The sequence below is a fragment of the Hakea prostrata genome, chromosome 8, assembly GCF_041222555.1.
Source record: "Hakea prostrata isolate BN-2017 chromosome 8, UWA_Hpros_2, whole genome shotgun sequence".
In the NCBI taxonomy this organism is placed as follows: domain Eukaryota; kingdom Viridiplantae; phylum Streptophyta; class Magnoliopsida; order Proteales; family Proteaceae; genus Hakea; species Hakea prostrata.
The window spans coordinates 6,516,817-6,572,869 of record NC_142607.1 but is presented as its reverse complement, the minus strand read 5'-3'; the positions used below and the strand labels follow the sequence as shown (position 1 = coordinate 6,572,869).

The window sequence follows — 56,053 nt, the reverse complement described above, 5'->3', positions numbered from 1 at the left end:
CCAATTTCTCTTCTTTGTCTTTATTTCTAGGAGGTTTGCTGCCCTCGAAGCAGCTTCTTCATCTTCAACCCAATTATGTGATTTGTGATTGCATCAAAGGGTGCTATTGTCGAGAGATTCGTCCGTAGAGGATGAAGCTTTAAGTCCTACAACTTGAAAACTTTGTCAACATTTTGAAAGAAACAACGGCAAGGTAGTCTGCTTCTCTAGACTCTTTGGGTTTAGGGTGGTTTGGTTTGGGTTGAGAACCGATCAAGCCAAGCCACTGGCCTAAGGAGTTAATTTGCAGGGATGGGATTTAAGGGTTATGAGCTTCAGACGTCGGAATTATGGGCTGAAACGACCAAATTCAATATACGGTCCTTTTAATACTCTACATCTCAGGCCTAATGCCTTATATTTTGAATTTTAGAATCCAGATTCCATGGAGGGGCCCGTTGAGAGTGTCACTCCTAGGCCTAACCCTACTTATAAGATTGTGCCCATGCAAGTAGAGGCCCCGATAAATAGGTCACCCATTTGCTATACCTAACCAACAGGGTTATTTTTGGAAATGCAATATTCTTTCATCATGTTCCTCCATGGTATTGAACAAGGGCTGTGTAGTCCAAACGGAGCCGCATGGGTTGGCACTGATGGAGGCCTTAATTCTAATGGCGGTGTAGTGGTTCCTAGTCTCCAACGAAGCTACCGGTGTTGTGTATGCTCGGCTTAACTGCTGCTGTCTTTGGTACAGCTTTCGTTCTAAGGGTTTATTGGACTTGATACATCCCTTAGCCTGGATGACCCTATCTATTGCATGTACGACAGTTTGGTCAATTTCTGCTCCTTGGTTCGGTCCGAACCTTGTGTTGTCATGCATCTGTTGCATTTTCTTTTCTTTATGTGGCTGTATTTTTTATGTGTGTCTGTACTTTTCTTAATTTCTGAATGAAGTGTTTCTCTTCTTACCAAAAAAAAAAAAAACGAAGCGACCGGTGTTTTCCCCTTACTGTCATGAGTGGATGTGTGAAATTGAAGCTACAAATGATGCCATGGGTAGCTAGGGTGACCCAAAGAGGGATGGAAGATATTATAAAAGCCAAACTCCCATTTTTAGGGGGAGATTCATTGGGTGCAGACAAAGTTGAGCTTCGACGAAAATCGAGCTCTTTCAACTAGGTAATTTAGATCGAGTGGGTGATGAGTACAACTAGGAATAAAAGACTTGTTATAGGGCTCTTTAGGCTCAGCTTCTTTGGAGATGAACTTGCTTGGTCTCTTTTTCCTCCATTGGTCAATGAAGACAACCACAGAGAGCTTGTTCAGGAAGGCAATTTTGACTACTACAGATCATTACGGCTATCACACCCCACCCGATGGTATCGTACCCGCCTCAACAACCCGTGGGTGTGAGACACAATATCCAATTACACTAACAATAATAAATAAGAAACACAATACCGTAATCAAGAGCAAAAAGAACAGTTCAATATTCAATTAAGGAAAATAAATGTTTCAAAATCTAGGAATGATTACTAAATGAATCAAATAGGAAAGTATGAGTGGAAGCAAAAATAACAAATGTCTCATTATGGTTTGCTATTATATTTCAACAATTTGAGATATTCTTCTTCATCCCCTTATCCGTGTAGCGAACAACCAAAGCTCTTTTCCCGTCAATGGGTGCCATAAGAGCACTCTATGCACCCGCAAGAAGCTTCATGTTCAGCATAACTAGGTCTCACTAGAGCCTCCAGTGTCTCTTCACGGGTGTTCTCCCATGCATAAGGAATTTCTCCTATTTCTACAAAGTCATCTGGAAAAAAAATCCACAAAGATGACTTCTAATGAACTTCGTAAGGCAACAATTCCATACATAAACCACACCCGCATAATGAAATGAATAAATGAAGTGTTAGGTTATAAATGTTGCTAAGAGTTTGACAATGCAATTCTCTATCCAAATAGACATGCTTTAAGATAAACACTTGCCCTCTTTTGGGTAGGTCTCATCACTCTAATCCCGGATTGACTACCTTTGTTGAGATCCCGAATAAGGGGTACGATACTCATCATCAACCATGGTTAGGGTATAGGTCCACACTCTCTCACCACAATCATTGGCTTGAGTAATGGTGCATGTCGGGAATTTCATCCCAATGTAAAGTCAAATGGTAACACACTACATATGGTCTAGAAACCTTCCCTCATGCTTAGGGCCCTTTTGGTCCAATATCCTTCACCTAGGAATGTAAATCCTCACAAACTGGTTACCTCTTTTAGACTGCATTCCTTAACCCTATAGTCATCCACAGATTGTTGGGACGGATACCTCTCATTTCTCCTCACGACACCCAAGATGTCTTTTAGACACCCATAAACTCAATCCTAACATATGCAACCCTACCATTTGTGGGCCATTGTGTCTCCTCATGGACTAGTTACCTTTGTTGGACGCCCATAGGTCCACATCACTGCTATCACAGGTCACTTGGCTTCAACACCCCTACCAAAAGGGTAGTAGCATGTATGGGTAACCTAGTCATGCATCTAAACATCCTAGTCATTAAGTACAACAACCATGAAGTACAACATGTTGGGGGCATCAGAGGACAGTGTCCCATACCACAACCCCTGATATCCTAAGTTAGGAGTACTAAGACAAGTATTCTCTAATTCATAGTCACACCAAACAACACCACATTCCACAAAAGAAGTAAAAATACAATACACATTATTGACAAATCATAATCATTGAGTAAACAAGCATGACAATAACTACAACAAGTTATAAAGTCTAACATGTTTAAATCAATTATCGAAATATCATATTAAGCAATACGGTTACATATGCAATTGTGTCCTTACTTGACTTAGTGAAAAAGTATGGAAAACGTGCTAAGTCCCGCAAATAAACACTCCAACAGATCCTAAAAAACCCCTAAAATAAGATCATAAAGTTACATTAGAGTCTGGAGATTTAAACTAAGCAAAGACAACTCCAAAGTAGCCTCTAGAACCCAATGGGTTGCTTAAGCTGGTTGCTCTAAGCGATCGCCTCAAGCGACCTCCTCAAGTGACTGCCCAAGTCTCGGGCAAAATTCCAAGTTTAGAATTCAGACTTTGGATCACCCATCCTCGATTTGTATTTGGGTTAATCAAAATCTAAACCACGTCCCTATAACACTAGAGAAGCCACTCATACTACATATCATAGAAGTGAAAATTCTAGATCTACATCATCTTCTTCGATAAGATCCGCCATTAAATCATATATAAATAGATTCCTTTTTGCATGTTCTAATCAAGATCATCGATGGGAAGGCAAAATATTAATCCAAACCACCACAATATAACTAGAGGAAGAATAACTTATCTCTATGTCACACCCCACCCGCCGGTCTCGGTTACCCGCCCAACAGCTCGTGGGTGCGATCCGTCACAGGATCCACGGTCTTATCCATCAATAATAATAAATGCAAGTATAGATAAATCAAGAGCAAGAGTAAGTTCAATAATTAATAAAAGGATTATAGGAGTCCAAATACTCCAATAAAATGATAAAGGAAATAATCAATGTTCAAAAAGAATAATGAGTTCAGCGGAAGCAAACAAAATAAACTAAATTATTTTCTTTCCAATTTCTTTTTCTAAAGCTAAAAACTGGTTTTCTAAATTGGCAAGCAAGGGGGTTCTCCAGTCTTCTCCATACGATTAGCAAAATGTTGGGTAACTCTGCCTCCTTCGACCATCAATGGGTGCTATAAGCGCACTCCAAGCATCCGTAGGAGACTTTGTGCACGCTATCTCCATCTCCCACTGACGGTGCCACATCCTCTTCATACCATAATGCTCAGTCATTTGGATTATCTCCGACTTTTGATGTTGTGAAACCATCTGCATAGTTTATATAATACATACAAGGAAAATGAATGAGTTCTGACAAACTCAATAAGGATAGCACATTTCTCATCCATATGTCAACACAATCAACAATGAATATATGATATGAATGATATGCAATAATATGAATGCTACTAAGATCTAACTATGCAAGTCTATAGACAGCTGACATGCTTTAAGATATGACACCAGCTCTCCTCTGGGTAGGTCTAGTCACTCTGATCCCTCACGGACTAGTTACCTCTGTTGGGATCCTGGGTAAAGGGGTAAAGTCCTCATGAAGCAATCCATGGCTAGGGATTAAGTCAACACTCTCTTACCACGACCATTGGTAATGAGTACTAGTGCATGTCGGGGTTTCTAATCCAATGCAAGTCATACTAGATAACACACTACATGAAGTCCAGATACTTCCCCTATGGCACCAACCAACTCGGTTCCGTATCCTTCGCAACCTAGGAATGAGATCCTCACAAATTGGTTACCGCTGTTGGACTCCACTCCCTAATCCTATGGTCATCCACATATTGTTGGGGCGGAATGTTCTCATGACTCCTCAAGACATCCGGTCCACTCCTTGGACGTCCATGAGCCCAACCCTAACATATGCAACCCTACCATTACATGAACAATAGTGGACCACTGAGTCTCCGCACAAACTGGTTACTGCTGTAGGATGAAACAGAATCACGTCACCATCGTCACGGGTCATCGAGCTTCAATTCCCCTACCGAAAGGGTAGTAGTATGTGGGGTACCTAGCCATGTAATTTTAGACTCCTTGCATTCTTGAGCTCAAACGAGCATGACTTTGTAGTAATTTCTTTCTTGATCTGTCATAAATGCCATGAACTTCTCATCCTCCTTGTGCATTAGAACTTGATTATATCCTGAGTGCACATCCATAAAGATCAATGTCTCATACCCTGTTGTGACATCAATGCGAAGGTCAACTCGGGGCATAGGGTAATAATCCTTTAGGCATGCTTTGTTCAGCTCTATATAGTCGGCACACATCCGCCATTTTTCGTTCGCCTTCTTGACCATGACATCATTGGCCAACCACGTCAGGCACTCGATCAGTTCAATCTCAGTCTGTATTACCTTATGCTTCTCGATCAAGAAATTCCTCTCTTTTTTTGGACTACCGGCTTTGCTTTTTGGTCGATCCACAGCTTGTGCTTGGCCACACCTCAGTCTACCCCTGTCATATCTATCGGTGACCATGCGAACAAGTCCATATTTTCACAAGGAAATCTTTCAAGTCTCTTTTGAAATCTTCTGGTTGTTCTAAACCAATAAAGTTTCCCTTTATCTCCTCCAAAGGTTCTAGTTGGACCCTTTCTAACTTTTCAACAAGCTCAAGCCTTTGCATTGTTTCTTCATTCATCACGATTATCACGAACCTCAATGGACATGGTTGTAGCCTTCCTTGACCCACTCTTGTCCTTTAGATAGGAGATGTACCACTGTCGGGAAGTCTTTTAATCTGAAGCCACTTCACCAATGCCATTGTCCATTGGGAACTTGATCTTCATATGTCTAGTTGAGACAATTTCTCCTAACTTGGTTAAGGATGGCCTCCTGATGATGACCATGTACGCTGGTAACTCTCGTACAATTAGGAAATTCACCCGTACAGTGGCCTCCTTCAGGTATGTCTCAATGGTTAGATTTAGTTGCACCATTCCTTCTACCACCGTCAAAGACCTTGCAAAACCATATAAATGTGCTAAGCTTGCCACCATCAGGTCCTCCTCTATCTTGAATTTTTGGTAAGCTTCATAGGGCAGGAGATCCTCAGGAGGATCCAGTATTCACTCGTACTTGATGAACCTCCTAACGATCGATTTCAACTTCCATCACAATCGGGTCGTCATGGGGGGCACAAACTCCTCTTTCATCTTCTTCGGTAAATGTGATGGCTTCCTGTGAGCTTGGCCTCTTTTTTCCCTTATTGCTTCTCCTGATCCCACGAACCTAGTCTTTGCCTTATGCTTTCTTAAGGATTTGGGCTCAAATCCTTCAAATATCGTGAGGATCGAGGATTGGCTTGCCCCAACTACTTCATTTCCCTTCTTTGTATTGGAAGTCTTGGGTCTATGGTCTCTGCTGCTCAATTGCTCTCTTCTTTCCTCTCCGACCGTACTCCTTTCTTGATCGTCCCTTGCTTCCTCAATCATTGTTCTGTCCTTTCGAACCTTGACCTTTATCAAAGACCTTCTGCTCCTTATTGTCTGCCTTTGCTTCTCCTTGCGGGCATCAAGGATTTCCTCTGCTTGTTTTTGGGACCTTCAAATTAGTTTGATATAAGTGGTCGGCATATCCTATAACAGCAACTCCAGGAGGTGCTTATTGGAAAGTCCTGTAAAAAGAGTTGACTTTGCTACTTGTTCATCGAGATTCTCAATCTCCATTGTTGCCTTGTTGAATCTTTGCAAATAATGCTTAATGGATTCATTCTTTGTTTGTTTCATGATGAATAGAGTCTCCTCGGTCTTCTTTGTTTGTATGCCGCTTTGGAATCGATCGATGAATTTTCGGGCAAGTTCATCAAAATATCCTATCCTTCCCGAGGGCAAGTTCAAGAACCACTTTTGTGCCACCCCCGTTAGTGTGGATCCAAACACTCTGCATAAGATTTCGTTCGAATTCCTTACCACAGCCATTGTTTGCTGATAATAGCTTATATGGGCCACTGGGTCTTCACATCCATCAAATAAGGAGAAGGTCGGGTGCCTAAAATTGTGGGGGAATTCATACTTGGTGATCGCGTCCATGGATGAGGTCTTTCTAATGATTGAGTATATGTCATTTGCCTTCTTGCCCTTAGTAATTTGTCCTAACTTTTGATTTATGTCAACCAACTCTCAATCAATTTGAACAGCTCTAACACCGGGGTTTTGCACACACTCCTTGTCCTAGTGTTGAGATGTGCTAGCATGCGTTCAAACACCTCTATTAAGCCTCGTAAGGGTTCCCGTCCGATTGCCTTGTGATAGATCTCGCACATCTACCGCCACTCTCTAAGGGAGCTCTCCTGATCATTCCCCTTAGGCCTCTTCTTGTCTTAGATTTCTGTTGGGGGGTTGCTGAAAATTTTGCCCTTTGGCTTGATTCCTTTCTCTTCCCGGGGAATGCCCTCTCACTAGTGAAGTCCTCCTTCTTCTTCCTTGAGCCCCCCCCCTTCAGGCTTCTTCTTCTTGATCAAACTGGTTTGGGTCCGTCGGGGCTCCCAACAGCCTTGCCATTGTTCTCAACAACTTCTGCATCTTAAGGAATTGGGCCTGCATTTGGCTCATCTATTGCTGGCTCTGATTCATCTGTTCCTGGATGAATAGGATCATCTGGATCTCTCCATTCTGATCGTTCAAGCATCCTCATGATAACTCTACGAAATAGAGTTAATTCTAGTAATTTTATACTTGAGATAGCTTGATTCAAGAGTACTTTATCTTTGTTTTAGTGTTAGTTGCAATTAAATTTTGTTTTAGCGAGTCTTAGTGTTTTAAATTTTGTAAAGGTCTTTTATGTCATTCATGCATGAATTTATGTTGAATTAATTGATGGAATTAATCAGCCCTCTTTCTCTTGGTCTTGTAGGAAAAGAATAATAAAGGATGAAGATATGACATGAAACATAGAAGAGGAACAAAGAACATGTCTTCTCACTTTGCTGTAAAGATGCTGCAGCATTACGTAGCAAAATATTCCTAGATTGAACACACGTGGTACCACTTAGTGAAATGACTAAAAAGGGCTAACTAATTGGATTTTCTTCTTGTCAATACATGAAGGATCTCAACCCTTGATATCATAAGGGAATGTTCTAATCCTACAGCCCATTTTTCTACCCTATCACTTAAGAAAATTTTGGGGGAAATGAGAAAGGAGGGGCATGAGCTAAAGAGGAGAGGAAGGAAGAGAACCAGAGGATGGGGAAGAGTGAAGAAGCTGAGCTCGTGCAAGGAGCATACCTGTTGGAGATAGGAAGCTGGAGCAATGTGGAAGCACCTCCTAATTTTCTAATTTTGGTTTTATAATTCTTAAATCTTCAAACTCTAGCTGAACTATGTTACTAAGTATATATTTCTCTGCTTTTGAACTTTGATATGAGCTAAGCTCTTATTGTGTTGGGATGATAAGAGTACTTGAACCTGTGTTTTGAGCTATAACTATCCAGTCTTATTTAGCTTTATTGTAGCACGATCTATTATCAATGAATTCAACATATTAGTTTATGAGTAATTTCATTTATTGACTAAACATCCATGAATGAATGCTGTGATTTTAGTTAACTGGAAAGTTAATTAAGTCTAAATAAATGTTGAATGGCGTGAGTTAGCTTAATCCTTATTTGGGTTTAGTTATTTAGTGGATAGGGTAGGAATACTCATCTACCTCACGTAGCCATGATTGGAACTTGGCATAATTTGCATTCTCAGTTCACTTCTCCATAGGAATATAAGGATTTTGAATTAGGATGTTAGTGCATATGTGGATTGGAAGATACCCGTATGTAATTTGTTCCAGGTTCTTTGATATACTTCGTGCTGCAGTGTTGCTGTATCATCCACAATATAAATTAAGGGGAAGGGAAATTGATTCCCAACACTTGTACCACTTACTATAGTTCCTTCTATTGCATATTTTCATTTAATATCTTTGCGTAATTCACCTTTCTTTCATTCATTTAGTTTGTTAATCACAAAGTCATTTTGTCATTCTTGTTTTAATTAGTCTTCCTTTTACATTGATATTTGAAGATAAAATTCTCTATGAGATCGATACTCTACTTACTAATTACTACTTGATTGTGACACGTACACTTGTGTTGCATTATTAGACACAAGCAACACCTCCCCCAATTACTTCTTCTTCTTCTTCGTGTTTTTCAATCTCTTGTGACGGATCTCCATCTAAGGGTGTGGGATTTCCAACTAAAGGAGGTGGATGAATTTGATTCTGATTTCTCTGAAGTGTGGATCATGTATCTACCGTGGCTTTTCGAATCGTTTACCACAAATGGCACCAAACAATGCATTTGAAAATTGCAACCTTTAGATTGTTACAAAATGAACGTTAGACTTGGGCCGACTCAGCGGTCGGGAAGCCACCTCTGATGGTTAAATCAATTAAGGCACCACCAATGAATTCTGAAGAGTTGCAGAGCTGGATTGAAAGATTTAATGGAGGAAAAACAATCCAGTTACGAATCGTTGGATCAGTTCACAAGTCTCATTTGTAGCCATCCAATCATAGGGTTTTCCACATTCAATCCGAATTAGTTGCATTTTCCATATAGGGCACGATCACCTACCCGAAACTTGGCGGGATCACGCTTCTTCCTATAACTGTTGAGTTCCTTCATGCTCAAAGCACCTCCGAGTTAACCCCCTGAAACCGGTCCGGATTGGGCCCCTGAAACCGGTCCTGACTGGGGCAATTGAACCGACCATGGTTCAACACGGTTAGCCATTATTTTTTACTTAGCACTTACAAAAATTGATTTTTTTTGGGGGGGGGGAGAGGGGGAAGGAGAATTGGTAGCTTTATATTAGGAGGGGGGACTACCACATATACCATATGGAGAGTTAAACCTATAATCTTTTCACTAAGAAGTGCGAGTCATTAATGACTAAGCAACCCTTCAATGGTAAATATTAAAAAATGTTACTCAAAAATATTTGGAAGTATATATTCCTGAATTAGTTGGAACTTTTTTTTTTTGGTAGGAAAGAGAAATTTATTTATTATAGCCTAGACCTAAAATATCAATCAAACAATAAAAACCATAATAGATGAGGGTGGGGGGATTTGATTGTTAAGAAGGCATCTTGGGTAAGAGCACCTTCTTTCACTAGGACATATGCCACCATGTTATCCTTGCAAAATACATGCTTGAAAGAGTTCAAATGAAGCCATTAATTGTATTATATTTGTTATGATTGGGAATACCTTCCAAGGTGCTTCATTTGGATGATTCTTCAGGATGCAAATGAGAGCTTGGTTGTCAGTCTCTACTTCAACCTTAGGTAGATTAAAATCAATAGCCCACAATAAAGCTTGTCTCATTGCCAAAGTTTCAATAGTTAGAATGTCTTGAGCATTAGTTCCCCAACCAAAACAGAAGAGCATACGACCCCGGTGGTCCCTTGCAATTCCTCCATATCCAGCAACCCTTCGATATTTAAAAAGTGATCCATCAACATTAAATTTGAAAAAAAGGAGTTGGAGCCACTCATTTAATCAAACTCCTATTAGCACTAAGTGTCTTCATTCTCTTAGGGTCTTGGCTATTGAATTGAAGGTCTTTCCAAATTTGAAATTTTACCTATGATGGAGAAGGAATCGCATTCATATCAAATTGTCTTGTATAAGCCTTCCAAATAAGTGAATTAGTTGGAACTTGGAATAGTGTTTTTTGGTGAAAGGAACTTGGAATAGCTAAGGAATCATTAACGATGGTTAATGACTTTGATTCTTAGATTGGAAATGATAAGCTTATTGGTTTGATTTTAGTCTTAATGTCGTGTATTATAATCGTTAAAGAACCAAACCATACCCCAGCTCGAACCAATGTACCCCCTTGTCAGTGCAAGGTAAAGAAAATCTCCTTGTCGAGTCCATATCCTTTACATGCCATGGTAGAGGTTCGCACCCTTTTCACACTTTCACTACACATTAGATGTTGGACCCACATTAGAAGTACGGATAAAATAAATCAACAATAGGACGTGCCCTTAACATGTGGAAGAGAGGTGTGAGGGGAGTACAGAGCTCTACCCTAATCCAGACTCCTCCCTACCAAAGTGCCAAAGCCCAAGTTCGGATGAATGACAAATCTACCCCTGCCTTGGGTTGGGATCCACCCATTCCATTTTTTTTTGTTATTTTATTTGATTTTGCTCCTCCGATCCCTTTGGGGCCAATCCCATGGAGGGAAGAGAAGTGAGAGTATGAAATGACCTAAATGCCCCCTTCACATTGACAAACTATAGAGTCACATTCCAATCAAAATTTTAGGAATTTCGTATTGGGATTTGAGAAGCCCCAAATGGGCTGAGTCCTGATTATGGCGTGGTTGGCTTCAGCGTCATTCCTGTGAGGTCAGCTCAGGCTCAACGGAACACCACAACTCTCCATTTCTACTTTTTATGATTCAATCAGGACACCAAAACCCTAGAATAGGGCTGCGGCCTGCAGCTTCATTTCAATCCAAACTAACTCAGCGTGGGTTCGTGTCTTCATTTCCAACTGAAGCATCCGTTTCAATCTCTGCAATACCCATGACAATTCTACAGTAGAACAACGGAGATCCCTTGGCAGTCTTGCCCGTAATCAATACTTGTAATCTCGAAACAGCATCGAAAATGGCGTTTCTTACTAAAACCAGGACATTCGTCAAAACCCTAAACCCCATTTCCTTACGAACGATCTCTGCTTCCCCTTACTTGTCTCAGGAACCCCAACTTGCTGAACCACCAAACTTGTCATCGACTCCATTGCCTCCAAATCCATCATCTGGCAGTCCTATATACCAACAACAGAACTGGAGAAACCCAACACCTGATGCTGGCCTTGCTCAGTCTCTCGTCCCACTAGGTTTCATTCAGAACGCATCATCATCTTTAAGGATCAAAGCTTTGTCTGATACGCTCGATGGTCCTAGCCTCATGAATGTATTCGCCGATTGGATGACTTCGCAGCGATGGGCCGATATCAAGCAATTGTTCGAGTTCTGGATTAGGTCTCTTGATAAGAACGGGAAGCCCAATAAGCCTGATGTGAACTTGTACAATCATTACCTGAGGGCGAACTTTATGAGTGGAGCTTCTGCCGGAGAGCTTCTCGATCTAGTGGCACATATGGAAGATTTCGGCGTTACGCCGAATACTGCATCATTTAATCTGGTGTTGAAGGCGATGTATCAGGCCAAGGAGACCGAGGCAGCGGAAAAGCTGATTGAACGGTATCCCATGATCATTTCTTCTTTTCTTACTCCAATATTTGATTTTGTGGGATTCATAATGCGACTGCTAACCGCATTGTGCATTAATAAATATTGCCTTTCTTGAAGTGGGGTATGTATTGATTTGGGTATTTCTTCTCTTATTCTGAAACGGCGGCTTCTCATCTCTTTGCAAGCGGTAACTGTGTAAGCTAGTCTATAGTGTAGATTGCCATTGGGTATTTAGTTACACGTTTCAGGTTGTTTGATTTGTGTATAAAAAGAGTAATTGTGTTTGGAAACTTGCCGCCAGTTCCTATCTTCCTGCCAACCTGTTTCTGTCCTTGAGTTCCCTAAAGAATTGGTCTATACTTGCATATTGTCATTGCATATATAAAAATGAGCAGCTTAGGACCATACTAGATTGTCAGTGGATATTCTAGCTGAATTCACTCAACACGACTAGTCAATTTCAAGCCAGAGGATGATCCATGATCAGTTGATCATTGTTCATTACAGTCCTGTTTGGCAAATATATCTCTGTTAGGAGCCCTATCACAGCAATGAAAACTTCCTTTGATGTTCAATTAACCAAAGACATTCAAGATGAGGTTCCCAGGTGTATGCTTTTTGCTGATGATATTTTGTTGATTGATGAGACTCAAGTGGGGATTAATACCAAATTAGAATCATAGAGAGTAGCTTTGGAATCAAAAGGCTTTAAACTAAGTAGATCGAAGGCTAAATATCTAGTGTGTAACTTTAGTCATGATTGGGCAGACGATGAGGTGGTGATACTTGACGATAAGGAGATTCCTTAGAGTGATTGTTTTAGGTACCTAGGTTCAATCATAAGTAAAAGAGGTGATTTAGAAGATGAGGTTTTCCAAAGAATTAAAATAGGGTGGATGAAGTGGAGAGGTGCGTCCGGGGTTTTGTGTGATCGGTTTATTCCTTTAAAGCTTAAAGGAAATTTTTATAGGACCGTTGTTCGACTAGCAATGATGTACAGTACAGAGTGTTGGGCTGTTAAAAAAATCATATAGATAAATTCAGTGTAGCAGAATTGAGGATGCTAAGATGGGTGAGTAGCAAAACTAAGATGGATAAGATAATAAATGATCATATTAGAGTTGGTTTGGGAGTTGCTCCTATAAGTGACAAGTTTCGAGAAAGTCGTTTGAGGTGGTACGGCCACGTTCAACGGAGACCTTTAAATGCCCCTGTACGGAGAAGTGATATAATTCAGATTGAAGGAACTAGAAGAGCTAGGGTAAGACCTAAGATAACCTTAAGAGAAGTGGTGAGAAATGATATGTATAGCTTAGGCCTTGTATCTAGCATGGCCTCAAACAGAGCTGAGGGGAAGGCAAGAATCCATGTAGCCGACCCCATTTAGTTGGGACAAGGCTTATTGTTGTTGTTGTTGAATGCAACAGTTCAGCCCAGATAGAACATTACAACAACTAAAGACCTTAGTGTTATAGAAACCAAGTAACACTACCCTGCAAGCTTCCTTGCCCAAAACCCAATTCAATAACCCATACCTCTCCTCTCCAGTTCCCCCTATTGATAACCCACCATGTGTTAGTTATGATAACTCTATCCCACCCTCTTTCTTCCACTTGTTGTCATCCTGGGCCCCTAACAATCTCCTCTTGGCCAAAGGTTCAACCTTTGGGATGCCTTTTAAGTCATGGATGAACTATGGTGTTTGGCTATGTTGTGGACCATCTTGACACCTTTCCTATAGAAAGACTTCTATTGTGCTAAATGAATAGTATTGGAGGTAGCCTCTCTTGCTGTGAAAAGCGAGGGGTAATTCCCAATGAAAAATTATCAAGGCTATGTTTGGCGAATTTTCATTTTTTATTTTTATCCATTTACTAAAAATCAATACAAAAAACTTTTGGTAGTCAATTGATAAAATGGATTTTTTTTTACTGAAAAATATGTTTGGTATATCTATCTATAAAATTATTCTTCTTTTTTTTTTTTAGTAATACCCTGGAGATAAGACCGTCCAATCCAATCCAATACAAGCTTAACTGGGTTTGATGCATAATTCATAATTGCTGCTCCAATTAACTCAAATCTCATTCCCTTCACCTTGATTGCTGTAACAACTCTAACAAAGTGATGAATCCTAAGAGCTGATTCATCTTCAACCCAAAGATAACAGGAAAGATAAGGAGAAGTTGCCAAATACCACATGGACTACTTGGAATTATCAAAGATTGTCTTGTTCTGCCAGATTTTCTAGAACTCTCACAGGCGATGGAGTAGTAGGCTTGACACTGTTTCTTGCATCATTTGACTGCATTGCTTTTACTTTGGCTTTCTTGTGCTTTCTCCCACATGGAGTGGAGAATTTCATTCTTTGCTTCCCTTTTAGGTTTCACTTTCTCTCTTTGGTGCAGTCCTTCCATTTCTACAGGATCTCTACCACTATAAATTCTCCTAGCTTTATGAAATTCCCAGTTTGTATTGTGGACCAGTGACAGGTAACAAGCTCCTCAGGGAGATGATGAGTTGCAGAATTACTAATCATTTAAGAAAACCCAAATGCTTATCTTCACTGCATCTTGAGGATTCAAATGCCAAAAAGGGACTACATATCAAAGAAAAACTATTCAAACTCTCTTTTTAAGCAGATGACGGACTACGCATCTGTGGTCACCATTAGCTCTCTGCCTCTGCTTCTCAACTGCTGCTACTGCTGCTGAGTCTGACCACATTGCTGCCATGGTGGATGGGATTTTTCCTACAACTCCACGGCTTCACAGGGAAGACAGTTAAAGTCGTGTCAGATATCCCTGAGTTTTGAGTCTAACCATCAAAGAACCAGTTGCAGATTGGTTCAACGTCTTCAAGAGTTGAACAGGAAAAGCAACATTTTTGAAGAGAAATCAGGGTTTTATGAAAAAATATGGAGGGAAGTAGGATAGTTTTATAAAAAGGATATAATTTACTTCTCTACTCTCACTTATCTACATTAACTGCTTATGTCTCTTAAAAATCACCGCGAAAACAATTGAAATAGGTTTTCACAGAAAAATAAAATACAGATCTCAGCCTGTTTTTGATTTTTGTATTTTTCTCTGACTTTTTTAAATAGAAATAGGTGATATAAATCATGCCAAACGCCACCATTTCTATGTATTTGGGTAAAATCAAAAGCAAAAATCATGCCAAAGACTGCCAAAGAATATAACTTTTTAAGTATGTTTTAAGCTATACTTACCTCTACAACTAGCATCCATTATATATTTTGATGAACTATAGGAAATACACACGAAATCTGATTTATAAACAAAAATCACACTAATTGAAGAGAAATGGGTGTGGAAAACAAGCTGGAGTCTTGAGAAATAAATGAAAACAAGAAAAAAACTACATGTTGCAGAATTGGGAAGGAGTGGGAAAAAAGTGTATCAAGTGAAACCAAGAAGGGGTTACCCCCAAAAAAAAAAAGTGAAACCAAGAAGGAGATTCAGAAAGCAAAGTAACAAGAAAGCTCACTGTTGCCGTTGAATCACTGCCAGAAGATAGAATTTGGCTTGTAAATGGGGCTTAGAGTTGGCACGGCACCCCTGGAGCCTGGAGAAAGCAAACCAAAAAGAAGGTGAACCCAAAAAGAAGAAAATTTATGGGTAGAGGAGGTGGGAGGAGGATGTTTAACATGATCTGGAGATGCCCTGCTAGAGGAATCGACATTGAAATGTTGCTGGGGCTGGTTAGTATTGATTGAGCCTCAAGAAAAGAAAAGGAACAGGAAATAAAACCGAGGAGGAGAACAAATAAAAGGGGAAGAAAACCCTCATTTGCAGACACTGTTAAAGGAGGGAGGAGGAAGGAGCAAGCACAGCAGATAGGAAGGTTGTTGGCTCTGTTTTTAATTGGTTTGATGTAGCCTGCAGAACGTTTTGGAAAATGAAAATTGAAATAGGAAGGGGAAAAAAAAGAAGAGAGGAAAATGAAAGGAGAAACCACGAGAACCTGTTCCATGGTTGCTGGAGTCTGTTTCTGGAGCTTGAGCAGTGGTGGTTGTTGGAGCTGAGCAGAACAGTGAGTTGGAAAGTAAAAATTAAAGAAAGAAAACCATAAAAAAAGAAAAAGAAGAGGAGTTGATGTTGAAAGTGGAGGTAAGAACTCACAAGAAAAAAGAAGAAGAGTAGGGCAACTGAGTGGAAAGTTGAGTCTGCATAAAAAGAGTGGGGGGGGGGGAGGAGAAGAAAAGGAAAACATTAAAGAGCCAATGCTGTGGAACTGGGGAACATGACCCAAAATAAAAAGAAGAAGAAATCACAAAAGACAAGGGGAAGAAGAAGATGAAGGGACTTAACTGGATAAGGTTCTTTTTACAGTCACCTGGGGGGGGGGTTGAGAGCTGGAGCAGCAGTTGACTCATCAAGTTTTTCAGACGTGCAGATCTTTCTGTGGAGTTAGGGCTTTTCCTGAGGCAGAAATCGCACTTTGTAATGGTATATTAGCCATTTTAACTGTTTAAGTACTGCAGCAGTGTACCTTAATGAATTTTAACACCGAATAGAACCAAATAAAATATAGTTCAACATTTCATTGGTGACAGAAAAGAAGAAATCACAGAAGTCAAGCGGAAGAAGAAGATGAAGGGACTTACTGGATAATGTTCGGTTGACAAACACTGGGTGGTGAGAGCTGGAACAGCAATTGACTCATCAAGGATTTCAGACTTTCAGATCTTTCTGTGGAGTGAGGACTTTCTGAGGCAGAATGGTAGGTTGTAATGGTATATTAGCCATTTTAAGTGATTCAGTAGTGCAGCAGTGTACACTAATGAAATTTAACACCCAATAGAACTGTATAAAATAGACTTCAACATTTCTTTGGTGATAGAGAAGGACAAAACTGCTTCAACATATGGTTGTCTTGTGCCTTGTGCAAAACAGCCAAGTCATCGCTTAGGTGATGCCATGACAACTGTGGCAATAAGTTCATATGTCTAAGCTGAATAATGTGAGATAACTCAGCAAAATGCTAGTTGTTTGAACATGGCTTATATGCAAGCTGGAAGAAACTGTTTTAACTCTTTCTTTCTATTTGTTCTCTTTTCTGTTAAAAAATTAATCAGCTGTACAACTTTGTTTCTCCTTGGATCTTCAACCTGGCTGTTCGGTGTTCCTTTTGGACTGATCTAGTGAAGCAGGCATACCCGTGATCAAATTTTTTTTTGTTTGGGGGGGGAGGGGGGTTGAAGAATCATGAGTTTTTATATTTTGAATACTAATAAAATGTTCAAAATGATATTAAGCTGTTTGAAGGAGATTCATGAGCCATGTGTATGCCTAGATTAAAGTATCAAACAACCAAAATTTATTGTCAACAAGATAAGCAATGTGATGTTTGTGAATCTGTGATACATTAGTTTCTTACTTAACTCCATAGTTGTCACAGCGCCAAGGTGCTTGAGGTCTCTCCAAAGTGCCAAAGCGTCAAGGTGTCTTATTGTTATTTTCCAATGTAACCATCATATTTGGTCCAAATATCATACTAGAAGTAATATAGTTTATTCCTAGCATGTTATTTATGAAACATTTTGCTATCTTCATAAATAAAACACATCAGTAATCAAGTTCATCCTATTATAAGATTCATAACAGGAACACCGTTATTGACTTGAAACATTTAAACCACATCAGAAGCCATGAATCATCTTTCAAGTTCAAAGTTTAAAAACCAAAATGTCAATTTCTCTACTCCCCCACGTTAAAATTCTGTATATCAGCCAATAATAAAAATACATTTAGAATCTCAAGTTAAAAAAAGCATAATGGTAATAAAGTGGTTGCATAGGGAGGTTAGGCATCTGAGGCGCCCAAGTTAACACCTTACCAGCCAAGGTGCCTACCATTCGTGCAATTAGTTAAGTGGGGACCACTCAATGTCATGGCAAACTGCCTGGATGCTTAGGCGTCGCCTAAGCCTTGACAACTCTGCTTATTATATGATGTTAAAGAACAAGACAATATAGGGTTTTAGTTTTATGTTTGCATCAGATGGAATGCACAGATAAACAAAATACATGGATTAAAGCTCTGCGTTAGTTCTTAGAGGGAAGAAAATTAGAAAAGACAAGAAAATTCTTGGTGGTTTCTCTGCCGTTCCTTGAAGGAGGAAGAAAGAACTGAGCTTATGAGGCAAGAAAAGAGTAAATCTTTCTAGAAGGGTTAGGAAGCCATAACAATAAAGCTAAGCATTTCCAAAAGCTATGAGCATAAGCCTTGCTAAGAAATAAATCAAATGCCTGTTAGCTAGAGAGACCAAGGCTTAATTGTTATTCACTGGGTCCTAAAGCAGAAGAGGTTCAGATAAGGACCGCTCTACAGTAGGTTCGTGATAATAGTAGCAACAGATCATCAGTGATAGAAGCAAATCAAGATTAGAAGGTTAACACCAAAATATTTGGTAACAAATACTAGCTAAACCAGACAACCGTTTGGTGTCAAACTTGGATTGAATGGAGTAGGGCGCTTGGTAGGTCTTGTGTTCCAAATATCAGCCTGTTGTGATGGGTGGTTTCTTTGGTGTTAACTGAAGTCGGATTTAGAAGGTTAGGGCAGATCTTCCAAAACAACAGGCATTAGGACACCAAACTAAGGATCTGGTGTAGGCTTTGGGGGTGGTGGAATTGTGATGCAAATATGAATAGGTAATGAATCTCTGATGGTGGGAAATGTAAGGTTATGGCTATGAAACAGTCCAGTCAACAGAATGATCCAAGTGGGATTGGAAGGAGTGAATGGTGGTGAGCCAAAAACACAGCTGGTTTTGATGGAGGAGGATGGAGATGTTCAGCCTTGAAGCTGCTCCAGGGAAACCAAACTACGATGACAGCAGCAGCCTCACTCAAATGGAATTAGCACCTGTAACAAATTTGACTGTGATTGGAGAATGGTAGTGGTCTTTGATAGGTCTTCCAGCTCTCTTCTTGACCATAGAGAAACAACAACACAAGTGAACTCGATTGCAAGGGAAAGAGAAGATAGAAGAAGAGGTGTAGGATAATGGCTTTCTCAGCCTAGGTCTTACATCACAGCTACCAGCTGTTGAAACAAGGAGGTTCTACCAAATTGAGGGCCAGCATGATCAGAAATTCTGTTCTTCAAATCTGTCTCTTTTACAATCCTCTGGGTTACTAATGAAGTCTTCACCTGATCTGGTCTTGAGCCTCACAAGAACTTCTTGTAGCATTCACGCCAAGGCAAAACAAGGTGCCGGGACACTGTTCTTGTGAAAGTGTTTTGGCCTTTTCTTCTTCTTCTTCTTCTTTTTTTTTTCCTTCATGTTTTTGATCTGCTTCAAGTCCACTTATCCTTGTCTTCTTTTCCATATATTTCTTTCTAGATGAATGAATACATTGATTAACCAAAGCCCAAAAAGGGGGAAGAGAAGAATGTAGAAGGGAAAAAGGGGGGGGGGTTACAACCTACTAATCGGCAATAAGGAAGAGCCAAGACCCATGGAAACAACAATAGTTTTGTTCCTTGAGGAATTCAAAATAGGGGGATGGGGAAGTGATCGAAGATGAGTGGAAACCTCTCAAACTAGATGGCTTTCCAAATTGAATCCAGAGATCTCGAATTAGATGTCCATCTCCTAAGGTTCCACCCCACCATACGTGAGAGATCAAAGCATTGTGACACCAAACTACCTACCAAACCACAAATAGTAGTGCCTGTCTGAAAACCCATATCCAATCACTAGAAAACCCAAGGGGCAGTCTAGAGCGGGGCCAAATGGAAGTAGACCACAATGAGTGGGAGAAGGGGCAAGAAAAGAAAAGATGGTCTAAATCTTCAGGGCTGTTCCAACAGAAGATACAGTTGGGGTTAACATTGAGGTGTATATGATTGTGGGGTTAACATTTTCCATATATTGCTTTTGTGTTACATTAATTAATATTAATACCTATTTTTGTGTCATGATTTTGTCATAATTATGATTACCTTTGACTTGGTTTATATTGGTAAGACATTCTTGTTTTATGATGAATGGGTCTTATTGATATCAGGATGCTACTGACAGGAAAGGAATCTCTGCCTGATGATGAGTCATTTGACTTGGTTATTGGCATGCTCTTTTCGACGAATCAAATTGATGCTGCTCTAAAATATTTGGACTTAACTCTAAAATCTGGTTACATGGTGTCAATGAAGGTGTTTTCAGACTGTGTATCAGGTTGTGTTAATGCTGGGAGATTGGATGCGCTGCAATCCATCATAGAGAGATGCAAGGTACACTACTAGTTTTAATAATTTTCACTGTTTACATAGTGATGAGGATTTCATCAACAACAACCCCCCCCCAGAAAAGAAAAAAAAAAAGAAAAAAGGAGAGTGAGGAGAATGTAATCTGTATTTTTGGTTTTTATTTATTTATTATATATATATTTTTTACAATTCTTTATGTTTTGTAACGTCTCTTTTGTGTGTTCTCAGAAAATGGATCAGAACAAAGCTCTCTGTCCAGGATGGTACCTATCTAATTACATTGCAGATGTAGCTTTGCAAGAAGATAATAGCAAATTGGCCTTCTACGCGTTGGAGTTTTTGGCCAAATGGATTGCTTGTGGTGAAACAGCAAGGCCTCCTATTCTTCTATCCGTGGATGAAGGACTGGTTGTGTCGTCATTGGGAGCTGCTGCTAGGACATATGATGCTACACTTATAGATGCATCATGGGCCATCCTCCGTCGCTCCTTGCGTCAACAAAAGGCACCGAACCCAGAATCATTTCTTGGAAAATTATATGCCTATTCATCTCTGGGGAATTTAAAGAAGGCTTTCAGTACTCTTCATGAATTTGAATCTGCTCATGGAAGTTCTAGTGAAGCAGAGGATGTATTCTCTCCTTTTACCTCTTTGTATCCATTGGTTGTAGCATGCTGCAAGAATGGTTTTGAGACTCTAGACTCGGTATGGTCTTTCTGGGACAATTCCTTCACATCTTCCATTATCTGCACATTTTAGTTTGTGCCCCCTTCCTCCTGTCTCTCTTCTTCTTCTTCTTTTCCCCTCCTTCTCCCCACCCCCCTTCTGCGTTCTTTTTCTTTATGTTTTTTCAGGGCGGCTTTCAATTTCTTGGAGTTTTAACTTTTGTACAGTTGCATATGTACTTGACTACCTCCCTAATTCATGCTAAGAACTAAACAATGGTTTTGTTATTCCCTTCATATGATATGACTAGTAGTCCACTCTCTCTCTTGGAGATTTGATTTTCTTTTTCTTTTTTTTTTTTTTTTTTTTGGGGGGGGGGGGGGGGGTGGGGTGGGGGAGTGTTGTTAGAGATGATTAGCAGATCTGTGGGAAGCTCATCTGTGGACATATTTCTTGATCTTAGATGGGATAAGAATAAGGTGTTCCTAGACTCCTTGGCCATAGGATGATAAGATATGCGTGCCCCAAAGGTTAGAGTTGAGTAGCAGACCTCTAGGAAACCCATTTCCAAACACTTTGCTGGAACTAATACGAGATAAGAATAAGATGTTCCTGGATTCACTTGGGCCATAGCATAACTGATAAGCATATATGCTCCAGGGTTCCCCTTTGACCTAACAGAAGATAACAGTTGCTGATGCCATCACTCTCTTGAGCCTGAAATCTCCAATGCTGAAAGACAGAATCTTTTGCAGTTGACTATGGATATGAGAGCTGGAGTCCAGAACTACATTACTGTTTTAATGGGAGCTTGACTGATCCCTGTATCACCAAACTAGCACCCAGAGAACTATCAAATTTCAGCCTTAGATCCTCTGGGGGGCCGGCCGGGTTAGGGGGTGGGGGTGGTTGGGAAACATTGATCAAGCTGGGTTATGAAAGTCAATTACTATGCTTCTATCATCTTATATGTTTGTCTCTCTTGCACGTGCACACGCACAGAGGCATATTTGCACATAGATGCCTTTTTGGCCGACTTATTTCCAGCTTTTTTATAAAATGTGTCAGGTCTATTTTCAATTGGAGAATTTGAGTCGTGGAGATCCTCCTTACAAGTCTGTTGCTGCTGTTAACTGTATCATCTTAGGATGTGCAAATATATGGGACCTTGATCGGGCCTACCAGACTTTCGAGGCCATTAGCGGTAGCTTTGGTTTGACTCCCAATATCCATTCATACAATGCTTTGATGTGTGCATTTGGGAAGCTAAAGAAGGTCATTCATGCAAATAGTATTTACATCCAATACTTTCTATGTTGACTGTATATTATATTTCTCTTCTGGTACTAATTCTTTTTACCTGAAAATGAATTGCAGACATTTGAAGCTTCGAGGGTGTTTGAGCACTTAGTAAGCTTGGGTGTGAAACCAAATGCAATGTCATATGCTTTGCTGGTTGATGCTCATCTTATTAATCGTGATCAGAGGTCTGCCATGACAGTGATTAATGAGATGGTATGAACTTTTGTTTCTCTGTAGCATGAAATGGCCCTTGTATATCTCAAGAATGCTAGCTGGCTAATGCATGGGAAGGAAACTCATTGGGCAGGTGGAAGCAGGTTTTGTACCATCGAAGGAGCTACTGAAAAATGTCAGGCGACGATGCATGCGGGAGTTCGATCTTGATACAGATGATTTGGTGGAAACCGTAGCTAAAAAGTTTACTATTCGATTGGGTACTGAGAACCGGAAGAACATACTGTTTACTCTTGATTTCAGCAGCTACCGCTGAGAGGTAATTCTTGGATCACCAAAGACTATTGATCAAGCATGTGCATCTGGAATGCCTTGCCACATGCATGGGACAAGGCACAGCATTTAAAGGCCCCTCAGGCCATGCTTTTATTCCATCTCTCCCCCTCCTTCAAAAAAGTAAATAAATAAATATACAAAAATAAAAGGGGGGGGGGTCGGGTGGGAGATACTAAAAGCCCCTGTATTTAATGAAATTACTGTTGCTCCCCTGCCATTAACCTCCATATGTTAACTTGTGATGCAAAAGTAGAATTTCTTTTAAACCCCAAACTAGCCTTGGGCCTGTGACATGACCTTTTTATCCTTCTTTTCTTTCTGGTCCTCCATATTCAACCCCGGCCCTACTACTACATTCCAAACCCTGCTGGTGGTTGCTTCCCATCTCTGCCTTAATGCACTTGCCAGACCCAGTGGAACTGACTTTCACACAAAACTGAGAATCAATTTTAAGGTTTCAAATAAAAAGCCATTGCTCCCCCTTAATGGTGGCCAAAAAATATTGGATGCAAAAGACTGTTTGATTCGTTTCTCTGCTGGGCATCAGCTATTCTGGAATTGGGTTTGTGTGAAATCTTTATTCTTGGCACATGACAGAATCAAGGAACTCTGGCAACCCCCCCCCCCCCCCCCCCCCCCAATACACACACACAAAAGAAAAGAAAAAAAAAGAAGAGGAAAGGGAAAGATAGAATCATAGAACCGAGGAAACTCATTAAAAGTGGGGGTTCTTTATGGTATTGGCTTGGGGACTATCAGCTGGACTTCTATCTTTTCTACTCTTCTTTATTAACCATCGATTGGAGCTCAGACATTACTGTAAATATTGTTTTTGCATCCTATTTTCATCCAAGCATGGTAACGTACAAAATATCATTCAGATTTATCTGAAATTTTGTGCAATTTCTTAATGCTGCTAGGTTAAAGCAGCATCAAGTTCAAAACTTCATCAAGTTAATTAAAGCTAGAATCAGCTTAATCTATTTAACCCACAGACAGGGAAGTAGCATAAGGACAGAATTGATTCGATTAGGGTCCAAGCCAAACCAGTACTCAGAAATATGACCAGCTTGGGTTAATTGAAGCTTGTATGGTAGTAAACAATGGTTGCAAATTTCAATTAATTCTGACGGTTGGATTGAGTGACATGAGTGCAGTCACCAAAATATAAACTTTGGTTAAAGCAAACCAGCCATTTGATCGGCCCCAACATTGGATTGAATGGGAGCCTTGAGGAGGTGAAGCTATCTGTGACTTTGATGCTATTATGATGTCTGGATTATGAGTTGTGTTTGTGGAGAGAAAATAGACATCTTTGATTAGAAGGTGTAATGCAGTAGTCAATGGAGGGTGTGATGGGTTAGGTGAAGAGGGTAGATAGGATGGTAGTCTGATAAACTTAACAGGGTTAATGAGATGGAGGGGGAGAAAGTATATGTTTTCAGTTCAAACAAAACTTCAATAACACACCTGATTCGAATGGGAGTACAGCAGCATCAGCTTGATCCCATGTATGGAATAACCTCAACCTGATGTTGTCCATCAATTAGCAGCAGAATAGAGGTGGCTCCAGTAGGGTTCAAACAAGGGAGGTAGCAGTGAAAGAACCTAGAAAATTAGAAGGGTAGAGGTAGTTCAGCTCTCAGAGTTAGGTTTGAGGTTCCTCAACTATAGGTATTTAGCTCTCTGCATGGCTTATAGCCCTTCTGGGCATTCAAGCAAGAGAGAAGAGAATAACTGAAAGTAAAGCTTCAAAAATCAGATCATTAAATTACATGTTGAGATTCGAGAAACATCATTTTGTATGCGTATATGGGGGTTTAATCTTAAGCTTGCATAGCAAGTTAGAAAGGAACTAGAACGTACTAATACTGAAAAAACAGAAAAAACTTGGTAGCAACTTAGGACACTACTAAAATAGAAACTAAATAAAACTTACCAGGTTTTCTGTCCTCTAAAGCTACTGTTCCAATTGGAACCCACAAGTTTTCCAGAAAGCATTCCATAACCAAGACAAAAGTGGCTATTGGTACTAAACTTAAAAAGGCAGCTGTTTTAGCATTTGAATGTAGTTGATGGGGAATCTGGTGGTGGTGGCTGTGGTGGAAAGATGTTTTAGGTTGAATATGAAGAAAAGGGTAGCATTGTTATTTCATTCTTGGCGTTTCTATTACACGGGTAAAATAGTCTTTTCAAATTAAAAAAGAAAATGACTGAATGCTGATGGTGCGAGTCAAAGTCGGTCTGTTAGTAATTGTAGAAAATTCTGAGAGTGTAACAATTACTTGTCAAAGCACAGAGGTTGTTAGTAATGCCCAAACCAACAAAAGAAGGGTTCTGCTATGAAAAAGTATCTTGATGGCCTAGGAATGTGTATGGATTTATGGTGGTTGGGATCACCCGTCCCAGTTATTGTTATCCCAACTGTCTTGGTAGGTTATGTTTTTCTTTTGTCCTCTTTCTACTGAGACAGTTTTGTATGAATCTTGAACAACTTGCATAAACTTGGGTCTGGAAATCTTGACATGACCTATTGAATGCTGGTTCTGTGCTTTCTGCAGTTGTTCAATATGTGGCACTACTTGATTCTGTTGTACTTCACTTCTGAAGGAAGAGTTTATGGCTTGCCCTTTATCTTAAATGGTTTTCTGAACTGTGCAGGGTAGTTGATTATGCTCTTCGGGCCCCATGAGTTTTTCACCGTGTGTTTTGGAACTCCTCAATATCATACTTCAGTTCATCAAGAAATTTTCATTTCTTCAAAGTCTTTTCACAGTGAGCCAGAGCCCCCTTTTTGTTTTTGTAAAAATTACATGATTGTACTTCATTTGGAGGATTCAAAGGCGGAAGTCTGGTATTGTTGTAGTCCATTGCGGCCCAATCTAACCTCTAGTTTTCGTTTTATTATTCTTTTTAGGAACTTCCATTGGAAAGCTACTTGTATTAGTAGAATGCAACTTCCTCTTTCCCAAACATTTCATTTCTTATTTTTCCAGATGGTTTTTTGAACGTCCATGAATAATGTAGGACTCGACAAATAAGTTTAACCAGTATGGAGTAAGAAACTCTAAATGTGAATAATTCGCAATTCCATGTTATAACTGGTATTGCCATCTTGATTTTGTTAGTAAGTTCTGTCTTCAAAGCAGGTCATTTCCAGTGTCTTAAGGTTTTTAGAAGAAGATCCAAGTCATATTTGCTCATTCAAACCTGGCAGTGAGCAAGCGTTATTATGACATTGGATCTTAATTACAGGTTTGGGGTTTGGATGGGCAGCTGAGGAAGATTTGGTGGTGGTGTTTGAGAAGCACTGGAACCCATGGAACCCATCTAATAGCGTCTCTTTCTTCTAAAATTTATTCTTCTGGCAAGTTCGGAAAGGCATTTAAATATTCTTAGTGCCATCTTATGGGCTTTTTCTTCGAAGAGGGATGTATTAGTTTATTTTGGGCTATTTTGCAGTTATTTTTTAATACATTCGATTAAAAAATACAAACAAAGAACACAAATTAAGATGGTTCATAGACTGAGTTGCTAAATTTTGTAGCAGGGGCCTTCTAGCATCTTTACCCCCAAACTTTCATTGCTTTTTTTCACAATCTTTCCTCTATTTATGTTTCTCTACAAATCTTCATTTAGAATGCTTCGACTTGAGCAGTTTGTCAATATTTTGAATTGGTTTAATTTTTTGAATTGGTTTAATTTTGAAGCTTCAGTATTTGCTACTCGGGAAAACAAAGGTCAAAACTGTTAGCTAGTATATCTAATCTTCAGAGGTCCAATTCATGTTCTCTCTGGAGTTTTGGTAATTGTGTAAAAGGAAAACTGTTTTGGTTAGTTTGGTATTAGGGTTTTCTTAGTTCTAGTTTTGTACAAGGAAAGATATGGTGGCTAAATTTTTTTTTTGGGTGAAAAGATATGGTGGCTATTTGGGTAAACATAAACTAGACCTTTACGTGAGAAATTCGTGTCTAAATTTGCAGTTCTTACGGTAAAATATATCCAATAAGAATGTTTATCAAACATATTCTTCTTTTGAAAACCTTTAAAAACATTTTTAGAACATGTTATGAAAAGCACAAAATGGTTAAAAAATAAAAATTAAATTAAATTAAATTAAGCATAGATTAAAAAATGCTTTTTGTAGAATATAGTGTTATGAACAAAGAGAATGCATGATTAGGTTAGCCCGGCCCCCCCCACACCTCTCTCCTTAACGCTTTCATTCTTTCATGACCACGGCCTGGATAAACATACAAAAAATTATTTTTTTCAATTTTCATAATAACATATACTTTAGAGAATAATCACAATTCAGAATAATAAAATCATTAACCCAAAACAAATAATAAAAGATGTAAATAAATGGGTTAAGGGCAAAAAATTTGGCCAAATCACTTAGAGGAGATGACAAATAATGATATTAATTCTTCAACCTGTGAATTCATCTGCTTAATGTCACAAACTAATTTTGCCTTGTCACAAGGAGCGTGATTTCCTTGAAAATGGAATCGTTAAGGATCTACTACAAGGCAGGGCAAATTGTTAGGGGTTTTAATTAGTGTTTTTAAGGGAGGACCTCCTCGCTTTGGTGTGTCATAACTCTAAACAAACATCTAACTAAAGGCGGGAAGATTTCAAGATATCACAAGTATCACCTACCATTTTTCCTTTGCTAGCGATGATGATACCAATCACATCCAAACTAGAAGTTTGTAATCTAAGACATGACACAACAAGAGATTGGCTTTTCAGCTTGACTATTGGACACATAGGATCTAATTATAAAGACACTATGTCTCACACTAGATGTAACCTCTGCTTAAATCTTTAATCCAACTTTCACTTTTATCATAAAATAAAAAAAAAATAAAAAAAAATCTTTTGAAAACCTTTAAAAACATTTTTAGAACATGTTATGAAAGGCACAAAATTGTTAAAAAATAAAAATTAAATTAAATTAAGCATAGATTAAAAAATGCTTTTTGTAGAATATAGTGATTCTGGCATACAAATGTTATGAAATGCATATTAGGACCATGAGTCTGGAGATTTCAAATATCTAGAGATTTCAAATTTATACATTTCAAATCTATGGAATCACAATTCATAACAAATTAACTGATTTGGTGGGGGTGGAGGGAAAATGGTTCCTCCCAACAAATTTTTTGGGGGGGTTTTTTTTTGGGGGCGCCGGTGGTTGGGTTTTTTTTTGTTGTGGTAATCCCCCGGTTTCCCTCCCTCATAAATCTCAAATTCATGAATAGAGAAATTTGAAATCTCTATATTCATGTAACCAAAGAGCCTGTTTTGTTGAACTCACTCTAAACCCTACTCAACAAAAACCAAAACCTCGTTGTTCAAGCTTGGCCGATACCCAACCCTTGGCTACCCTGCCCCTTCAACAGCTTTTTCTTCTTCGTATTCAACCCATTGACAGTCATGGCTAAAGATCTCTACGGCTTTTTCTAGGTTATTCTTAGCGAACGTTCTGTATTCGCTTGTGGGATTGAGGCGGAGTGGAAGAACTTGAGGTCGAAAGGATTGGGTAGACTCCAATTCGAGACTGTGCTTTGAATCCCTTAACAGCTGCTGCTCTGATCTTTAATCCTCCAGACCCGTTATTCTTCTATTGTTGACGTCTCTATTCTGGTCTTATTTTCTCGGACAAAACCGTGCTGATCTATTGCTTCGAAATTGCAGGTATTGTGATGTTTGGATTCCTTAATTTCCTTGTGATGCCACTGTTCTTGTTTCGTTTGGTTGGTACAAAACCCAGTTCTGCTTTTGATTATTGATTCCTCTCCATGTTCTACATTTTAATGATAATAATAATAATGTGTCTGTCAATAGTTCAAATCATATCCGGTGTCTTCAATGTTGTCCGATGTTATTTTACCTTTCAACTAGCGGCCCTTTCAAATACATTTTGGGATGAATCAAGTATTGAATTTATTTCTTATACCATGAATCAATCAATTGCCATAAGAGTGTCCCTTTTCTTCGTTTGGTTGTTGCCCGTGGCTCCCCCGAAATAGTTAGTCTCTGATCTGGAATGGCAGCATTATTGATAAATTTGGAATCGGTTCATTCACAATCAGTATTATTAAATACTTTTTTCCTGTAAAAAAAAGCTGATAATCGGAGAAATAATGAGTTAACTCATTTATCAGTCCAGCCGGAACAATTTATATCTGTTCTGTTCTGATGCTTTGCTGTCTTAAGGAATATCTTTCCCCCACCCTATAGTGCTGGATTTGTTTTGATGCTTCTAAAGTCCCTCGTCCTTTCAAATTGGTTTGTGAAGGGTTTCTGTTCTTTTTCTTTTATTTTTTATGTGGTGGTGGTGGGTGTTGTCTTCCACTAGGCGTTCATCCTTCTTCATGCTTTCTTGAGTTGTGTGGATGAATTCCTGCAGATAGGAGTTTGGTCATTTCCTTCCATGATGGTAATGCTGGGCCTGTACGCTTTGTGGATGTTATGGATAAACAGGAGAAGAAAATTTTGAAAACTGATTTTTCTTTTTCAGGAGCTTAATATGTCAGTTTCAGCTACTAACTGAGTTTTACAGATTATGTGTGTGGAGTGAGGGGTGGGATTTGGTTAGATACATCAGTGGCTCAGACCATGTGTTATCCAATTCAATGGTTGTATTGATTCATTGATATCACATTATGTTTTGGACTTTGAAGACAGTTACAGGACTTCTTTACTGTAGTAACCTCTAAAATTGAGAGTCTACTTGATCTTCAATTTTAGAGATCTCAGGTTGCTCAAATTTCAGTTGTTGTCTTTTGTGCTAATGCATTTTGATTTCTGCTGGTCTTGCAGAGTCAGTTTTTTATCAAACAATGAGTTTGATTTCTCAAAATGCGCTTCCAAAAAACCGAGTTGCTAAGGTGAAAAAGAAAGAGACCAAAGAGCCTGTATTTGTGGAAGGAAATGAAGAAACTGAAGTTATAGAAGAACCCAACTCGGCTGGTAAGAAGAGTAAAAAGAGAAAGAAAGACAAAAGTGATGATGCAAAGCAATTAGATATTGAGGAAGAAAAGGAAATGAAGAAGCTGGAGAACTTCTTGTTTGGGTCCCTATACTCTCCAGTTGTCTTTGGAAAGGAAGATGAGGAAGAAGTTGGAGATTTGACTGATGGGGGTCTTGATGGTGGGCCTACTTTGTTCTTCACGGATAGATCTGTGAATGAGGTAGTGTCAGCTTATGAGGAGGTGGAATTACAGAAAGAGAACAATGGTGAAATGACCGAAAAAAGGGGGAGGAAACCTGTATGGATTGATGAAGAGGAGGAAAAAATGACTGTAGATCTCTTGAAAGTAAATGGGAAATTGAGGAAGAAAGATGATGAGCGTTTTATTTCTGGTTCAGAGTATGTTTCAAGGTTGAGGGTGATGCATGCCAAGCTGAATCCAGGGACAGAGTGGGCCCAACGCCGTGCAGGATCAAGTTATTATTCTCCTGATGATGACTCAGATGAAGAAAGTGGTGTTGTCATTGCGCGGGATCATAAGAACATTGAAGACACCGATGATATCCTTCAGTCAAATGAAGACCTTGTTCAGAAAAATGGTTCAAGATTGTTACCTGGATTATTGGAGTACTCAAGATTGGTAGATGCAAATGCCACAGATCCCTCCAATGGCCCCATTAACTCAGTTCAATTCCACAGGAATGCTGAGTTGTTTCTTGCTGCTGGGTTAGATCGGAGGCTAAGATTTTTCCAGATTGACGGAAAACGAAACACTAAGATACAAAGCATCTTCCTTGAGGATTGTCCCATTCACAGAGCTGCTTTCTTACCAGATGGGTCCCAGGTTATTGTTGCAGGACAGCGCAAGTTTTTTTACTCTGTTGATCTAGTGAAGGCAAGTATTGATAGGATAGGACCCTTAATTGGCAGAGAGGAAAAGAGCTTGGAAGTTTTTGAGATATCTCCTGATTCTAGTACTATCACTTTTACGGGTAATGAAGGTCATATTCTCTTGGTTTCAGCAAAAACAAAAGAGCTGTGTGGCACACTGAAGATGAATGGAACTGTTCGAGCTTTGGCTTTCGCTGATGACGGAAGGCAACTGTTAAGTTTTGGTGGGGATGGGCATGTCTACCACTGGGACTTGCGAAAGAGGACATGCCTTCATAAAGGTGTTGACGAAGGCTGTGTCTATGGTTCAGCTCTCGGCACATCTCCAAACGGAAGTCTTTTTGCAGCAGGTTCAGAAAGTGGGATTGTCAATCTTTACAACAGAGAAGAGTTCTTAGGGAACAAGAGAAAACCTATAAAGACCATTGAGAATTTAACTACTCGGGTGGATTGCTTAAAATTCAATACAGATGCTCAGATAATGGCTATTTGCTCGACGATGCAAAAGAATAGCCTAAAGCTAGTTCACATCCCATCCTATACTGTATTCTCTAATTGGCCCCCGCAAAACAGGACTCTTCACCATCCTAGATGCATAGATTTTAGTCCTGGTGGTGGCTACATGGCCATGGGAAACGCTGCAGGGAAAGTGTTCTTGTACAAGTTGCATCACTACCAACATGCATAAAGTGATGGCAATCTAACTAAATGTCTCCTGTTTTTTATAGTCAGGTATTCCAGATGCAAATTTTGAAAAGTTACTTGGCAGCCTTGTGAGAGGCAAGGCAGGGCAGCAGAGGTATAACATTGTATGAGGTGGCACTGTTATGATTAGGACAGCATTGAGAGTCACAAGTATTGTGTTATCAAAATGTCTTTTAATTATTTTTGACATTCATGTTATCTGTTGAGTATATGAGGTCTGTAAGTCTCTGTAAGCTTCAAAAGGGATAAGTAGTCAATTTAAATTAACTGCCTTTAACAGGTTTTGCTCATCAGGCACCCATAGATGATGACTTCAATAAGTGGTTCTTCTGTATATTGTCTTGATCTTTATTTATGTTTTGTTTTATGAGTTTTTCCAGACGCAGTGTGTCTGGTATATTTTTGTCCTAAAGTTGTTTTGTTTAAGTTTATTTTCACTATTTATTATAAGGATATTTTGAAAATAAACAGTGATTTAACTGTTTTAAGTGATAAATTTGACAAATATATCCAATGAAAATCCAATTTTGGGGTCTCTGTACTTTTTAAACAATAAGTGAGATATCAGTGCTTTATGGCCTCCATTTTGGGGGTGCCAGTGCAATTTGCTCTTCAAATTAAATACACATGCTGCTCTTAAAGAATCTATAGGAGGGATTGATTTCATCATCAGAACTACTAGTGTGTAGAGCAGTGTCATAGCAGTTTCTCTACCTATTTCGTTCTCCACTTTTCGCTAAAGGGGAAGCCTTAGCAGTTAGAGAGGATCTTCTTCCAGCCATTTCAAAGGGCATTAGTCAGTTTCATGTGGAAAATGATTGTCAAGTTTAAATTCGGATGGTTACAGGCCAGACATGGATTACTCTTGCTGTTAGAATTTACTTGGAAGATATTTGCAATCTTTCTTCTTTATTTGAATCCTGTTAACTTCTCTTTCATTCCCAGAGAGTGCAACCATGTAGCTCACTCTCTGGCTCAGAAAGCCATCTCATCTTCAGGAAGAATGACTTGGCCATCCTCTGTGCTGTGGTTGTTGGCTCTTTGTTTGTCTAACCCCATGCGCTTTTCCTACACTACTGAATGAAGATTAGTTCACCTCCAATAAATAAAATAAAATAAAAACAGTTAATTAGGAAAAGATCCAGTAACTTTCCACACTTTTTGGGTGTAAAAAATTATGAAAAAAGAGGGTAAATAAAGGATTGGACCTGAGGTTTGACCAAGTTATTTTGTCTTCTTTTCCTCCGTGGTTCTTTCTTCAACCGAAAAATGAATCTGTTTCAGTAAATTTGAGACCAATTAACCCTGACATCCTCATTTGTCTTTATGATGCTTTGATGGATTTATAAGAAGAGGGTTTTTACCGGGCTTGTCGACCTTGGGGTAGTGAATTTGAATTTTAGGTTTCTATAGTTCCGAAATGTGATGGGTATTGCATCATGTTTGGTGATTTGGAAAAAACAAAAAATTACTGGAAATCGAGGAGGAGGACTAAGTTTGCATTTTTGCTATTTGATTTTCAGCATTTCGATCGTTTTGTTGGTGCTTGCTTTCGTATTTTTCTGATTCATAAACTGAAGAAATCCAGGAGTTTAAACTCAACTAATCAAGTAGGATTCAAGTACAGTTCTCTATTGATTGATTTGGATACTTTCTGTATAATGGAAGACTACAAGAAGTGAACTCAAGCAGCTATATTAATTTTAGGGTCTACTACGTTTCGGACATCTACAGAGTAATAATTATTGTTTGGATACAATTGACTGGGCAGTAAACAAGAAGATGGCAGAGAGACAGTCACTTGATCAACAGCATCAACTGGAGCAGCAGCAGCAGCAGCAGCAGATACAGTCACAGACAGCGAAGGAAGGACAGTACATTATGGCCTGTGTAACAGCATTGGAAGCTGCACTCCTTCCATGCTTGCCTGCAAGAGAAGTGCAAGCAATAGACCGTTCTCCCCACCCTTCTCATCAGATCGATGTAGAAAGGCATGCTAGAGATTTTATGGAAGCTGCCAAAAAGCTTCAGTTGTATTTTATATATCAGTTTACATCATGAGGATCAACCAACCAAGCAAGGAAGAAATGCTCCACAAGGATATCGGACGGATGGAAGAAGAATTGAAGACCAAAAATGAGCAAGACTAAGCTTATGAATAAATGGAACCTCTCCGTTCATCATTCTCCTCTGCTCTCATCTCCTCTGTTTCTTCCTTCATGTTGAGTTTATTGTGTTGGAATTTCCCTTCTTGAATTCTTCTGTGTTTTCCTTTCTTGTTTCATATAATGCCTTCTTTGCGTTTTATTTATAGTTGTTGTAAGTGAAAGACAGGTTGAGCTACAGAAGGGATGCAGGGGCTTCTGATTTAAATTCACTAATGTAGCCATAGCTTCTTTTGTGCTCTTCAAACTTCAAAAATGCACTCAGTTTTTCCATCTTTTTGAGTCTGTGAATGGTGGGTTTTTTATTTTTTTTCCCTTCACCTGATGATTATTTGACTTAACAGTTGTTATTATATAATTATAGAGATCCATTGTCTTTTCTATCTCAGGTACTGCTTATTGATCTTGGATTTGTCACAAAGGCATTGAAGAACAGATGAGATCCAACAATTATCAAGAGCATAAAATGACATTCATGGAATAACAGTAAACGTATGGTCTCAAATTCTTAAGAGGACTGATTTAAGATTATTGGATCGGTTATAGCTTGTGAAAACATGATTCATTTCCAAAGCAGTGAATATCAAGATAATACCAAAGGTATGGAAAATTTTATATTGAACCCTGATGATCATGCCGACACATCCTTACATCTCTGACTGAAAGATGATGGGAGGTTCTTGCAAACAAGTGCAGCACAAAATACTAAATACAAACATTTCTTGATGAAACCTCATCAGAACGACATTAAATAAGCTTAATCATGCCTTGAAGTTCAGCATGCACTCTCTTTGCACATTGCAAAAGGATATAACCACACAATCTACCAGCAGATTGCACAATGGTGGATGTCATGGTTGATTGCCTGAACAAAGACTTTTTTGAACAAAGACTTGTGTGGAGTAGGCTACCAATTCAATTATAACCCAGCAAGAAGTGGATGCAACATCTTCTGCTGAATTCTATTATACTGTTTTGTTGATCTATGTACAATTCACTTAAAAATAGACATAGGCTGGTGTGGATATACAGGAGTGGTGGCAAGCAGAGCAATCCAAAGATCCCAACACGGCATGCCTCTCAGATTTTCTTCATTACCCATAACTTCATATCAGCATTGTGACTTCAGTAAACAGGATATCACTGCTGCGTCGCAGCCGCCGCCTTCTGCTATGTTCCAGACAACTTGTGAGAAAATGAATGCCTTCTGAATGCAGAGAATCAAATCATATGGCTATGTTCCTAAAATCCAAATTGAAAGGCAAAAAACAGTACAACACCAATATGATTGACCAGGTAGAACAACTCTCAACATCTCTAGGGCAAGCCAAAACCAAGTCCAGATGCTGGAGGTAATTATAAATGAGGATGGGGGTAAGTAAAGAAAATAGAAATCCCAAAGATGGAAGGTGCTTGGACCAAAAGAGTCAAACCTACTTGCCACCATTGTAGTCTTATGTTTGATCAAATAGACATGGATAAGCATACTAAGAATTTCAGACGTTCATCTCCATACTCAAACTGAAGTATGTGTGGGAATTGAATCTCCAAAAAATACATGGAGGTGAACTCCAAAGACACACATGATTTGTCTATCATTAATGGAATTTAAAATGCCAACTAAAGCTGAACCTAGTGAATCTTATGGAAACCCTAAAAATCTTTTTGACTCAAGGATTTTAATAACAAAATGAAAAGAAAAAAAAAAAGGAGAGAGAGAGAAAAGGAAAGCTTAAAATAAGCTTATATTAACCTTCATTACTAAAAAACACGATTAATCTACAAGATGACAAAGTAACATCTAGAATAAAATTAATCACCAGAAGGACAAAAAATAAAGACCACAGATTAACTGGCAGAAATATGGTCATTTTAGAAATAGCTATTCTGTTTCTCAAAATGATTATATTGAATTAGAGATTTAACACCAAGTAAAAGTTATAAAAGAAAAAATGTGAAATGGCTAGTATCAGTGATTGCATTTAGGACAATTTTAGGCCCCTGCTTCTTTTAGATTTCACTCCCTTAAACTAGAACCACCCGAGGGCCTCCACTGAACATGACATGCCATCTCAAACAACTTTCTTTTAGCTTATCCCAAATCCCATCCCAATCTAATGTGACCATTCCTTACTTTACCTTTCCCAGTTTCGCCAGAACCTATCTCAACATCCATGTCTCCATTTCATTGCGTTTAGCTATATGCCGCATCTTAACTGTCCCAACATTTAGCACCATGCATCATATTGAATCTTATGACAACCTAAAAAATATTCCTTTAAACTTTTAGAAGAATATACCAATTATACAAAACTTCTGCAACCCTCCACTTCAACCAACTTATTTAATTCTCTGTGCAACAACATCCTCTACATTACCTTCTTTATTTATCATTGGACCTAGATATAAAAAAATATCACATTGGGGAATCTCCATCTCACCAGCATTCACCACCTCATTAACCATTCTAAATTACCTAAAATTATACACGATATCCTCCATCTTTGTTATACTTATCTTAAAATCTTTTGATTCCAGGTTTGACCTCCATGCCTCCCACTTGGTGCTACTCCTTGCTTTTTGTCTCATCCACCAACACAACACCACAGTTTCACAGGTGGGTTTCAATTACCCTCTCCTATAGCTCCATTACACGACACATCAATTTTATGCCTCTACAGTTACTTGAATTCAGAATATGTCCTTTGCTTTTATAAATCGGGACCACGATGCTTCTCCTCCATTCATCTATCATCTTCCTGGTGGTCATAATCTTGTCAGACAACATGGTAGCCTTATATCCAAAAAACTTTTACCTGGCTAGCTACTATGGCAGTCATAAACTGCAACATGTATGCATGCTGTTACTGCATTTCTTAAATTTTATAAAAGGTTTTAACTATCAAAAAAAAAAAAAAAAACATGGTAGCCTTATAAGACCATGGAGTCCCGCAATCTTTGACACTTCATATCTCATCTGGGCCAGGAGCCTTGAATAATTTCATCCTTCTTATCACTTATTCAACTTGATGTATCCTTCTTTTGCTACGTATCTATGAAACGTGTACCTTTTCTGCACACTACCACTTGTAGAGTCCCCATTAAAGAGCCTGTAGAAGTACTCTTTCCACCTCTCCTCAGTGTCCTATCCTTTATCTCTACGATCACTTTTAATACATCTAACATGTTCTAAATCTCTGGTCCTCCTTTCTCCTGCTTTAGCTATCTTATAAATAGCTTTTTCCTCTTCAGCTTTAAATGTCTGAATTATTTTACCATCTGAGGAAATATGGATCTATAGGTGAGAGAGGTGAGAGCAAAAATATCCTGGTTATCTACGTGTTTTTCATTCTTTTCTTTTGGTTTTCCCATTATTTTGGTCCTCCACATATTTAAACATCACTAGGTTTACTTATTTTCTTTGTATTTTGTTGTCATAATAATAAAGGAAGAAACATAACCGGGGTTACTATATTATGATCTTACACTGGCTGCGCAACTTATGGGGGCTAGCAAGAGTCTGGGAAGGCAGGCTGAACAACAGGTTCTGGACACGCAAGTGAAAATTCAGGCAGGCAGCTCATAAATCACCATGACAACATCATGTAAGAGAAACAGGACTACCAAGTTGAACAAGACGACATAGGAAAATGACCAATAAATGGTTGATCTGATCCATATCTAAGGTTAGACTTAAACTCAACTAATCATCAACAATACTAGCTGAGCTGGGTGTAGCCATAGAGACAAGTCTGCTCTTCTGTGATGTATCATCTACAACACAAACCTTGGTTTTTAAGACATGGCATTGGATTGTGTGAAACAACCAGTTTCCAAAATATTATTTAACACAATTTCAAGTTGGAAATTTTGCTTAACAAAGTAAGTCAATAGAACACAGTAGTCCTCTTTGCATTGAGCAGCATGCAAAATGCTTTACCTGAACAAAAGCAAAACCAGTGTTTAGAAATCTTACCCGTTTTTGTTCCTCCATATTTGCCTTGATAATTGAATACATTGCAACACCTGCAATTGCAATGACTGTACCAATCCCAGTCTGTGCGGAGATCGTATTTCCTGTAAATTTTTAAACCCATGAGATGGAAAGCTGAAACAAATTTTGCTAAGAAACATAACCAAGTTCTCATGGTGGGTGCATGAAGTACCATCAACCAAGTTGAGAAATTTTTAAATTAAAAACTGACAGCTAGTTTTTTTGAACAAAGCAGCTGTACAAGCTGCAATGTAAGAAACATATAGCAGAAAAATTGAAACATTTTTCTTAATTGACTATTGGTTCTGGATCCAATTTCAGTGCTGCAAGCCACATTACACTACAGCAATTTTAGTTCTGAAAGCCACATTACACAACAGCGGCCTAGCCTGAAACCAAGATGGACCTGTTGGATCAGCAAAAATGTAAATAACATCCCCTTTCAGTAATCATGACTGTAGAGCCAGCATCAGTGTAGCTACCAAAAGGACCACAGTTGCAGCTTAGGCATTGTATATTTGGGTGGTGTATGGGCTGACAAATTCAAAGTCAGGTGAACTCATAACACTACTATCTATTTTATAACTTTCAGTAATCATGACTGTAGAGCCAGCATCAGTGTAGCTAGCAAAAGGACCACAGTTGCAGCTTAGCCATTGTATATTTGGGTGGTGTATGAGCTGACAAATTCAAAGTCAGATGAACTCATAACACTACTATCTATTTTATAACTTTATGAAAGAACCGGGAATATATTTATCAACTGAAAGTACTTCAAAATTTTTAAAATGTATCCAAAAACAGACAAGTACGTAATTTATAAAACAATTAACTTGTGAGGATTCAAGGATTGGTAGTACCCTGCATATACATCTAATCAGAATATAAATGGATATGAATCAAAGTACTGCAGAGGATGAATTAATACCAAACACCACGATGGAGAAGCCTATAACAAACACTCTCTTCAACACATTTCCAACTGCATGCGTCAAGGGAGAAACCCGTTCTAAAGTGTTTGTAGCAAGCTGCAGCACAAAGTTTGTAAACAAGTAGCAATTGAGCACCGGGTAAATAGAGGAATGCATGTAGAGAATATATTTTAACACCAGTTAGTCATCAAACAATTTTATATTATAACTTATTCAAGGTTGTACTTCAATAGATTCAAGATCTTCCCCTGAAGATAAAGAAACTGATTAAAAAAATCACTGAAAGGTAGACTTGAATGACATCTGAAGCAAAATTTGCAACTCCAGAACAATAACAACCTGGTTAAACCAAAAACAAAGAAACACTTTACCAGCCGCAGAGGAAACAAAGAAACCATGCTTAAGTTTTGGTTTAGTGCGACTTTGTAAATAATGAGGTTAAAATTCCATAAATTACCTGGTTGTATAGATGGTAAAACATTCCAATCCAGAACAGATCTGATAGAAACTTTTGGAGACCCACTTTAGCAATTGCATTCTTAAAACCATATTGGATTAGCTGTGGCCCCTCAATCTGAAAGTACATCCAAACAATCCATAGTTTAGATAGGTCATGGGAGAAATGTTAAATTTCAAACAAGCTCTAAGTTTGAGTAGAATTACAAGTATTGCTGGCGGAATGCAAACAAGGAGAGCAATTATTGAAGTATAAGCATATATATTTGTACTGTCCATTCCTGTCTGCAGAAGTACAAAAAGATGCAGATTACAGGAAGTAGAAATAAGAAATAGGTTGTACATCTAATACACGTTCTGCTTGATTATTTAGAAAATGAAAAAAACACACATTTCTGCGCCTTCATGAGAAAAGTAGATGCAGCAATATCTGCATGTATAGCCCTTGTTCAAGTATGTATGTTGTATATGTCATGAATTTATGCACATGCTAATATAGCTATGTCTGTATTACTGCATGGTAAAAGGTGCATTAATATGTGCGTTCAACAATGATACGCAAGATCTTCAAAGGACCATTACAGAATTTTGTACTGCAGGACAGCCTAGGTCATCCGTGCTACATCATTTACGAAGTCAATTACTAAGGATCTAGCAATATAATGGCTAACATCATATCAAATTTAACAATATTTTTCACACAATATTCAATGTATACATCTGAATCATATGAAATAAAACTTATGCTTCAATATCAGATTATGTTCAAGGATCCCATGCTTTTCAGAGAGCAAGAAATTGAGTAGAGAGACTATAAAGGTTCCTAAATTTTTTCAGTCCCATGGTTCAAACAGTGATAATGTACAAAGCTGTAACTCATTATGCTAGATTTACTTTAGTTATAGGGCAAATAACAAGGAAGTGAAAATGGATGAAAGGGGCATTCCAGGAAATGATTATTTTAGGTATCGAGGCACAATCGTGTATAAAGAAGGTGACACAGATGTTATTTCAGAGAATAGAATAGGATGGACTAAGTTAAGAAGAACATCCACATTGTTGTGTGATTTCCATTAAGTGTTTCTGCTCATGTTCTAACCTCTGTTTCCCGTACCAACCTGAATTTCATGGAGTGGATACTATGTATTAAGAACAGTTGGTTCAACTGTAAAATAGTCAGGAGCAGCAATCTATAAGTCTAGTAAACTTATATTGAGCCTGAAATGGTCAGCACCTAGGATCAGATTGCCTGCCCTTTACATACTATAGTCTGCTTATTGGGCTTTGAATTCTAAAATATGCTCTGTCCCATCTGCTTCTTCAAACAATGCTTTGTAGTAGTTAATTAAGGTTAAAGACTCCCATGGTCATTGATTTTGCTATTTCTATATTTCAGTCTCACTTGAATTGAATGACACACCCCATGTTGTTGAGACCCAGCAGGGCAGAAGAAATTTTGTAGAAAGAAAGCTAAGGGAATATATCCGTTATTAGAGCATTAAAATAAATGCTTTTCTTAATTCAGTAACAGTTTGAATTGAATGATACTCCCATGTTGTTGAGAGTCAGTATGGCTTAAGAATTTTTGCAGATTAAGTTAAGAGAATAAATCACATTATCAGAAGATCAGAAGAAACATATCCACAATTTTACATAAGCTTCATGGTAGCCTACAAAGTCTCAAACTTTTAGCAATAGGAATCTTGGCAGTAGGCACTTTCTCCTCAATGCCCAATGACCATAAAGAATACATCACTTGGAATTAAGAGAATAATAGAGGAACCTGACCATCGCCTTCTTCGAGTAGATGATTCTATAGGTGAATGCAATGTTTGAAAACATTGCACTGATGAAACCAGTCCAGTTGAAAGAAAGTTCAGTCAGTGATGCCATAGATACACCTACATAAAAGACCACAGGACCCATCAGCAGACAAAATATTTGTAAACATAGAGAGGCTTCACCATGTATTCCACTTTGACGGCAGGTTACTGTGAGTAAGATAGGTGTTAATAAATTAGCGATGCCAATGCATCATTCAATTTTTCTTTTTTTTCATTCTTCTCGGAAGTTCCTTTACTTCCATCTACCATGCACAAGATTGTGCATGGTACCCCCCCCCCCTTGAGCTATCCTCTGAAGTCATTTAAAAGTATTAAATTTGAGAGCTCAAGTGGGTGAAGGTAATTCATCTAACTTTGTCCTATGAAATCACATAATGAGCTGAAATTGACACCATGGAAGTTATAAATCAAATTGTTAGTGTCCTGAGACAGAAGAAACAGAAACCATGACTTTCTTTTAACAATGGTCACTAGTGTGGACCCCATTGTGTATGATAAATCTTTCACCATGACACCCACTTGAATTTAAATTATTTTTGTTACATAGAATGGAAAATGAATGATATAATGTAGCTAAAGAGTTACCAATAACAATAGGGGCCAATGATAGCCATATGGATAATGGGATCTGTTGGCCTAAAATAAACTGAGAGGCAGAAGCGTTGAAGAAGGGCTCCAGAGCTGCATGAGAAATCAAAGTTAGCTTCAAGTTAAAACCAATATTCATAACTACCACTGCTGAAATTTTAGTGAACTCCGTTTTTATAATTTTGCTGAGATAGACTTACCACTTTTCTTCTCATGCATGTAATCTCTTAAAAACACTGACTAAGAAACAACGAATCATGGCTTGGAGGGGAACATCTCACATTATTAAGAAATTTAATAACTTGAACTGACATTTATTCCTCATTTTGAGGCATTAAGTGCACAGATCATACTCACAAAAAAAAGAATCTAATTCATCAAAACTAATAGGAAAATTGCGGTAGCTTTTGTACTTCTGTCAGTAAGATGCATAAGAAAACTTTGAAGGCAAATGTTCTAGTGATGTGCAGTACTGAATTACTTTTACTAAAAGGGTTTCCAAAATGCAGAAAAAGTAGCAAGTTCAAATCAATGCTCTCCAAACCAGTATGGGTACAGAAAGAAAAGAAAAGCATGACCAAGTTTATTCTGGGACCAATAAAAGCACATCAATCGTTGGGTACAGGTCACACCAACTATAATGCCAAGAGAAATATATATTGTCGATTTAAAAGAAGGCTCAACTTGCATAAAAGTAGTACGCAACGGAATATGCTGATATGTTACAATGTCAAGCTACACATATTTGTTTCAGTAACATGTAGAAGGTAATTTCTACACAGAAAACTGGGATATGAGTGAAATATGATTGAAAAACCTAGATCCAACTTGTACTATTGATAATAATTGGAATTGAATGATAACGGCAAGCAAAAGTATTACTATCTGTGGAGATGAAATACCTTTAATTGTGTGTGAAAAAGAAACAGCAACAGATGCAAATGAGACATTGGACGTTACATGACCGAGAGCATGGCAAATTGCAACTGGTGTGAGGACTCCCAAGAGATCCTTGTCAATTGGCTGCTCATCAGGCAACAAACTCAATTATCATTTAAGATATAAGGCAAGTCAAGAAGATGCAACTAGAGTCCTGAAGATGAAACTTACAGCACGTTTTGGTAGACCGATAGCCCAACATAGTAGACAGTATACCACTCCAACAAAGAGATGCACAGAAGAGACAAAGCTGCAAAACCCCGTGCCAATAGAAGTGGCTGAGTTATCTTGAGTGAACATGCTATTGGTAATTATTAGTTTTACTGTTTTGGTGTGAAAGCATGCCAATGATGTAATAATCGGTATTGCCACAGTGATAACATTCACGTAATATACTAATTCAGACATCTTTAGTAATGATATGAGTTTGAAAGAATCTTCCAATTAGATGGACACACAAAAGCGGGAAAAGTCATCCTGCACCAATTTGACAATTTGTATAAAGTACTATTTGTAACAACTAGAGTTAGAAATCAATTACTCACAATGGATATGGGAAATAGTTATAGACCTTCTTGTTGCATATATTGAAGATGACATTAAAGAAGTACCTGCACAAAGTAAACATTTTAACACAGTTTATATGCAACATTGAAACTAATAAAGCAGAAAGTAGGAGATGCATACATTCGTTCAATATATTACACCATAAAGGCATCAACATTGTTAATGTTAACTTTTATGAAAGAGAGTTCTCCAAATATGCCATGGAATTGCCATATAAAAAAATTCTGAAGAATGTTAAGAAACCCAAGATTTTGAAGAAAAAGTTAAACAAGGATTTATGGCCAGCAACACAAAAGAAGAGTCTAAAATATATGTTGGCCATGAAACTTGGTTGGTTCATTATATATCCAGAAGTTGCAACAGCCACATTGTTTAACATGTCGCATACTGTTGCTCTTGTAAAAGAAAAATATCATCAGCATATGCATGCCCTGCCTAACCACACGCATCATGCATGCTTTTGTAACTTCAGCAAACAACTAAACATGGACATGCATGACTAAATAAACAAACATAGATATGTATACAGAAACCATGAATAATAATCAAATCTAACCTCCTCCCTGGAAGAAAAAAAAAGAGAAATTAGTACATGACCACTTTCATAATTCATTTAGCTGCAGCATTTTGTCAAAAATGCAAAGGACTAGTTATTGACACCCAACCCCAGAAACAAACTTCAGTTAATAATGCTGTTTCATTAGCTTTCCAAAGTCGTCATACACCCTTAAGTTCACCTCCTCCTTTAAGAACAAAGGAGACGTCATGTTGATGTAATTTGCATACCAATGCACATCAATACATACATGAAGAAATTACAACTTACCACAATAAGAAGAAAAAACCAGTAACTAGTGCGGGGAATTTATCAGCAATACTCTTTGGAGTCTCAGCAAGCCTACAATTTCCCATTAACGCACCTCAGATTAGTAAGGATACACACAACCAAAAAGTAATTCAAAACCCATGACTAAAAAACAGAGCAAATACGTAAAGAAGGAAGATATCAGCATTCCCACCCGCTCAAAACTTCAACCTCGTGATCATCAGCGTCTGCAGCAGCGGCAGAGACGACAGGAAATTTGACAGAGAGACGTCTCGGTAAATTCAGATTAAAAAGTCTCGGTACCTTGCCAGAGATTTCAACCGAGGAAAACCTACTTGAGCTATCTGAGAAAGGTGCGGATACAACACGGGATGATTGAGTTAAGACTGCACGATTCTTGAGAGTGAGATAATTAGAAGAAGGGCTGCTGGAAGACAAATACAGAGAAGAAACTCCAGAGCCAGGAACCGAAAGTCGAACAGGATTTCCCAGCGAAGCCATCATTAAAGACGACAGCACTTAAAACCAGAATTTTCTGAACTCAACCTCAAAAGAATGAAATCAAAATTCTCCTTTTGCGTTTTTCGTTTTCTTAATTCAAAGAAATTAACCCTCTGATTTCAAGCTGTGTTACTTCACAAAAGTAACCAAACATCGAATCGCATGGAGAAAAACAGCATGCAGAGAACAGAACCGGAACTTTTGGACGCAACCTCGTCGGAATTGGAATAAATAACCACTCGATTAGCTTCGAACTGATCAAAACTAGAATTCAAGAAACGCTGATGAAATCAAAATCCAACTTTGATTGTTCAATAGGAAAATTCAAAACAGTAGTGAGAACAACAATTGTCAAAAATGCGTCTGCACAGAGAGAACTAGTGAGAAATGATTTTCCGGATCATATGGGACTCTTTAGTCTGTACCTGTGGAAGCATAGATTCCTTTGGAATATATTTATATTGAATATTCGTCAATATAGGTTATAGACTTATATTTATATAGCCCATATGTAGAAAAAAGTCGTTTCCCGCCAAACATTTCATTTCCTAGAATACCCCTGATTTTCGCTCTAGCAACCATTGATTTCTTTGAAAATAACAAGGGCATAAAAGACAGAGAACATAAAGAAATCTGATTTATTTCCAAAATGGTATCTGAGTCACTTTTTAGTGACGCTCTGTTTCATGCCTCTTGACGATCATTAAAAACCTGTCTTATTCCCCTTCTGGAAATGCCGGCCGTCTTTTTGTTGGAGAAATGCCATCCGTCCAAAGTAATCTCTCGGCATCTCAAATGCTATTTTCAGAAAAATGACATTTTCATAAAGCTTGGGCAATAAGTGAAGGGTGTCAATTCGGTACAGTTTGTACCGAAATCGAATTTGGTAATTCGGTATGATACAGTTTCGGTCTATATGGTACCATACCATCGGTATGTACCGTATACCGTTTTATAAACCATATTTGTACCATATACCGATAATAGATTAAACCCTAAAAACTGGCTTGTAATTTGCTTGTTCGTCACATACTCACATTCGAAGAAACAAAGAGGGCCGAGAGGCGAGACTGAGAGCAACGAGTTGCAAGGCGAGAGTCTAGTTCCTTCCTTCCTCTTGTTCTTCCTTCAATCCTTCCGGCTTCCTCTTGTTCTTCCTTCCTTCCTTCTTGTTTAGTTTCTTCTTCTACTCTGTTTTCTTTTTATTTTCTACAAATCTCGTTCTTCCTTCCTTCTTACCGTCTAGGACCTGGGTAAGCAATAGCACATCGCTTCTCATTTCTTGCTTCTTCGAAGCTCCATCTAGCTGGGTAAGGTCGTAAGTAAGCCTGCAACTACATCGCCTCTTGAGGCTCTCATTCTTCATTCTTCCTTCTTCTGTCTGAGCTTACTACCATGTTCGTCGAACTCCAGTGGAACGCCAGTCAAGCGTCAGGTGTTCAACTCCCAATAAAGCTTCCTTCTTCGATCAATCGGTTCAACTCACAAGAGTGGGCATCAATCAAAGCTGGGCAAATATTAAATTTTACATATAGAGTCATAGATACCTTGAATTTGCAATCAATTATATCTAAGAATTATTACCATTGCACTTGTATTGTATTATAGCTTATTTGCTATTTTATTTTCTATATTTTTTTAAAATAACTAATCCAACTTTACACTTTACCTCTAATTATTGTTGTCCCCTATTGTTAAATTTCATTAGTCAAGTGATGATGTGGCAATTTCTATTTATTTAAAATCCCAAAATAACCCTAAGGTTTTATTTTACTTATTTACACATTATATTAAGTTATATTATTACTTTAGTAATTAAAAAAATAAAAAATAAAAACCCTAATTTGGCGACTCCTTATTTTTTAGCTTTTTTACATTTACTTTCTAATTTCATGCTATTTTTTAGTCTTGATTTACCTTTTCAATTTGATGTTATCAATTTTAAGAAATCCCTATCTCCATTAGATTTTCATTTATTTACTATCTAATTTGGCATTATCAATTTTAAGAAGTTAATTTTCTTAGCCAAAAAAATAATAATATAGGTAGTTTTTTTTTTCGAAAATTCAAAATGATAAGAATACTGGAAAATTGGTAGTTGATATGGTTTTTTTTTCTTTCTAAATGATGATAGTATTATGTTTTGACTTCTTAATTTTAAAAGGACAAAATAGACATTAAACATTTAATTGTAACAGCCTCTCAACACTGTTAGAATTGGTAGATTGGTTTAGGGCTTGTTTGGTTACATGAATCCAGGATTCATGAATCTAAGAATTATACCCGTTTGGTTGTAAAAATTTCTAAATTCATGAAATCTAGAGATTCATTTTTTTACACTAAAAACGTGAATCTGTAGATTTATGGGTAAAGGTGAAATCCAGAGATTTCAAAAAAGCTATACATTTGCACATTCACAAAAATCATGTCGATCAAATAATTTTTAGGATGAATCCACATATTTCATTCCACAACCAAACATTTAATTTTATAAATTAAGACTCCATAGATTTGAAATCTCTAGATATTTGAAATCTCCAGACTCATGTAACCAAACAGGCCCTTAAATTGGATGCAAAGGTGAGAAGAAGGGTCATCTTGCTGGATTGGCCGCCTTAATATGTTGGAATCTATGATTCTCTCGCAATAAGTTGACATTTTAAGGTATTAATTCTTCTCCCTAGCTGGAATTTGAGGATGCCATGCGACAATTTAATGAGTCATGCAGTTTCAAGTCTTTTAGCTCTCAACATCCAAAGGGTAAAGGTAGTAAGTTGACTGGTGGGATAAGGAATTGGTTGCCTCCAGTTGAAACATTTGTGAAACTGAATACGGATGCTTCTAAGTCTAATGCAGGTTGTGGATTGGGTTTGATCATGAGAAACAACAAGGGAGAGAACCTTTAGCAATGACTTCGATCCTAATTGAGTCTTCAGATGCTATTGAGGGAGGGGCTCTTGCATTAAGGAAGGGTTTACTTATTTGCTTACGTGAAGGTTTAGATTGGGTCGAGGCTATAATCGATTGCCAAGCACTAGTGAAGGCCATCCATGGAAGCTTAGAGGTGCTCAATTTGATTAATAGCCTAGTGTGGTGATGCATATGGGGTGGCTCATGAGGTATCTCGGGATTCCAGACTCGGAATGGGCTGAGAATTTGTCGCGTTGATCCGAAATGAGCTCATGAGAAGGTCATTTTTTCGTGTTTTGGGATCATTTTGATAGCGTTTTGGGAATTTTATTGTTTTTTTTTTCTTTCTCATTTTAGGGTTTATTGTCATTTTAAACCATGTTTTGTGCATCTTTGAAGAGCAACTGAATATTGTTGTTTTTAAAGAAACTTTTGAGAGACAAAGTTTTCCATTTTCTATCCAATATTCTATTTGGCATTCTTTGTCGTTTTGGCATCATGTGAAACATTAAACATCTAACTACTAAGTTTTTTGGGTTGTAATGTTTTCTTTTGTCGTAAAGACATTAACAGTTGTGCTGACTCCTTTGCTAGGAAGGCAATTTCTTATCGAGGTAAATTGACCGACTTATTTCCACCACTTGGTTATCCAAGCTTTGTAACTCGAACTTTTCTTGCTCTCTTCATTTGGAATGAAAGTTGATTACCAAAAAAAAAAAAATTATATCTATTATCTTTAAAAAAAATTAAAAAAATCATTATAATTAATTATTAAAATTAAAATAATGATATTCTCACTAAACAAGTGTATGAAATACCAAATTTACCCTTCATTATAGAAAGATTTTTTTACCCTCATTCATCTATTCTATTCTCTCTCTTCTCTTAACTTCTCCTTGCACCACTCCAACAATAGTCCAGGTTTGCTCTCTAAAAATCTTCCCCACTCTCCCTCATGCATGTCCCATTCTCCTTTTCTCCCCAGGTTTTAGTATCTTTCTTCACTTTTATTTCCCTTTTTAGTTAATTAAATGTCTCTCTCTCCACTCGGGGGAGAGAACAACAAATCAAGCATGATCAGAGTTTTTACCCCTTTTAAGCTCTTATTTGTGTTTTTTGAGGCATTGGAAACTTTTGAGCTTCAAGTTCTCTCATTTATAGATGGGTTTCCCCACTTTTAAGCGTTTGAATTTTAAGTTTTTTAAAATTTGATTCCTATCTCAAATAGGTGCTTCTTTTCTCAAATTTCACACCCCCAATTCAACAAACACAATTTCTATTTGTGGACTTGCAGTTTAAAATGATTTTGGATTTCTCATTTCTTGTTTTATGGAACATTTAAATCAAACAACAGCAACAACGATAGTGGGTTTTTGGGTAGTACTGATAATCAGAGCGATTCTCTTCCAGTGCAAGCTTGGTTGAATAATTCACAAACAGTCACGTCTTACCCCTACAAAACACTCATAAGTTGAGAATTTTCATCTATGTTGAGCTCAAGTCTGCCACAAGGAACTTCAAACTTGATTCAATGCTAGAGAAGGTGGTTTTGGGAGGGTTTTCAAGGGTTTAGGGTAAAATTGACATTATAAAAATATTTTTATAATAAAAGGTAAATTTGGTATTTCCAATACTTATTGTAGTTATAATTGATTTGTTTTCAAGATAATATATGTAATTGATTGAAAAAAGCTCCTGAGGATCTATGTATAATTTGCCCATTAGATTTGGATGGTTTGCATCAGGTTGAATTTGGCACATGGGACCAGCATAGTAACGACAAAATATATTAGATTTGCTAACTTGGCATTGTTTCTTGAACCAACGTTATTCCCGCCACTTTCATGTCATGGTGGTCTTAAGGCTCTCTGCAGCCACTCGTTCTTCACTAGTCTCTGCAATCAAGAGCTCCACAAGCCAAAAACATCTTCCTTCTGGGAAATCTATCCATGCCCATATCATCAAACTCGGTTTTTTACCTGAAGCGCAAATTTTCAATCACCTACTGAACTTCTATGCTAAGTCTTTGGATTTCTTCTCTGCTCGAAAGGTTTTCGATGAAATGCCTGAGAAGAATTTGGTCTCCTTTTCTATCTTGATTTCTGGCTATTCACAATCGGATACTCCTCAGTTTTCCTTAGATCTTGTACCCCATTTACAAAAATTGGGTCAAAGTTTAAACGAGTTTGTTTTCTCAAGCTTGATTCTGGCTTGTTCGAAGCTGAAACGTTTTTACGAAGGGAAGCAAATTCATGCACTGGTGATTGTTTCTGATTTTGAAACAGACCCATTTGTGAAGACCTCCCTTATTGATATGTACTCAAAGTTCGATGACTTGAACTCTTCTATTTCTCTTTTCAAATCAAGTCCAAATCGAGATCCTGTACTCTATAATTCAATGATCTCTGGACTTGTGACTTTCTGCTCTTATGAAGAAGCAATTGAATTATTTGTGGAGGCAAGGCGTGCAATTGATCTAAGGCCAACAGAGTTCACTTTCGGAAGTATTATTAAGGCTTGCTCAAATTTCAGGAAAGAGGTTGGTGAACAAATGCATGGCTTCATCTTAAAGACTGGACTTGAGTCCAATTGTTTTGTTGGAACCTCTCTCATTGACATGTACGGTAAATTAGGTGATATGGGAAGTTTGATAAAGATTTTCCATAGCACTACGTCCGTTGACCTTGCTTTGTACAATTCAATGATCGCTGGGTGTTCAAATAACAATCTTCACGAAACTGCATTGGAGTTTTTTCGTGGGTTGAAGTTACAAGGTTTAAGTCCAGATGGGTCCACTTTCTCTAGTGTTCTTAAAGCTTGTGGAGGTCTAAGTCATATAGAGTGGGGAAGAATAATCCATGGAGCAGTGCTGAAGTCTCTGTTCCAGAGAGACCTTGTTGTTAACACTGCCTTGATTGATATGTACATTAAATGTGGGCACCATACGAAGAGTTGCAGATTGTTTGAATCTATGCCTGAAAAGAATGCAGTTGTATACAACTCCATGATTTGGGGGTATGGACACAACAGAAACTTTGTTAAAGCTATTAGTTTATTTGTTGATATGAATTGCAAGAGGATTGATCCTAATCATGGGACATTTGTTGCATTGATGAACTCATGTTCTGGTCATGAGAGGAGCATCTACCCTCATGTGATTAAGAGGGGTTTTGGACGGGATTTGACTGTGCAAAATGCTCTTTTGGATAGTCTTATAAAGGACGGAGCAGTTGCTGAATCCCAATGGCTTTTCAGTAAAATGCATGAAAAAGATGTTGTTTCATGGACTACAATCATATCAGGACTGTCTCAGTTGGGAATGCATCCAGATGCTCTGGAACTCTTCAAAGAGATGCAATTTACTGGGGTTTGTCCCAATAGTTTTACTCTATCTAGTGTTTTAAAGGCCTGTGGTAGTCTAGTTGACTTGGGGCAGGGGAGATGTGTACATGGGTGCAGTATAAAACATGGGATCACAGATGAGTTCATAAAAAGTGCACTTTTGGACATGTATGCCAAATGTGGGGCCTTCGAGGAGAGTAGCAGAGTATTTGATGTGTCATGTAAAGTAGATGTAGTCTCATGGAATACAATGATTGCAGGGTATGCTCAAAATGGAAATGGTTATGGGGCATTAAGCATTTTTGAAAGTATGAAGGAGCATGAAGTTGAACCAAACCTGGTGACCTTCACATCTTTGTTGTCTGCATGCAGCCGTTGTGGGCTAGTGGATGAAGGTGTTCGTATCTTTGAATCAATATCTTTCAAACATGGTATAGCACCCACTATTGAACACTATGCATGCATGGTTGATCTGTTTGGCAGGGCAGGAATGCTGGATAGAGCAAAGCTCTTGATCGAGAACATGCCTTTCAGACCTGATATATCCATTTGGAATACATTCTTAGCTGCTTGTAAGCTTCATGGGGATGTCACACTTGCCCGAGTTGCCAAAGACCACATTTTGGATATAGGAGGTCAAGATACCTCGTCTGACATTCTGATATCTAACATTTATTCTGAAATAGGTCATTGGGATGATGTAGAGAGGCTGAGGAGGAGAACCAAATATGAAGGAGGAAGAAAAGAGCCAGGACTCAGCTGGGTGCAGATAAAGGAGACTGACAATTCATGAGCCTTGTGACTGATAATATTACCTGATTTATGCAAGTTTTAATAGAGAAAGGGAGACCCTGAAACACAAACTACAGCTAATGGAAGGTTGTAACTGTGAGATGAGTCATCTCATTTTCTTTTAACACTTGAGGACGACCCACAAGCAACATGAGGGGTCAGACCCACCATTGTTCTTACCAACTTCATCGACCCTATGTCACAGCCTTTCTACTCAGGGTAAAAGTGCATGGCATGCTAATGAAGATTTCAATCATTGGGTTTGGATGCAATTCTAACTGCTGGGGGTTTTGTATGATCCATTTAGCCATCTATCTGGCTTCATCATCTGAAGTATCATAGACTTCAGAAAGGGAGAATTTCAGATGGCCATAATTGTTGGCAAACCATCTACAGAATATGTAGTATGGTTAATATCACCCAACAATTTCAAAGCTACAATTTGTGTGGCTCACTTTTCATCATCTTCTTTTACATTACTTGTTAACTTGAAGATCTTGGAATTCAAGGACCTCCTAGCATATGGAGAGTGGAAAGTCAATAGAAAATTAAAATTTTATGGATTGTAAATGCGAGGTTACTAACTTCAATGAGTTTTAGCTTGCTTCTGATTAAAACCTCTATGAAGCCTACCTGTAATTCTCTTCCTTATTAAAAATTTGATGGTTTTCTATCATTGACTGCTTTCTTCATTTGAAAACTCATTTTTGTTTTCAGTTATTGATATTCTGTTTGAAATTAAGTGCAGAATACATAATACAGTGTGTATTACGCTAATATTTTTTAATTTAATGACCCACTTAAGGTAACTTTCAGTTTCTATCTTGAAGTAACTTTAACAGGAAGCTACTGGAGGAAAGTCTGAGTATGAACAAGACATGGATTCTGGTTTTCAAAGACAAGCCGTTGACCCCTGTTGAACTGTTTCCATCTGAAAGCTGCTCAAGAATCGAAGTGAGAAGTTTCGAGGACACATTAATCATGTGGATTTCTTCCTTATGTTGGATATTGGCACGTGATGATGTAATTTTATCTGTCACTCTGCTTTGTTGGTATTTTGAAGCATGTTCTCCTTGTTAACTGTGTCATTTTGAAGTTTAATAAGATTTTTGGGAGGATAAATGATACACCTGATATTTTGGATATTATTACTATCTGAACTTACTGCACTAGTTGAGCTTGTCCGTGAATCAATCATTGCTGTCACTATTGCGTTCGGTTCCAGCTTTGAGATGCAATGGAGAAAATGGTCTGTGGTTTTTCTTTCAGGTATTCTGATCAGTTCTTTGTAGAGAAAATTTTCACTTTGTTTTGTTGTCGAAGATATGAATTCTTCATGGGGCCCCAACTGCGTGGGTTCTGGCCCGTCATACAGCTTGGGTCTCATTTTGTTGAGCTAGTAGGGTCATCTTGGGGTTGTGGCTTAATTGATCAGCCTCAGCCAACAACTAGCAAGTGGATGAAATGATCGCCTTCTTAAATAATGATAACCACTTGGGTACTGTGAAAACTCTTTCTCTGTGTCCCTTCCAAAGTAATTACTTTCTTTTAGTGGGGGTTTAAGAGACCATCATATAGGGTTCTGGAATGCTCACAAATGTTCTTGGTTGAATTCAGTTGTCAGTGCCTCACAAGTGTGCTCTTTGTTATGGAACAGAATGACAAGGAGCTTCTAACTCTCAGGGTTTCACAGAGAGTCAACTCCCTGTACGGAAATTCTCATCAATCGCAAAGATTGCAAAGCTTACTTTTCATACATCAAGATGCGTAGCTCAATTATTGACCCGAAGAATTTCTCTTTGTTCTTTTTTTACCTGTCTTGCTCTACTTATCTAAATTGTGGTTGGTTACCTTACCACTTGTTTTCCTTTCAAAATTCCATTTGGAGCCCAGATGGCTGCATTTTGGTAGCTGCAGTGATGGATGATGCATTAAGGACACCCCTTCTTCCTCTCTCACAAACCCCCATTGCTCCAAACGTTTCCCCCCCCCCCCCCCCCCCCCTCTCTCCCCAACCGTTGCCCCCTGAAACAGTTCCTCTTCTAATGAAACCATCCTCCTATCTCTCCCACTCATACATCTGCTGATCCCAAATTTTTTCTAACCAACTGCCCTTCTGTCCTTCCTCCCCCTTCTCTCTCTCTCTCTCTCTCTCTCTCTCTCTCACACACACACACACACACACAAAATGAGACACACAGATCATCATCATCATCATTATCAAAAGGTTCTTTCTGGCCGTGAACATTCCTATTTCAACTGATTAGAAATGAAGAAAGTTGCAGGACCAAAACATGGTCAGCACATTATCAGCCCCACTATGGCATTTCCAAATAGATGAGTTTCACCACTGATGTTAACACAGCCCCACGTGTGACTCTCTCTCTCTCTCTCTCTCCTTTTGTGGTTTGGTAGTTGCTGATCCTTTATGAAATGGATAGATTATCTCCTAATATTGCTGACCCATCTTTATGAGATGAAAAAATGTGACAAAACCTATACCAAGAAATAGGATTCAATGTAGGGGAAAAGGAAAAAGACAATCACCAAAGGAAAAAAAAAAATAATACCAATCAAATCAAAGGGCTGTCTTCATCTGATTTTGAAAGCCCCAGGGTAATTTAGTCAGTCCATTCTCCTGTCCACTTTTTAGTTGTTATTTTTAGGTATACTTTGAGTCTTGTGACAAGTATGACCCTGGATAGAGCCTATGGAAGAGCAAGGATCCACATTGTCAAATCCATCTAGCTGAGATTTTCATTTGTTCATGAACTGTTTTATTTCCTCCTATGTTGATTTTCTAATCTTGCAACTTCTCATTCCCTCCTCCCCCCCCCCCCTTCCCCAAAAAAAAAGAGAAAAAAAGGGGTTTACTTCAAACAGTTTTCCTTGCTTTGTTTTACAAGGATTCATGTAGCCAACCCCATTCAGGTGGGATTAGGCTGAGTTTGTTGTTATTGTTGTTCTTAGATATGGTTTCTATGATGAATGCTTGAGAAAATATGGAAAGGCAGATGTCTGGAAGTATTTCACTGACATGTTTTATTATCTACAGCCCTTGTTGAGAGTCAGTTATAAGTTCTACACGCTGCAGGTTTCTTGAATTTTCTTTTACCCATTCTATTTTCTCACACCCTTTATTGTCGTCTCCAGATGACTCTTATTCTTGGATACTTTGGACAACATCCGTGCCCTGGCTCATATACGTACTGTTCTTTTTCCTTCTGATTCCTGAGCAGTTTTGATGAATACTGTGAGAATGCTAATGGATCAAGTCATTTTGTAGCCAGTATTTATACTTTCTGCTTTCATATGTTGATTGTTGACTCACCGATTTTACCTCTTTGTCATTTATGTACTTGTAGGGTTACAGTTCTTTTCCTGATTTCCCTAGTTCTTCCTGGCCTATTTCTCCATAGCAGAAACAAAAGTGATCATCTTGGCCTCATGGTGTGGCTTTACTCACCCAGATTGTCTATCCACCTACTTGGATCATGACTTTGTAAGTGCGCTTAATAGTCTGTTACTTCTGTCTGGTGTTGAGGCTTTTAGCTCATGACTTTTTTTATCTCCTGTTGTTTACATTGGGTGAGTGTCTTCATTTCAACCTGACATTTTTGCATATTGCTTACAATTTTTTTTTTTTTTTTTTTTTTTGTCTTCTATACTGGGAGTAAAGCAGGACTCAGGGTTAGAAATATTGGCCATTTTTTCCTGTTAGTAGAATGAAAAGAATAGTTGTCTTCATACAAATTACCACATTCACTCCTGTTGGTTTTGCAATAGTTTACTGATGATTCTGCGACCTGTATTGTTTCTGGCAAAATCTGTTTTCAAGCTCTTGAAACTATGGCATTTTTCTCATTCCAATGTTCTGCTTTCATCTTTGATTCCTGCTGTTAGTTTGTCACAGTTCACTCTCTTTCACCTGATTCACGTGGCACACTTTCGCATTCTAATTTCTTCGATAGCACAGCTCCTTTTTATCTTTGAGCATTGTAAATCAACGTAAAGATTTCCCTGTCTTTGGGTAAAGTGTTTAAGCATCTGTGCAGTGCTTTGTTCTTAATTTTTGGGCTCAACCATCATCACCATGGTTAGGAATGGTTCATCATAAGCTTAATGATCCACTGATTGAAAGCAGCAATTATCTGGATGGTAGCAGTCCAGAATGTTCCATCTTTCAATACCGGATCTTAGTTTCTAGATCATGACTAAAGTCAATGGTAGTTATCTGGATGCAGATCATTCAGCTTCCTATGAATTTTGCATACGAAAGATTCTGATCTTTGGCTATTGTAATCTCTATGTTCTAAGTTTCTATGGAATTTTTTATATTTCTGATTTTAATTCCATATTTTACATGACCTTGAATTCTTGGCTGATGTTTTTTTTTAAAGGTATATGTAGCTTCAGCAGATTGCATACCTTGGTTGCTTGGTGTACCCGTTGTAAGTAGGACATACCAGGCACATGAAAATTTTTCTTAAGGAAATGTTTAATATTGTTGAAAACAAACACCAAAGAGAACACTAATGGTAACAAAAAGAAGGCAAAATGACATGGATTTGTGTGGATCATACCCCAATACAATGTGCTAAGCTCAAGGACAAAGTTATGATGTGAAGATCTCTCAATGACCCCAAAAATGGCACTGTTTCTCTCTCTTCTCAAAACCGTTAAACACAAAAGACCCCAAATCTTGCTTGCTTTACTGTAAGATAAGTGGTACTCTGTCGGATAGGGCAAACCACACTGTGTGGACCCAACTTGGTCATTTGTTGCACATCCTTGGGAATTTATAGTGGGTGTAATCTCCCAATTTGTTACCTGCCATAGATCTGTTACGAAAATAGGCTAATATTCCTTGCCATAATGAGTAGCAGTTGAATGGCTGATCGTTGTGGATACAAGGTGCTTGGTCTCGACCAGGTTAGTTATTATCTGTGCTTCTGCCTTTCTGTTGAGTTTCTCAATTTTCGCTAATAAATGATTAGCCATAGTAGGATTTTTTAAACTGAACTTGTCAAAATTAACTTCTTCCTCCTCCCAAT

At 38.3% G+C, this 56,053-nt stretch overlaps 3 protein-coding genes and 2 pseudogenes across 4 annotated transcripts; 4 read left to right on the top strand and 1 right to left on the bottom strand.

The window, feature by feature from the left end:
• Positions 1-10,915: 10,915 nt before the first annotated feature.
• LOC149006526 (Tetratricopeptide repeat (TPR)-like superfamily protein) lies at positions 10,916-25,560 on the top strand. The gene is made up of 7 exons (XM_089164983.1): positions 10,916-11,856; positions 19,889-20,111; positions 20,316-20,792; positions 21,822-22,028; positions 22,131-22,268; positions 22,363-22,548; positions 25,227-25,560. The coding sequence occupies exons 1-6, from the start codon at positions 11,258-11,260 to the stop codon at positions 22,543-22,545; spliced, it is 1,827 nt and encodes a 608-aa protein (XP_089021109.1). The 5' UTR covers positions 10,916-11,257; the 3' UTR covers positions 22,546-22,548; positions 25,227-25,560.
• Positions 25,561-27,889: 2,329 nt separating this feature from the next.
• On the top strand, positions 27,890-32,811 carry LOC149006525 (U3 small nucleolar RNA-associated protein 18 homolog pseudogene; annotated as a pseudogene). Its single transcript, XR_016175308.1, has 2 exons — positions 27,890-28,268; positions 29,397-32,811. The product of XR_016175308.1 is annotated as a U3 small nucleolar RNA-associated protein 18 homolog pseudogene (transcript).
• Positions 32,812-32,925: 114 nt separating this feature from the next.
• Positions 32,926-33,352, top strand: LOC149006524 (mediator of RNA polymerase II transcription subunit 28 pseudogene; annotated as a pseudogene).
• Positions 33,353-34,188: 836 nt separating this feature from the next.
• On the bottom strand, positions 34,189-43,967 carry LOC149006523 (triose phosphate/phosphate translocator TPT, chloroplastic-like). The gene is made up of 12 exons (XM_089166259.1): positions 43,648-43,967; positions 43,455-43,526; positions 42,607-42,672; positions 42,233-42,311; positions 42,025-42,145; positions 41,120-41,215; positions 40,479-40,591; positions 38,898-38,975; positions 38,692-38,808; positions 38,231-38,330; positions 37,285-37,385; positions 34,189-34,475 (listed from the first exon to the last, which is right to left on the bottom strand). The coding sequence occupies exons 1-12, from the start codon at positions 43,956-43,958 to the stop codon at positions 34,449-34,451; spliced, it is 1,281 nt and encodes a 426-aa protein (XP_089022385.1). The 5' UTR covers positions 43,959-43,967; the 3' UTR covers positions 34,189-34,448.
• A 4,611-nt stretch (positions 43,968-48,578) lies between these two features.
• Positions 48,579-51,608, top strand: LOC149006522 (pentatricopeptide repeat-containing protein At4g13650-like). Its single transcript, XM_089166086.1, has one exon. The coding sequence runs from the start codon at positions 48,715-48,717 to the stop codon at positions 50,998-51,000; it is 2,286 nt and encodes a 761-aa protein (XP_089022212.1). The 5' UTR covers positions 48,579-48,714; the 3' UTR covers positions 51,001-51,608.
• The last annotated feature ends 4,445 nt before the right edge of the window (positions 51,609-56,053 follow it).

What these genes read in the sequence shown, in the direction of transcription:
- LOC149006526 (XM_089164983.1), top strand. Translation starts at nt 11,258, where the DNA reads ATGGCGTTTCTTACTAAAACCAGGACATTCGTCAAAACCCTAAACCCC. An exon ending in GCGGAAAAGCTGATTGAACG is followed by an intron (nt 11,857 to 19,888) that starts GTATCCCATGAT and finishes TATTGATATCAG; the next exon opens with GATGCTACTGACAGGAAAGG. An exon ending in TGACAGTGATTAATGAGATG is followed by an intron (nt 22,269 to 22,362) that starts GTATGAACTTTT and finishes CTCATTGGGCAG; the next exon opens with GTGGAAGCAGGTTTTGTACC.
- LOC149006523 (XM_089166259.1), bottom strand. Translation starts at nt 43,958, where the DNA reads ATGATGGCTTCGCTGGGAAATCCTGTTCGACTTTCGGTTCCTGGCTCT. An exon ending in TTTTTCACACACAATTAAAG is followed by an intron (nt 41,216 to 42,024) that starts GTATTTCATCTC and finishes TTTCTCATGCAG; the next exon opens with CTCTGGAGCCCTTCTTCAAC. An exon ending in GCATTCCGCCAGCAATACTT is followed by an intron (nt 38,809 to 38,897) that starts GTAATTCTACTC and finishes ATGTACTTTCAG; the next exon opens with ATTGAGGGGCCACAGCTAAT.
- LOC149006522 (XM_089166086.1), top strand. Translation starts at nt 48,715, where the DNA reads ATGGTGGTCTTAAGGCTCTCTGCAGCCACTCGTTCTTCACTAGTCTCT.